General features: G+C 37.7%; 1 protein-coding gene and 2 long non-coding RNA genes across 3 annotated transcripts; 1 reads left to right on the top strand and 2 right to left on the bottom strand.

Moving 5' to 3' along the window:
* Nucleotides 1-3375: 3375 nt before the first annotated feature.
* On the bottom strand, nt 3376-11593 carry LOC120308234. The gene is made up of 3 exons (XR_005556802.1): nt 11530-11593; nt 6073-6227; nt 3376-3520 (listed from the first exon to the last, which is right to left on the bottom strand). It is a non-coding gene; the product is annotated as an uncharacterized LOC120308234 (long non-coding RNA).
* Nucleotides 11594-24506: 12913 nt separating this feature from the next.
* On the bottom strand, nt 24507-30310 carry CXXC4 (CXXC finger protein 4). Its single transcript, XM_039343984.1, has 3 exons — nt 30182-30310; nt 26508-27671; nt 24507-26429 (listed from the first exon to the last, which is right to left on the bottom strand). Exons 2-3 carry the CDS (start codon nt 27371-27373, stop codon nt 26114-26116), a joined length of 1182 nt encoding a protein of 393 aa, XP_039199918.1. The 5' UTR covers nt 27374-27671; nt 30182-30310; the 3' UTR covers nt 24507-26113.
* A 1349-nt stretch (nt 30311-31659) lies between these two features.
* Nucleotides 31660-44981, top strand: LOC120308233. Its single transcript, XR_005556801.1, has 3 exons — nt 31660-31794; nt 38458-42234; nt 44849-44981. It is a non-coding gene; the product is annotated as an uncharacterized LOC120308233 (long non-coding RNA).
* Nucleotides 44982-72089: the final 27108 nt, after the last annotated feature.

The raw sequence follows: 72089 nt of genomic DNA on the forward strand, positions 1-72089 counted from the left end.
TAACGTTTATAAAGCAAACTCTCCCATTAGACACTTGCCTGAGATGTCCCAGCAGGATGAAATTTGCATTGTGACATACATTTTTTTTTAATAGAATGGATGTGAAGCTGGAAAAAACTAGACTAACTTATATTTGTTACCAATATAAATAGCCTTCCATCTTAAGAAGTTCAAATTCAAGGAGAGATGGAGAAAGTCAGGTGACTTTTTTCTTTAGCACTTATTAATAATAACAAATACAGTGCTAACTGAAATGAAAAGCTGTTAGCATCTAACTTTTCTAAAGTTATCAGATTTGGGGGTCAGGGTTAGCTCCATTCCCCGAACATATTACATTTATTGTGAATGTGTGCCATGTAGAGTTATTAAATATTCTATTCAATACAAAGGTACTCATACTCAAAATAAATAGTTCTGTAACTAGCACAAGCCTCATTCACTTGAACTTAAGCCAGTGTTTCTCAACCTTGACAATTTTAAGGCATGTGGACTCCAACTCCCAGAATTCTGGGAGTTGAAGTCCACATGCCTTAAAATTGTCAAGGTTGAGAAACACTGACTTAAGCTAACTTTTTTTTCTCAAAAAGTCTAAAGTCTAGTTGCTTCTGTTAACAAAGTCCTAAGGCAGGTTGGTTCTATAGTACTGTTCTATTACCCAAAGTATAAAATCTTCCCTGTGTCATTAATTCTTTTTATTATTTTACAGATTTTAATGTTCAGAGTTTTAAATAATTTTGTCATCTTTGCAGAAATCTGTGATATTGAGTGGATTAGAAATATTCCTACTACATACTATATAAATAACTATGCTGTCAGAGAACGTGCTATGGAAACAAACTTTATGTTGTTTGACATATACACAGTCTTCTTGCACCAATTCCGTACCTGTTCTTGGCTTTCTGTCACAAACTGGATTTGTATAGCCCTGACTGATCTAACACATTAATCAGGCACAAAGCCAACTTCCTGGAACAGTTTTCAGCATATACAGAAACAATGTGGAAACTATTTGCAAAGTGAAAAAAATACCTGAAAAATATTTGATCTAGTAAGAATGACAGACAAAATGTAAAGGGGATGAAAGAGTAGTCAAGAAAAATTATATAGATAAAAAGATTGATCTGTAAGTATCTCACCATTTTTTATTACAGCAAAACAGTGATTACTAGAAATTATTAGAAATCAGTATACATCTGCCTGAAACAAATCTTGTTTTTTGAACAAATAAATTTTTAGTAGATAAGTAAGTTACTGTACTTTCAAAAAAATACAGTGGTACCTCAGAACGTATTATTAATTGGTTCTGGGAGGCGCGACGAGTACTAAAAATGAGTGACAATGACTTACCACATGACCCTTTGTTTTAGCCAGGAAAGACTTCCTGTCTGTTCCTTTTTCTATGTCAATCACTTTCCAGCATGGCCGACTTCCTGTCCGCTCTCTGTGGCTATCCTCCTCTTACTTTTGTAGCGACCTTCTCAGTATGGCCAACTTCCTGTCCATTCTCCACAACCCTCCCCCTTTTCCTATTGTAGTGCATCGAGTACCATGCAAACAACAAATACCAGGACAACATGTGCAGAGTACCAATTTTATGAAATTTGAAGCAGTTGAGTACTGAGGTACCAATGCATTTGATAGTTAAGCTAATCAATTGTTGGCAGAACGTGTGACCACAATTTATAGCATGCATTCCAAAGCAAATTGTGTAAGTTGGTATATGTGTATATATTTATACACATACCTCCCGCCTACCAGCCATTTGGAAACCCGCCCTTGACAAACGAGTCCCTAACACAAAGAATACCAGACCCACACTCACGAAAACCACACAAGATGTCACCACCATACATCCACGCAAAAAGCAAACCCAAACCCACACCGATGATGAGGCATGACCACAAACCAGAAGCCAGACCACAGCTGCATCATTAGTCACTTTAAACCTCTCCAATCCATACATGAAGCAAAATGACACCCACCATGAAGATGAGGCACGACCACGAACGCGAAGCCAAACAACGGCAATGCAGCTCACCATCTTAAATCCCCCTGCAACTCAGACTAACCCGAGCACAACAAAGCCTCCACCCAAACAGAACACTCCCCCATCTAATCAGAGCACAGCCAACCCCCCATCCAATCAGAGCACAGCCAAACCCCTAACCAATCAGAACACACCTCCACCCAATCAGAACACAGCCAAGCTCCCATCCAATCAGTTCATATCCCCACTAGCAGTTAAAAGCAAGAAACAGCTAGGATCACACATTGTTCCTAGAAGCACGAAGCCGAAAACACCAGCCTGAAGATGACGAATAGGACTTCGTTGAAACATCGCGAAGACACTTCCAATTTGACGTGGGAGAAAACCCGAATAACCAAAGACCTACATATATTTATATCCATCAATATAAACAGAGTCATACACCAGGTTTTCAGGAAAACCTACAATGGAACACCTTTACACTCACTTGAATCTTTTGCCATTCTGAACTGCGGATAAAATAAAAAGGCAGACAATATATAGGAGGATGAAGTGATTCTAGCATACCTAAACACTCAATCAAATTATATTATTTCTTCCCTAAGATTTCCTTTCCTGGTCAAATTGGAGGCCAGAACAATTGTTCCTGCTGAGTTCTAATGTCTATTTATTTATTTATTTAAAACACATGGGGGGAGGGGAACAAAAAGAAAACAGGAGTTTTACAAGATGCATAAATCTGAATAAAAATCTCAAAATAACATTAGATTACTATCGCATATCAAAGAATTTTGGATCAGTTCCTCATCTGTAATTCATTAAGTTCAATGTTCAGCCAACATTCATTTCAGACAATCGCATTAAAAGCAGAGAATGGGATAATTTTCAATATATGAACTTCCCGTAAATTTCATATTCAGATTTATTTATCTCTCTTCTATACTAAAAATTTCTACTCCATCAAGTGTTTAAAGGCCCAAAGAAAGAGATGAATCTTAGCAGATTTCTCTTTCAAATACAACTCTTCACCTACATGCCAGAAAGAATAATCAGACAGCAGAAGTATCTTCAAAGGAGTCTTTCCTACAGATCTTAATTGGACTATTTTATAATTACAATTCTATCCTCTAGAATTCACGTCCTAAACTACTTTAAACTAGTTTCAAGATTAATATTAACTCCTTAAATTGACCTTTAATAACTAGGAACCAGTACAGATATTGTGGTATAATCCTGGACCTTTTCAACAATACCCCTAGTAATACAGTGCAGCAATCACGATGAAATGCAAACAAAACCTGGATAACCAATGCCAAATGAAACCTGCTGAAGAAAGGAAATAGATGATACATCAGTTATCATTGTACATAGTTGCTTCTCACCATAATCACCACTCTTGAATCCACTGATTCATAAGGAACACTACCAGAATTTGAGTGTGTTCTTCCAAAATAAACTGGACATCAATCTCTTCTAATTTCAGAAACTCCTCCTTCATAATATATTCAGGAAACATTCAAGGGTACTGCTTCTCTGGAAATAGATAATGAAGCATAATAGAACTGTCATCAGTAATGTTCTATGCCAGGAGTCCCCAACCCCGGGGCCGCAACCCACTACCAGGCCGTGAGCCATTTGGAACCCGTCTGTGGAAATAACACATGAGCACATGCGCATGCATATCACTGCTAGCGTGGAACCATCTTCTCTCCCCCCTGCCAGTCCGCAAAACCAGAAGGGTTGGGGAACTCTGTTCTATGCTGATGACACCCCATTCCAAAACTCAGGTTGATTTCCCTCAGTGAGTTCATGTAGATGAGGAGAGGTTAGAGAACAAGATGGAACCCTGTCAGACACCACAGATATTAAAGGCTAGTCCCATTACGCCCAACTGAAAGTACTGTAAAACTGTGACTCAAGCCCGCTCAAACTCAGCAATCAAGCTTTGAACCTGACTTGATCCTATTGCCTAATCGAAGAACAACTCTTTAAGATGAGGTATTACATGGATTTAAAACATTGATTTAAAGAGTTCTAACCTCTTATTCACTTAAAAAAAGTCTTTTAAATATACATCTTCAGAGTAGCTTTTAATTAATTAAAAGTCTATTTTTATTCATGAGAATAGAGACAGGGATTCTAAGCCAAATAAATAAATCTTAATATTTTTGTTTTTAATTTCTTTATTGCAGTCAATAGTTGTACCAAAATACAATAATAAATAGAAGTAGAACCCTCCAATCTATTATAGTTTGAAGGAGGAAGAAAAGAGAGACAAAGAGAATACAGAACTCTTAGGCTGTCCATGACTGATCCATAAACCAGGAAAACTACTAAACCAGGCCTGTATCTTTTTTTCTCCATATCTTTATCAGAAAGAAGAAATATTTTAGCATCTAAAAAACTTAACAAAACCAGCCTCTCTCTCTTTTCTAGACCATTTCTCTAAACAAAGGACTTAGCCAGACATTGTCAGCCTCACAGCTATATGAATCCATCTGTCTTGGCTGATCCTCTAGGACAGCCTTAAATTAAACAGTTATTGTTGAAATCACCAGGAAAGTGTCTTCCCAAGACATCTAAGATACTGATTGCTCATTTTAAATTTCCCTCCTAGAAACTGTTCCCACCCCCTTAGGAAATTGGTTTGGTGAACCTGCTTTGTCTTGACTAAGACTTAGCCAATGCGTCCCCTGTAACTATCCTCTATAGATTAATGATCCTGAAAAAAGATTGATAACTGTGTTTAGTTATAGCCAGGGCTTTTTTCCTCATAGAACACCCAGAACGGAGTTCCGACACTTTTTTGGATGGAACCTTGTAGGGTAGGCAAGGCGGATTGTATGACATGTGTGAGTTCCAGCACCTTTTGTTTTTACAAAAAAAGCACTGGTTACAGCTATTCCTAAAAGGTAGTATGGCAAAATTATTTTTATTTATTTATTTTATTTAGATTTTTTTTTAAAAAAATATTGCTCCATAAAGGCTGGATTTAAATTCCTCCATCATATAGTCTTACTAGTTTACATAAATAGAAAGATGAGGTAAAAATGCAAATATTACTGAGTATCTAATTCCAACTGGTTTTGTGTTTTGTTTTGTTTTTGCCTTGCACCACTAAAAACAAACCTATCACATACTAAAGAATGTATATTTTCCTCCTTCTCCTTCAACATGATCAAGTTATCTTGAAGCTTTTCTTTTGCAGGGGTTTGGATCAGGATGGGATTTTTTTACAATAATAATTCTGCCTCTCAGTTACATTTCTAAAGCCCTCTAATCAGACAGGACAACATTATCAAACACTAAAAAAGATCTTTCACTCACTGCAAAAACCAGGTACATAGAATTTAAGTTGTCTAAATTCTCTAAATCAGATGTATTGCTTATAAGAACATCCAACCTCTTTAACTAAGAAGACAGGATATACTTTAAATACCATCTTCTTAAAAGATAGAGTTCTATGAAAAGTGTGATACTCCAGCATGAATGCCCAAGAGTACCGAGTATACAAACAAACAAGCGAACACACTTACATGCATTTTATCCTCTTTTACCTTAAAAGACATTCATGTGTCAATTGGGCCCTCAGACACATGCTGCTCACACCTGAGTGGCCACCTGTTTACTCTGTATTCAGCTGTACAGCAGCTGGCCACGTACACATAGACAAAGAACCTTTATTCATGTTGTCTCCAGGATATCAGTTAGCAGCAAAGAAATATTTTAATCTTAGTAAAGAGATACGAATCAGCACTTTCAGATGATCCTGATCAAACTAAGTAACCACATAACTAGATTGAGCAGCAGGCAATCTGGCTGCTTGAAGTTACTGAGTTAAAGACAGTTTTTAGATGGAAATTGCAACCAGTTTAACATTAAGATTTGGGAAAGGATTTTCCTAAGGCTCCTGGCAAGATAAGGACAATTTAAACCTTTGTAAATTACATGAAGGTCTATTAAAAACCTATTTTCTCCCTGCATCTAGATTAAAGAAACTCATTTCTGCTTTCTACTAATATGTCAGTTATCATATCAAGTTTGACCCGAAGTTGAACAACCTTCCTAAACAGTTCTATACTTACCATTACTGCTATCAAGGAGTTGGCTCAGTGATGTAACCTGAATGTAAAGTACAGGCGATTCTCATTTAGTGATTCAACTCAGTTGTTAAGTGATCTTTAGGTGAAACCATGATTGTGCTTACAATTTTACTTCAGCTTTCCTTTGCTTTCGAAACCTGTGAAGGTTGTAAAGGCAAGGATTGGTCATTAAGTTATTTTTTCATCACATCATAACTGAAAATGGTCACTAAATGAGGCAGTCAATAAGCAAAGACTAGCTGTATAGTAATAAATATTGACTTTTTCTTCTGTTCACTGCTGATAATTCTTGTAATAGGCTTCTGGTCTCCATTCACATCCTTGGAATGAGCATTTTTTTAAAAAAATCTTTGCAGTTTCTGACACCTTTTACTTCTTCTTTTGAAACAGGTATTTCCTTATTCTATGACTATGATTAGAATCTTCCTATCCTTGCTTTTCACTCATACATTCTACAGCAGCTTCAAATGTTACCTGCAAACAAGGGGTGGAGGAAGAGAAGGCAAGGAATGTTACTGTCAAATGTTTGAGCTTAACTTCAGCTTCCAGAAAAATAATCTACTAAGAGCCTAAGACACTTTGATTTTTTTTTTCTCATGCAACATCCCTTCTTTTTAGAAATCACGCTTGAATTTTTAAAGTAATTTGAGAAAAGTCACTGGGATTTATATTTGGAGAAAAGTGTTCAAAATCCTTGCATAAGCCTTAGCTTTTCAGTCTTGGTTCATACAGTCTCAGTACTAAATTCACTTGCTTCCCTATTTATTTAAATGTGTGTATGCCACCTAGTACTTAAATTTTAATATATCGCTTCATAAAAAGATGCATCTGAATTTATTTGAAAACCACAGAAAACAGATCTTGTTAAGATCGCTCCTTTTTTTAATCTTCTATTCTCTAACAGAACCCACTCCACATAGTATATAAGAGTTAATAACAGCAACTTCCTAGTTTATGTTAAATTATTTTTTTCTGATTGTTCTCAGTATCTCTTTCACCTTTCTTTCATGAGAAAACAGATTGTATTCTTGTACCAGGCTGCCTGTTTCTTATTCGCTCCTAGTTATTGCGGCTCTTGGTGTACCATAACTTGCCTCTATGGAAATTTAGTTGTGGCAGAAGTCTATTTCCCGGTTAAATCCCACAGGCTCATGTTGTGATTCCACAGTTATCCTCAGCAGCTCAAGCCTCAATTTTGCTGCAAAGATCGAAGTCTTTGGTAATAAAGTTATGCTCCAAGCATTTTAACTGTGGATTTTTGGTTATCCTTCAGTTCTCCTGCGTGCTTTCCAAAATTCATGAGACAGCATCTACAGTATTGATGTCTTTACAACTATTATCATTATTCCCTTTTATAATAGAGTTTTAATTTGTTTAACATTTTATGTATTATTTCCTACCTTCAATTGTCCCTACAATAGTATGTGTGTGGGGGAGGTTTTGTGTGTGTGTGTGTACATTTATTATCATTGTCATCAGCATCATTGTCATCTCAAATCAATCAACTTAGATGAAGCTCCGTTTATAGTCTACCATGTTTGTCACATGTGTATTGATAGGTAGATGTTTTTTTGACTTCCTAGTCTGACAAACTGACTGGCACAAAGTCAGCTACATCTCAGTTATCCATGTTCAAGGAAGGATTAGAACCAGTGGTGGGATTCAGCCGATTTGCACCACTTTGCCAGAACTGGTAGCTAATTTTTGTTGCCCAGGCCCAGAATGGACTTCCGGAAGCAGCATCCACACAAAGAACCGGTTGTTCACATATTTGAATCCCATCACTGAGTAGAACCTACATTTCTCTATTCCTAATTCAGCACCTTAATCATTACATTATTACACAGAGAGAGGAAACATTAATCAGACCATATTACAGACAATACATAAAATCCTAATTCAGGTTATTTTTGCTGCTCTTCAAAAAGCAACATGGGATGAAATTCCATATCACCTTCTTCCCTCACACCTCCTTTCAGTTTTGAATGGAAGTAATTTTGCTTTGGAGAGCAGTGGCAACATCATCAGCTTCCCCCATATAAATGTAACACTATTTTTCCTCCTGAGCAGTATGAACATGCCCAAAATACATAAAACTAAAGCCAGAAAAGTTGGGCCTTGAGAAAAATTCCAGCATCCAAATTACAACAGGATCTTGAGTACAATCATTCAAATGACACAAAATGGTGACCAAGCTTTCAGGTTCATCAGAATCATATATTAAGTTCACATGATTACAGCGTAATCATATATTAAGATCACGTGATTACAGTAACTGACAAAACATTTCATTACCTCAACTTCATTTTTTTTATAGAGCATGTTCATAATTACCATAGCTGAAAATACAAAGGGAAGTTTTGCAAAACTCATCTAGGGATCAAATACTGTATCATGCATAGCAATGGACCTTACAGAGTGACCCTATTCAATTTTTCATCACTTACTTACACAGTTTGATCTAGTTCAGTGATGGTGAACCTATGGCATGTGTGCCAGAGGTGGCATTCGGGGCCCTCTCTGTGGGCACGCGCGCCATTGCCCCAGGCCTGCCTCCCCCTGCGGCCCCTCGTCTCCAGTAGCCCCCCTGGAGGAGAGTCACCCCCCAGGCGCGGCCTGCATGGAGTAGCGCAGCCAAGGACATAGCCGGGCAGCAGGAAGAAGATTCCGCCCTCACGTTCCATAGCATGCAGATGACACTGCGGGTGTGGGCGGAGGGCATGGCTGCCATGACGCTGCAGGGCTGCCTGGGTGATCTGCTACGGCGGGCCATTGAGGCAGTGCATGGCCCTGTGGTCGGGCGGAGCAAGGGGCGGGCAGGGACGGAGCAGGCAAGGTGGGAGGCAGAGGGCGGGTTTTGGGCACTCGGTCTCTAAAAGGTTCACCATCACTGATCTAGTTCAAAAATGTGTGTTCATCACTTGTTGATTGATCTGTGAACCAGGCTCCCAAAATCTATTACAATGTGAAATACTGAGTTGATAAAAAGGCTGGCTAATTGAGCAGCATGTGGAAAACATGCTGTCTGACATGCATTTAAATAACCCCTAGAATTTATTCTATAGTAGATTTTCATTTGAGATGAGTTTTTTAGACAAATAGTACACTATAATTGCCTGATATAACATATCAACAGTTTCTCGTGTTTCCCATTATTTCTTACCCACAGTAATTTATTACCAGAAATGCTGAAACCACACTTCTTCAGCTTTTTTCTCCAAAAAAAAAAGGTGGGGGTGGGATAGGTATTACTATTGAAAACTTTTTCCAGTGCTCTTTCCCCTTAAACACTGACTCAGTTTCCCTTTCACTGTATCTGAAATATGATTCATATTCCATTTGGAATAACTTTGTATTTGATCTTCTTCATTCCTTGTATCTAAACAAGAACAAGCGTATATATTTATAAAAATGTGTAGACTGTATTTCTCCTGAGACAGGAATGATACTTAACACTTTTCTTTAAAAAAAAAAGTTAAACATTTGTTGTGGACTTTTCAGTGAAGATTTGTAGATGTAATCATACTGATCAAAGTTACTTTATAACATACTGTAGAAGCAGTTAAATGGCTAGGAAAAACCTGGGAATGTGGAAAGAGAACTTAAATAACTGGATGGAAAGAGCAATTCAATATACTTCCCACATACCTGGTTATGGATTTTTACAGCCTTAAAATAAATTAATCAGAAGCCCATGGATTTTAAGGACAGGAAAATATTTCCCATAATGTTTCAGAGCAGAAGTTAACAAGCCTGCTGGGATCTTTTTAGCCCCTGCAGAGCTACAGCATCAGGATTATTAAATGGCTGTCATATCTGAGGTATGGCAGAACATAACTCAATAAACAAGAGAAAACATATGATACAGAAGGGGGAGCATCAGATTACCCTGCACAATTTCAGGACAGGTGTTTGTATGAACTAGAAACACAATAGCAATGTGGAGAAAATATAAAATAAAAATCAAGAAAATGCAATTGCATAAACATGCATACATTATGTTCAAAGCAGTACACAGATCATTATTATTTTTTTTATTAAAAAAGGGTAACACACATGTTTACAAATACTAGAAACCGGAATGCTAAAGGGACAAATGAGGATCTAAAATCAGGATACTTCAGAAAGTCCTATAGGCTGCTCTGGTAGCGAGAGAGAATATAATGGGCTGGAAATATGGCCAACATTGGCCCTATTACTAAGTGCATTTGGTGCTTGGCCGTATGCTTGCAAGCTCCTCCGTGACATCAAAGGTATTGATGATGCCCCTTATGCATCATTGTCCCTCTGAATATCATTGGTTTAACTGCTCTAAAGTCACACAATGGAGACATGGTTTCTTAAGCAGGTTAAGTACTGTAAGACCAACACCACAGAAAATTAAGAAGACGATCTTCTGTCAAATTTAGCATCAGTTAAAATGCAATTTATTTCTTCCAATGGTTTCCTTACTTCCCTCTGTCACCTGACATATGTTGAATAATCTTAGGGCCTTTTATTGAAAATAGAGAACATAGACTCTTTGTCAAGCTTTTTAAAACTGTCCACTAAATGAACAACCTGGATTTTAATAAAAGCTGAAAATTATTTCCACATTTATATTGGAATTTCCTTCTCATTACAGATTTTTAAATAACAACACTCTGAAGAACCTCTATGGATGACATTCTCTGAACAAGCAATCTTAGATTATTTTAAAAAGACAGGGAAAGTTTTATTTAAAATCAGAAGGGTTGAAATACCTAAAAAATCCTAGTTATATTTACAGGAGTAGGACTTATGGATTGATTCTATAGAGCAGACTTCCCCTACCTGATGTTCTCCAAATCAGTTCAGGTTGATTTGAGATAATAATGCTATTTGATATATAAAATTGTCAAAACATATAGCATTTTAAAATGTATGTGTATGTTCACAATCACATGAAATACTTCAACTGAAGAATAAGTAGGTCTTCTAAACAGCAACCAATTTTAATAGGATACTAGACAGCCTGTGACCCATTGGATTATTGTTTCAGACATATACATTTATCTTAAACTGAAAAAACAGACTGACCATAGTCAGGCAAAAAATCATTTAGTGGGAGCAATTTCCAACTTCCTGTTGGCTTCCCTGTTGAATTTTCTTGTGGAAGCTAGCAGCATTGGAAACCCTTCCTTCTTTCCTCCCTCCCTTCCTTGCCTACCTGCTTGCAAATAATTAAAATTTCCCAACAACTGGACTTCTGTATAGCTTCCTTAGCACAGAGCTCTATTGCACTGCCAAAACATATGCTTTAAGCCAATGAAGGACAGCAGTTGTCTTACAGACGACAACTGTATTGCAATATTTTTACTGTGTCTACTTTTATAAATGTAATTAGTTCTGGAAATAATAATAAGGAAACATAGTAGTTGGAGTATCCAGAATTCCAAAGACAAAACTATGGTACCTTACATTTATGAAGCTGCTCTGAAGTCACATGATTTTAAATGAGTACTTTAGCTACTCTGAGATGTTTAAGTGAATGTGGGCATCAGAAACATCCATGAGGGCAACAAGTATGACAAGTGCCATGACATCACAATACAAACTTTGCAACTTATATACTAGCATTTGACATATAAGATGCAACTGTGAAAGATCAGAGGCTCATTATGTCATTATCTGTGTAGGTGTTGACACTTTTCTATCATTGTCACTAGCTTTAAATGACTACTGCATTTGATTCAAATCTTTCTGTAAAAACAAAGCCCAAGGAGATGTGGTGGATCTAGTCACAAGGATTTACCATATACACGATATATACAATATATAGTTAAGTGGGAATCAAATCAAGAAAATAATGTCTCGAAAGGATTCTATCCACTAAGTTTTCTCCTATTACAATAGGCATCCTAAAGCTGATTTTGCTTTGTTGGCAAATATTTAACCAGCTTCTTAGAGTTCAGTATTGCAACATCAAGTTCAGGGTTTAGTATTGCAGAGAAACTTGGAAAAAAATCTCCATCTGGAATCCTGGATAACCGCTTCCAGTCTATATAGGCCAACCTTGCTTAACCTAGTCACAACTAGCCAAGCTTAGAATTCTTGATGTTGTGTTGAAAAAATGGTGCAGAAAATATTGATTTAAATCAGCTAATATTCTAATGCAGACATGTCAAACACAAGGCCCGGGGGCCGGATGCGGCCCATGAACTGGTTTCATATGGCCTGCGAAGCCATCCTGGAAATAGTGAGGGAATGGCCCCCACTGCCTTGGCCCTGGCCCAAGCAGGCCGGGAGCCAATGTACAATTTTGTGGTGGCCATCTATGCTGAAACGCATTCAGTCTTAGCTCCACAAGGCTGTCTAGAAGAACCAGCCCCTGCCGCGTTGGCCCCGCCCCCTGGGTGCATGCTGGGGAAGTGTCACCCTTTGTGAGGAATGAAGAAATGGAATTGGTGCTTGCCCCGGTCCCACCCCCTTCTGCCAGAGACCCTCAGATCTGACCCACTCCTGCCCAGGCCCCGACAGGCAACCTTGACGCGAACGATGTAGTTGGCCATGCCCACCCAGTAGGCCACATCCACTCCATCCACGCCCACCCAGTAGGCTGCACCCACCGTGACCCGCCCCCCCTGAGGGCAACCACAATGCTGATGCGGCCCTCAATGAAATTGAGTTTAATACCCCTGTTCCCAATGCATAGTATTCATTTTCCCTAGTTATAACATGTTTCCCACAAAGCAAATAATTTCTGAGAATTACCTAGCTAGGAAGATTGTGCAGGAAAATAGTTAGAATTATGAGACACTGTAATCACAGGTTTTATACATGAAATCTAGTTGCATCCTTTACCTCAGGGGTTACCAACCAGGGGTGCTCACTAGCTTTAAATGACTACTGCATTTGATTGTACCCTGGGGGGCACAAGATGATATTCCAGGGGTGCAAAAACTTGGGTTTTCAAAATTATAGTGTATATGCATAATTCGTTGCCGTTATTTTCAATTTTTGAAAGGGGTGCGAGAATATATAAGGAGCATTCTAGGGGTGCAGGGTATAGAAAAGGTTGGGAACCACTGCTTTACCTAATCTAGTATTTAGTTTTCTTCTATAAGCATATGTTAGAGAAGATTCTATTTTGGTATTATAATTCCATGTAAGTGATATATATGGTAGTTGCACAACTGACACTATGAGATAAATATTTTTCATCTGAATGTACATTCCAGCTAATGTAAATTATTAGCATGGCAAAGCTTTAAAAAATAATGAAATCTGTCTTGGATAGTAACTGTGACGCCTGTTCTACTGCCTCCAAAAACAGGTTATCTTAAAGTGAAACCGCTTATCTGGACAAAATATGGTAAGTCATATATACTGTGGCAATAGCTGTGACTAGAGTTTGTAGGGAATGATACAATTGCTCTACCTGCTTGCTATACTGATTCTGACCATAAAAATAAAGAAGGCAAGATCTTTTAAATGAAATTGTTATCATTATTATTGTAAAGAAGGGAACCACTGGAAGTCTCTTCAGTTATTGTAGTTTATGTATTTAATAACTATTTATTAGAGGACATTTTCTACCTAATTAAAGTATTATCACAGCAGCATTCTAATGCTTTTTCCCTGTCCACTTCTCTAATTGAAGACTTCATCACTATTGAAATTGCTTGTGTCTGTACTACTTTAAAAGATTAATACATAAGGAAAATTCTGCAGGTGGAAAACCATCATGTCAGGAGATCTAAATCAGAATTATTCATCTAGCTTTCTAGTTTTTCCTAATCCATGGCAAATGGGCAAGCAATTAAAGCCTTGCTAATCCTTACTTTAGATCTAGAACAAGAGGAAAGTATTTTTAAACAAAAAGAAATTAAGAGTTATCTGTGGGAAATGCAGGGAGACTTTGTGTTAATAAATGCAATACAATTTATTAATATTGTCTGCTATTTCCTGAAATAGGACTAGCAAATCATTAAAAGCATTGAGTTAGAAGCCAATCAACGATTGTTGAAATCTGATACAAGTCATCCTAGATTTTGACCACAATTGAGCCCAAAAATTCTGTTCCTAAACAAAACATTTGTTAAGTAAGTTTTGTCCCATTTTATGACTTTTGTTGTCACATATGTTAAGCAAAACACTGCAGTTGTTAAGTTAGTAATATGGTTGTTAAGTGAATCTGGCCTCCCCATTGACTTTACTTATCAGAAGGTTGTAAATGGTGATCACATGATCCTAGGATACTGCAACTGTCATAAATATGAGTCAGTTGTGAAGCATCTGAATTTTGATCATGTGTCCATGGGAATGCTACAATGGTCATAAGTGTAAAAAATGGTCATAAGTCACTTCTTTTAGTGTTGTAACTTCACATAGTCATTAAATGAACTGTTGTTAGTCAAGGACTACCTCTATTAAAGGACTTTTTATTTACCTTCAAATGTGGAATAGAATAGAATAATAGCATTGGAAGGGATCTTGGAGGTCTTCTAGTCCAACCCCCTGCTCAAGCAGGAGACCCTATACCAGGGTGTCAAACTGCCGCCCTGCGGGCCAGATGTGTCACGCAAAAACCGCGCCAACCCCATTGCCAGCAATGGGAAAAAAGTCACAATACTTTGTGACACGTCACGTGGCATCGCGAGTTTGACACCCGTGCCCTATACTATTTCAGATAAATGGCTGTTCAATCTCTTCTTAAAAACCTCCAGTGTGGGAGCACCCATAGCTTTTGAAGGCAAGCCATTCCAATGATTGATCTAATTGTCAAGAAATTTCCCCTTATTTCTAGGTTAGATCTCTCCTTGATTAGTTTCCATCCATTGCTTCTTATCCTGCCTTCAGGTGCTTTGGAGAATAAGTTGACACCCTCTACATACATCACCATCACCTCCAACTTCATTCTGAACTATAGGTTACATGGAATTTTAAGTAAATTCATCTAGCATGTTTATACTTGTGTCAAAAATGAGGAATCCTGCATTAAAACAGTCCTCAACTACACAAGAGTCCATATCCTCATTCAAATATTGTACTTAAATTCCTTCTGCAGATGTTTCTGCTGACATACAAAGTTGGAAAGTAAAAGCTGAGGCCTATCAGAATATCTTTATTAGAAATTTAACCCAGATTCAATCAGCTGAGTACAGACTAGGGACCTCCAGACTCTTAAAATGATCCAATAAGTAATCTGTACCAAAAGTTGTTTGGTATACAATAACTTCCAAAATGGTCTAGATATATATATAAAAACTTTTATAAAGCTATCCTGGTAATGAATTATACAATGCTCAAGTGATACATCTTCTACGTATAAACACAGTCAAGATAAACATTTTTTTCCATTTTGTTTTGTTGCTGTTGTTATGACTATAAAGACAAGTTACTTATGTAAAATTTATATCTGGATGAGTACAAATAGAAATTGAGCGCAAGTAAGTATAAAAGGCCTCAGATCTACTTAACAGCTGGAAAACGATTTACAAAATTCTTAATAGTTGTGTAAGTATTTAAAATCTATTCTTCCCCAACTTGGCCTCTATACATATTTACTACCAGAATTCCCTACAGTACTAGCATTGTCAATTCCAGTTTGGATTGGAATTCTTATGAGGTAAAAACCACATATATTAGCAAGATAGCGGATTGTTTAAGACTGTATTAATCACTTTTATAATAATTTACATTCTTAGAGGGATACCATCTCTGCCTTACTCAGCTCTATGGTTTCAGGAAGTATTTCTTGGGGGGGGGGGGAGAAGTATGAAAGGAGAAAACAGAACCTTTTATGGCAGTTCTTACATTAACAAGACAATATGATAGAAGCAGATCTTAAGTGAACACTATGTTGAGGCCTCATACTTTAGAATGCTATTTCCTAAAGCACCTGTTCAAATCTGAATAGTTTTTATACCACTTTTCAAATGAATATTTTGCATTCTTTAACTATTGTTTTAATTATTTTATTCTATTAATTTGTAGTATAAATCACCTTGAATTGTAATTGTATTGGAAGCAATATAGAAGTATATTGGTTATTTTTAAAAAATAACCAACTATCTTTCGTCGCTGTCAACCAACTACTATGAATTACTGTTTATTATAAAATCTCCTAAGATGTTATAGAATCAGATTGGATGTAATATCAATTGTATGAATGCAATTAAGATGCAGTCATGGGAATACCTAAAATTAATGAATGTTGGCAAATAAACATTAACCTTTTATCTCCCTACATAATTTGTCTTCTGAAAAGCCTACTCATTTGCATAATATTAGATTTATATTACATATGTAATATATAGGTTAATATACATCTGTATAAACTTCCGTCTATAATCAACCTTTTGAATTTCAAGCCAGATTTAGGATTTATAGGTAGCCATCTAATGAATAATTAACTGGAAGGAAATGTCACTGTCTTCCTTGGTCCTTATTTCTGACTAATATCAAATCTGGACTGCTAACATGTACATCGCTATCAGATGGGAGCAAGGAGAGAAAATCCCATCTCATTATAGTATTTAGTGGTCATGAAGATCTTTTGAACATAGATATATTAGTCCTATCCACAACTCTGACCTCTATAACCTCTGTTATAAGACACATATATTAATTAGGACAAGAAGCTTCTTGTGTCATTATATGACAGGTAGAAGCTAGCTTTTTTTTGTCTGTTGATTTTTGGGCAAGTCAATAAACTGTGACTACAGCTAAATCAAGTTCTCTCTTATAGCTGAAATAGGAAAATCAAGTTTGATGATTTTAGTATTCCTTGAACAATCAGCTTCATCCTGGTCTAATATTCCATAAACAGATCAGCAGGAATGATATTTACAAAACAGAGGGCAGCCTAAGGGTCTTAATGAATGAAAATCGAGCTAGGGAATTCTGCCACACTTAAATGAAACTTGGTAATTATACTTTTAAAGTAATACAAGATTCATAATAAGTAGTTATGTCCAATTGAAGAAAACAGAATTGACTCAAAGAAATAAATTAATTGGCTTAAGTCACTCATGGGGAATAGGAAACCAGTTTTAGTTCAATATGTACATCTTGATTTTTCTAATCAAAATACTCTTAAAGATCCTTTGCCCAGATCCAAAGAAGTCAGTGAAAAAAGAAACTATGCTAATGGTATTTACAATTTTCATACAGTCTATAAGGAAACTTCTCAACTTACACATCATGATATTTTGGAAATGAATCTTGATCTATAAGGAAGATACAAGCTACATATACATTTTAATGATTCAAATGATCTTAACAACAGGTTATGCATCTATATCTCAGGTTATTTTCCCATACCATGTTCTTTTAGCACCCTGGAAACAACACTCTTGTGAATGGAAAAGACTTATCCACTAGTGGAATAACCACAATATATTTACTTCTTACATATGAAAGGCAAAGGGCTGTTTCCTAATATTAACCCACTTTCTGCAGGATACTAAAAATATCACACAAAGCTAAGAAATTTACTCTAGCAATCAAATCAAACTCTTTCCCCCCATTGTAATTTTATACATATTTCCCTGACAGCAAGCATGACCGAATTCAATAAAATTTATTTTGTTATAAACCTACTTAACGGCAAGCTGTATAACATACAAGCAATGGGTGTACAAAATCAGCTAGATTAAAAACTATACATTCTACATTCAGTTCCATATAGCTACACGCAATTTCCTAGGATTATGCCAACAGTCACTGTCACCTCTGACAAAATATGTTAGCAACTTTTACTAGAATTCACAAGACATTCCTAATATGTCCACCATTTGCATGGAAAATTGAACTTAAATACTGAAAAATGCAATGCATGTCAGACCTGGTTTTACAATAAATTGGAATGAAACTTTAAAATTGTATTAAATTTTAATAACCTCCCTTCCCCCCAAGATAGTCAATAAACATAATTCACAAAGTTTCTATAAAACTAGCAGATTCATATGAAGCTTAATCTTACTATTGGTTATATAGAGAGATATCTAAACTGTGGGTGTTAACAGGAGACGTCACTGTTTCATGTAGAAAATGCAAGAACAGATTGTGCCTAATAATTTATAACAATATTTATCTGCATGGCTCATTAAGATGTCATTTTTAAACAGCCAGTTTTAATGTTATTTTATACAATATTTTATATAGCTTGACATATTACATGTATCATTGATGTTGGCTCCTGATGCTTTTGGACAGCATGATTTGATGTTGTTCTCTTTCAAAGTACTGTTAAGATTTTCTACTCTACATCTCTCCCATTTACTTTCCCTTTTAACTACTGTTGACCTGTTCAGATAATTAAGTGGACTTATGTTCACAGGTTGCCATGACCATTCAATCATTGGTTTAACTGCTAACTATCAAAAGATGACTTACAAAAGAAGCAGACTACTTAGAGACACATTTTAGATTTAGAAATCTAAATTTCAAGGTTATCAGCATCTTTTGTGAAATTAAATCACTTCACCTGTGGCAGATTATCATGCATTTTCAAGTAAATTTTGGGAATTTGGAGCAGTTTTGCTATCTATATTTTACTGCAAAGAGACATGATGTTTCATAGGATACTAAGAAATTATTTCATTTCAATATTGTAATACATAAATTGGGCCTTCTTTTTTCAGGATATTTATACATTACAAATAATTGTCAGATATGTGCCAGAAGACTAGTAGTAAAGCCAGCAAATTAAGCTTTCTGAGACTTATCTATTGAATTGATTTATTAATTTTGATTAGTAGGTGTAAATATTCTTATGAAATCCCACTAGATTTAATAGTGATTTGCATATTTATTTCTAGAGATAAAAAAGTCTAATCCTGATTTTGGTCCTTTAAAAGAAACTGAAAAACAGAAGAAAACAATGATGTTGCTGAATTCTTTTTATATTCCAACATTTATTTGGGAAACCTTCTGGTATATTCTCTTGTATAGTTGCGATCATACCCACATATTTAACATATATGTACCATATGCATCAGTATAATACATGCAGTCTATTATTTATTTTATTTTATTTTAAAGTGTTATGTTTAATCTGAAATATCATAAATGTGCTTTTGAAGGATTGCTTTTGAAGATGATTTGGGAACTTCAGCTGGCACCAAATGTAGCTGCTCAGGTGTTGTTTGGAGTGGGCAGTCAGATTCATCTAACACAGGGGTTCTCAACCTTGGCAACTTTAAGACTTGTGGACTTCAACTCCCAGAATTCCTCAGCTAAGCTGGCTGAGGAATTCTGGGAGTTGAAGTCCACAAGTCTTAAAGTTGCCAAGGTTGAGAACCCCTGATCTAACATGATTTACCACTGCATCAGTTGCTATTGCATTTCTATGCCCAGCTCTAAGTGCCAGGGCTAACTTAACCTATTTGGGGGTCAGGTTATCTAATGGAGTGTTCCATTTCTAAGTAGTGTGAGGGCAGTAATTCCCATTTTGAAAAATCCTTTTAAAGAAATTTCTGCAAAGAAATACAACCCTTTTATTTCCATCCTGTCAGAACCTATCCTATCATCCTCCCACCATCCAGTCACAACTGATGAAGCTTCTTGGATGAGAAGCAAAATGTCTTCTTTTTCCTCAAAGAAAAACAGCCCAGTTGCCTTTTGAAAAAGCACCTTTGAGACAACTATGACATGGATGACTGAGAATCTCCATAGACTTTTCAAAAAGCTTGAATATGTGACTCTTCAATGCAAACTTTTTGCATTACATTTTCTTTCTCTGTGTTTGCTATCAAACTATGGCATTTACCTGAAATAAGTAAAAGTGTCTTAGGGAGATTTGGGGCATGGTTTTAACTAGTTCACTCTTTTATTAGCCTTCCTGAGGTTGATGCTCTGTAGATGTTTTAGAAAAGGCCAATTATAGAATGATTTTATGGTAAAACTGCTTAAATTATTTTGAACTGTTTTAATATATTTTATCTGTAACGCTTGGCTTTCACAAGAAGCCTACAATAAATATTGCATTGCTGAGGTTAAAAAATATCTGGAAATCAAATTTCAACTCTCTTTAAATGGACATCAAGTTCTCTAAATAAGTTAAAAATCAGGAGACCATTGCAACAGCTGATCAGCAGAGAGCCTATAGATCTGTTCCTGTCACTTAATCTATTTGGTCTGATATTACCAGCTGCCTCATTCAGAAATCTTCAATTCTCCCCATACTTCAGAACATTCAAACTCATAAATTCTCAAATTCATGAAATTCTCATGGCTCCATAACAAACATCAGAATAATGATTTGGGTAAATTTACCAATGAAGTCAAACTCGCAATGTCACATGACGTCACGCAACCTATCGGGCCAGTTTTGCCATTGCCGGCAATGGGGTGGGTGCGGCTTCCGCATGATGTGTCCGGCCCACAGGCCGGCAATTTGACACCCCTGGTTTAGGGTGAATAAATTGGACTTCTTTTTGAAGAATATCTACTGAAGTGGAAGAGGGGCATACGTTTAGTAAAATCTGAAATAATGCCATCTACCTCTGACTTAAGCAGCCATATATTGTTATAATATATAATGTATATTGGTGAAAAATGAACATATTGTTAAAAAAACCTCACATTTACCTCAAGTCACACAAAAATTGTAGCTAAAATTGCACAACAGAAAACATTTTGCTCTGTGACTAATAAATAACAGTAACAATAAAAACTAATTTTATGACAATTATTAATCTCCAGTAATAAAAACATGAACCCTTCCCAAAAATGATAAAAGTACACTTTCCACTAATAAAGCTTTTATAAATTGGAACTGGTTATGGTAAGGTTAATCATAAGGTTATGGGAATAGGTAAATAAATTAACAATTATATGGTTGTATGTAATGCAATATGAGAGGGGAAAAAAACTAATTTGAGTATGATGGTTATTTTTTTTTCATTATCCAATAGTATAAGAGCCAGAGAGCCAGAAAGCACACCTTTTTTCTGACTTTCCAGTAGTTATTTTAATGACATTACCAGACTATTCTTCATAAAGCAATTTCCCTACATAACCAAGTATCATGGAACAATGCAATCCACAATTACAGAAAACCAAAAGGAAACTGTCTCTTCATAACTCATTACTGTCCACACAGCTCAGTATCTTCGGATTCTCCATATTCTTTTTCCAAGAAAAACAGTTCATTACCAGCCACATTACCTCTTCTGATGTCCTCTTCTTAAGGACAGGTTCTATGGCTGCTTCCATTTCTCTTAGTAAGCTTAATTTTAGTTATCAGTTCTTCAAGTGTGAATGTTTTAAGGACAATTTACAACTACTAACATTATTTCAACAGACAGAACAACCATGACTTTCTATTCAGACTTGAAAGTTAAGTACCAGTGGATCACTGGAAGGTATCTAGAGCCTAACATGAAACTGTTTCTCAGTTTGATTAGAATGAAAATAATTTGTAGTATATAACTATTTGGTCATGCTGAAGGCCTTAATAACAGTAATGAGGTCCAATGAAAGGGAAACTGAAGAGTAGGACAGTTAAGCTATATTAAATATAGAAGCTCAACATGAAGACAGTGTTTAGTTCCAGACATCAGTTTTGAAATATTAAAAACCAAGCCTGGATTGCCTGACTCTGCTCCATAGGAGCAAGTTTGGGAAGCAAAAAAGCATGAAGATGGATGTTATGTCCTCATGCAATATTCCCTTTGGTTTTTCACTGCATGAAAGAGGTGATAATGAGCCATGCCCCTCAGTCTATATTTTACAGAAGGAATTATATTATTGTACACTAATGGGGAAAAATAAGTACTCTTCCTGGATAAATAATGATTATGCCTTTTTAAACATACCATAAATCTAAATGAATGCTGTGGATGGGTGTGAATACATAGAACTGTGTGTGACATCAACCTTAGTTTGTATATTTACTACTATGCTTTCATGCAGACTTTTTATATTGTTATAGGATACCTTCTTATGGAAAGAACTAAGTGATCAAAGTGTTCTTTGGATGAGATTCACATAAGAAAAAAAAGGAATGTTCTTTTTTAAAAAGACTAGGATGCAAGCAACATTTCATTCAAAAGTAATTTAGACATGAAGTAGCTGATTTTTGTCGGCTTGTGACTACAGATAGTCCACAACTTCCAACTCCAACTGAGGCCAAAATTTATGTTGCTAAATGAGATAGTTGTTGAGTGAATTTTGCCCCCTTTTACGAATTTTCTTATAGTTAGTGAATCATTGCAGTTGTTAAGTTAGTAACATGGTTGTTAAGTGAATCTGGTTTTCCTATTGACTTTGCTTGTCATAAGGCTGCAAAAGGTGGTCACATGACCCAGAACACTGCAACCATCATAAACGTCAGTTGCCATATTGAATTTTGATCACATGACCACGGATTTCCTGCAATGGTCGTGTGAAAAATGTCATAACCAATTTTTGATTGGTCACTAAATGAACTGTTGTAAGTAGAGGACTACCTAGAGTAAGAATTGCTTTTACATTTCTTTAAGGAAAATGTTCATATTTGTGAACAGAAAGAGAACTGGTTCTGGTTCTGAAGTTGTTCAAATCAGGAGCCCCGTCTAGACTTCGATGACTCGTCACCAGGCTACCTGTGGACAGAGACACCAAGTCACTCCAACTTTCTCTTCCTGTCTGAAACAAGGGAAGCATGAGTTCAGTCACACATGCTCTGCCAATCTTCGACACATTTCCAATTTATTGCCTTAAAACTGGATGTGTATTTCTTGATGTGCCTTGGGCAATTGTGCTCTGTCTTTACTGCTCAATAAAAAAGGCTAGTGGGAGAAAAAGAAATGAAACAGTAAATGGAAAATTCTAATTTCAACAATGGTTAAATTTGGACGTCTTTCTAACTTGAAAATGACTGCCATTATTTAGACTGAAATAGGTTAAAAATTTGTTTTTCAAAATTGGGAAACTGCAGCTCAGCATTGTGCTTATGCAGCATTTAAATAAAATCATGGTACACTTAATACATTCAGTTTTGGAGGTTCACACAAGATGTTGAGCTAGCTATAGATTGTCTCTACACAGCACCTTAATGTACCGTATGCTAAAACTGAAGTTGCTATTTGTGATGCTATGTTACATGAATTACCTATCTATGTATACCTGCACATGTCCTTGTATACAACAAAGAAATAAGAAAATAAAAAGTGAGGATGTTTCCAAATGTAGTGATATGCATTTTGCTGGCCACAACTGTGGTGCAATTATCTCATACACGTGCCCAGGAAATGTTTAAAGATTCAGAACTTCGTTGTCAGGAAAAATGTACATACTGACACCTACCAACTGTTCATTCATGAATGTTATTTCCTATTACATACATTTCTTTCCCACCCCTTCACCCCTTTACTTCATTGACAGGGCAATGTCTATACGCGCACTATCAAAAATTATTTAATCATTGCCATTTACAGCTATGAGTCTAACTTGCTTTTTGAGAAACAGAGTTGAAGTTAATAGGATTTTAGTATTTGTTTCAGACAGGGCTGTAAATGTTAGGATGATTTGCAAAAGGCAGATGCACTGATGAAAATGAGCTTTGAACTCAATCCAAAGTTTTTAAGGATGGAGGAGCCATATTGCATCAGACAAAACTTATCAACTGCATCAATCTATAGGCTGCAGTGGAGGATGGAAAGAGATGTCCTAAGGCTAACATAGCATCTCAGCCACATGTTTCCTTTGTGATACTTTGCACAGAAATGAAAGGTCCACATGCAGAGAACTATGAGAAGGTTCAACTTTTTCTTCTGATTTTGCCTGCTAATGCTAGTTTCCCTTTAAATGGACAGAAGGACAGCATTTGCAAGAAGTTGATGCAAGCAGTTTTCTTCGGTAAATATTTTCTTCTCTCCTGAATTTTAAGATTCTCAGCAAATATAACCTTAGAAACATGCCATTTGCTCAGAAATTATTCAGCTAACTGCTAAGGTTGAAATCCGGCACCAACTTGCTTGAAAGTAAACACTTTGCATAAGACACTAACCCACAGTAAATTGAGTTACGGTTAAATGACTTAATCTCATTGTCTGGATTTGTATAATAAACTGAACTATAAGCTAACTACATAGCCTTGGTTCACACAAGCAGCTAATCTAAGATAAGCTGGGCTAGTTGGCAGTGCAGTCATGAAAACAGTTCTAGTGTAATTTACTTCTGTGCAAAGGTGGCATATCTGTTTAAAGCAACACAAGGTACTGTTTTGTTAGATTGAATAGGGCAGTCAGCTTGATCCTATCCAATTAATTTTCAAGTATATTTCGGTATTTTTAAGATATATATCCTTGGTAAATTTGCTGAGAACTGCAGTCTTTCCTTGCTAATAACTAGTTAGCAAAATCAAGACAATGTTTTTTTAAAAAAAGGAGTATTGGAAAACTGTGCAGAAGAGTACACTTAATGCACCCAGGAACAAAAAAAAAAGTTATCATTTTTAATTATGGTTTAGTGTTCAAATTCAGCATTTACTGTTTATTGTAAAAATCACAATATACATTTTCGGTAACGTTCTATGAAATAAACAGGAGTGTTTGCAACCAAAAATAACAGGTACATTTATATACAACTGATTTTTACCAGCTGAAATATAGTCCATAGAGACTGTTGCATCAAAGTGATATTGGATATATGCACAATAAGCAGCTATGGAAAATATATGGGGAATAAGTTATTAAACTTTCCAAAAGGATAGTTCAATTTTGCAAGGGAAGAAGAAAAATTAGTATCACCCAAGTGCTGTTTTTCTTTCAGCCCTTATTGTTTCTAAATGAGAAGTTAAACTTAGTAGTAACATTAACACAAATTTTAAAAAATCCATGTATAAGTTAACTCCTGTTAATGACAGTTTCAACTCTGAGTTGCTAATTTCAGCCACTTTACATCTTAAACTTCCATAAAAAACTTGCTTTCTCAAATCAAATACACTCATCTGATAGGTTCATCTACCTGGTAATACTATAGTTTTAATAATCACAGGGTTTAAATTATTACAAGTCTTCCCTCTGTTTTCTTCCATCTAAAAATAATGCTGTTTAATAATTTTACATGTTTTCTTTTCTTTGACTGCTAAACTAAATACATGAACTGAAAATCCAGAATATCTCTTCTACTTTTTTAAAGTCTACTAAACTTGAAGACCTCTTTTCAGGTCTATGATACATTGTCAATTCTGAGTTTTTTAAAAATAAATGCATATACATTTCAATCACAAATACTCATATTCTTTATCCAATTGTAAAATATACTACAAAGGGCTATTTTTGGTAAGGATGTATCATGATCCAAAGTATTACTTTTGGTATGCTTGGCTAGCTTCTTCACTGCTAATTGTTCTCTTGCAATAAATCATCAAAACAACCTCCAACTACCTAGAGTTCTTAATTTCAGATTAATTTAGGATCGTTTTTTTAGATCTGGAATCAGCTTTAGAAAGTAAACTCCCTGATTTAATTTTCAAACAAAGCAAAATCTACGCAGCAAATAAAGAAGGATCCACTATACTGCCAAAATTATTTTAGAACTTAAAAAGTTTCGTGACTACTAAAGAGTTCAGATTTTCTTTTAAAAAAATGCCCTTCACCATTAATTTCACATTAAGTAAAAATAGTTTACATATCACCAAACAACACACCTTGAAGTAACAGGTAAAAATATAGACCATAGATTCCAATCAATTTACTTGTAATATACAACTTGGGAATATGTATTTAAAAAAAAATAGAAGAAATCTTCATGTAATGATTATAAAGGGTGAAAAAAAAAATCCCCTCGGGAATTGAGCGATTTTGTGGCATTTTTTCCTTTCCAAATCCTATTAACACAAACTTTCCAGGTATTCCTCCCTGTCGAAAAGACCCAAACAAAACGCCAAAGGCCCCGGCCAGGTTTTTATTGCAGAGAGCTGGCCTCTCCACTCCCCCTCCTCCAAAACTGGGTCCAGAGCAGTCCAATTCAACCCCACCCCCAAGTTGAGGACGTGTGGCTATGTTTTGTGCACAGTACTACGGAGAGGCAACAAAGTGGGGGGCGAGGAGGGGGGGGGAGTTCCTCCTCACAACCTGAAGGAGGCTTCGGAAAAGGGATGCTGCATCTTGAAACTAGACAAGAAGCACTGAAGAGGTGGGGGAAGGGGGTTCACGAGGGACGGCGGAAGGCTGGGAAGAAAGAAATCATCTCCTCTGACCTCTAGCGAAGTGCCAGGTTTTTTCTTTAGCTCTTCACATTTCCTAAATTTGCAGATCTGGTGTCCCGTTTTGCGATTCCTGCAACTGCTGCAGACTCCACAGTTGATGAGCCTCTTGCAGGGCACGCAGACCCCACACCTTTTCCTCTTCTTCTTGGCTGGGTTGCCGCCCCCTCCTCCTCCTCCTCCCGCGCCGCCGCCGCCGCCCCCTCCTCCTCCACCCCCGCCTCCTCCTCCCCCTCCTCCGGCGGCTCCCAAGGAGGAGGACGACGAAGAGGCGGAGGAATGGCTCTGCGGGCAGTCTGCCAGATTGGCAATTTGAAACGCGCTGTCTGTGACGGCTGCTGAGGCTGCTGCGGGGGAGTGCAGGGCTGTCATGACGATGACCCCGGGAGGTAATGAGATGCCCCCTAAAGCCGGGATAGCGGAAAAAGTCCCCACGCGCTCAGGGAGATTCATTATCTCTGCTTCAGCAGCGCCGCATTTGAGCTTGTTCATGCAGTCCCCAGCCAAAGGTCTGCAATGTTCCGGGGCTAAGGTGGAGAGGAAATTATTATTGGCCATTTGCAACGAGGGCTGCTCGGCTGGCGCGCAGCCAGGCTTGCCGAGCCGCTGGGACTCGTTCCGATGGTGCAAACTCCCGCCGCCGCCGCTCCTGCCGGCGGCGTGCAGAGAAGAGGCGGGCGAAGAAGCCGACGGCGGCGGCGGCGCTGCGACCGACGAGGCGGCGGCGACGGCAGCTGCTTTCCGGGCCACGCCGCCAGCTGCGGCGGCCGCAGGGTTAGGCCCGCCGACGCCCGCGCCCCCGCCTCCTGCGCCGCTGCCCCACAGCATGGCGGTGGCGGCGGCCGCCGTGGCCGTGTCGCAGTTCCACGGGGACATGCCGATGCGTGCGGCGGCGGCGGCGGCAGCGGTTGGGAAGATGGGGGTGGTGATGCGCGCGATCTTGGCTGCCTGCGGGAAGGCCCCGCCGTTGGTCTTGTAGAAGGTGGCGAAGGAGCGGTAGCGCTCCATTTCCGAGTTGTAATCCACAAGGCTGTTGAGGGCGCCGTCGGGCAGGTGGTTCTCCTTGGGCAACCCCGGCGCCTCGGGGTTGGGCCCCGTCTCCACGCACACATTGGTGTTCATAGTGCCCAAGGGGTGCGGGTGGGTTTGGGGCAACAGGGTGGAAGGGAAGGAGGAAGAGGAGGAGAGGAAAGGGGGTCCGGGGAGGGCCAGGGGAGGGAAGGGCAGGGCCGGGAGGAGGGCCACTGGAGCCGTCGGGGGGGCGGAGACGGGGGCTGGGTGGCCGGAGGGGTCGAAGGGAGGGGAAGGGAAGGGGGGGAAGCGGTATCCTCTAATCCTCTTGAGGGGGCATCTCTCCAGACGGCGAAGTCTCAGGCAGCCGGCTCTTCCTTGGCATTCTCAAGCCCGGGCACCGTCGCCACTGAAATAAAGAGAGTCATTTCGGAAAAGGTCTACGCCAAAGGGGGGGGGAGGGTGGTGGGAGGAGGAGGGCCGGGGAGAGGGCGGGGAACCCGCTGCGTTTGTGTGCTTTTGTTTTGGTTCGGTTAAAAAAAGATCCACAAGACACGCAGAGAAGAGGCGTACATCAGTCATTGCAACTCATTTGCATAACAATCAATAAAGACATGATCCGGCCACCGCAGCCTCCTCCCCTTCCCCCTCCCCTCCCCCCGCGGGCGGGCTACCCTCTCTTGCCCGCTTTAATAGCTGAGAATAGCGGGGGAGGGGAAGAGAAGGGAGGGAAGAGCCGACAAATGCCAAGGGAGAAAGGGCAATTGGAGGGCTAAACACATGCAAATGATGGGTAGCGAGAGGCTTCAAATCCTCTAACCGGAGGACATCTGAACGTTAAGGAAGGTGGGAACAAGCCGGATTGCCGGGGAGAAAAGGAGGAAACTATCAAATTGAGTACAGGAGAGGGAAAACGAGTATTCTCGAGGTGTTAAAAATAACAAAAGTATGGCAAGGCTCCACTGTGCCCCTCGGAGCCTACCCTCCTCCTCAGTGGGGTATAGGTGCACAAAATAACTGCAAATCTTGATGTATTGAAAGCTGCAGAGATTTGTTAACTGCCGCTTTGTCCTTTGGGTCTGGATTTCGGCAGAATTGGTGTTGGAGGTTTCAAAGGCAAGGCTCTTGGTGAAGGTGATGCCCTGCCTAGCCAGAAATTAAGAGCCAGAGTAAATGGGGCCAGAGAATAGATAGGAAAACAGTTTCCCAAGGGCCAATCTCCTGCCTTCCAACTAAAACCTGATGGCTTCTAAACAGGTTTAATCCCCAGTCAGGAAGACTGAAGACAACAGGCACTGTGTTCTCTGCACAGGTCCATACCTGTGGATGTATCTGACGAATAAATTTATATATTTATGACAGACTTAAACAGGGTCAGCAAAGTATGCTAAGTTCTGTTAGCTTTAACCTCAATTTTTATGGCACTGTGTGTTGTGTGAACCCAACCATTTGAGTAATTTATGGGTTAATTTATCAATCAAGTTAAGCATTGAACCCTGGCTTATATGTTCATTCAAAAATATGTATATGCCACCTTATAGAGACTGGAAGTGCTGTTCTTAAGGTTTTTGAAGGATGAACATTACCTGTTCAGTATAATACAACAATCTATAGGCTGGAGGATATTATGGAGTTTATCACTCCCAAGTCATACTTAAAATAATGGTTGGGAGGATTTTAGTTTGCAGATCAGACGGAGTTGCACTATTTATAAAGTAAAAGAAAGCATTAACCCAGTTGAATACTATATATATATATATATAGTATTTAATTGTAAATTAAATGCAGAGACAATCTGGAGGGCCTAAAACAGTTTTCACACCATTCCTACAGGTGAAAAGTACTTATCAATTATACTAATTACTATCATAATTAGACCAATGAACTATTTCTAACCCAACCTACCAAAAGCAGACAGACATCTAGCTGAACCATACTAAAAACTATGGTTGGGGAAATTGATCAAGAGGAAAGGAAAGCAAACCTAAAAAAAACACACCTCAGTCTTGTTAGACTAGGAGGTCAGTCTGCACCCTTGAATGCTAAAAGTCTTAAATGACAACACAGCCACCTTTGCATTTTCACGGCAAGAAAAGAAAAAGAAATGAAAAAAACCATTGCTCCCTGGAGGGATTTGGTAGCAAAGCCTACTATTCCCACACACAAATACGATTGCAGGTCACCATGTATAATAGAATACTTAAAAAAAACAACACTATTTTAAAGGAAACTATAGCAACTACTTGAAAGAAGTCGCTTTGTTGGATATGGGTAGGCAAAGCACTAGATTGGTAAAAGGTTCTAATGTTGAATATAAAAGGGGCAGGCTGTGGAGACTGCACGTTCATGCCCTATTTTTCACAGCCTTAAAGTGGCTTTGCTTGCACAAACCCTTTCCTATCATTCCAACCTCTTCTCTCCCCCAACAGCCCCCCCATCTCTTTGCAAGGTTTATGGCTACCAGAAACAAGGGGGGGAAATATAATGGTGCCACCAACCATGTCATTATTGTTTAATCGATATTATATGTCGAGCGCAAGAGAAGTCTAAAGCGCAGCTATTGATTTTTTTTTCAATATTAAAACTATAGCCGGATTAAAAAGAAAATTAAAAGCAGCTCAGAATCCACGATTTTCTCACTGTTTAAATCAATGTGACTGTTCATGTTCAATACTGCATTTCTGTTCTGCTACAGACAGAGAGATCAAAGGTCATATTTAACATTCAGGAGGAGGGGCTGGTGCAGATTAATTAATAAATTAATAGAGCAGCGCCTTTTATTGCTGAAGCTTAGCATTCATCTACTTTAACAATCCCAGCGGTCCAAGAGGCGGAAAAGAGGGAGCGAAAGAGCGCGCATGAAGGGGGGAAGGGAGAAGAGAGAAAGGAAGAAAGAAAGATCCAAAAACAATCACTTACCAGTCTCTGTATTTTTGGGGGGACTGGGGGCTTGGATTTGCAGACGTTTAACCCGCCTGTTTGTCTTTATTTAGTTGCACATCACTCCCTAACACAAAGGAGAGGGTAAAAAAAAAAACAAAAGAAAAATATCCCGAGGTGTCTTTCTTTGGCCGCTCCTCAATTACAACTTTGATACTTGTAAACAAACTGTACAGGGCGGTGGTGCGAGGTGGGGGTGGGGAGGCTTGGTGGGAAAGAAATAAAGACTCGGATCCACTAAGCAAATACCTGTAAGTGCCTCTTTTTTCTGGTTGCAGAGAAAGGAGGAGGGAGGGGAGGGGGAAGAGGAAAGAGCAGGCACTGAATGTGTGTGTGCGTGTGTGTGTGTGCATGAATGTGTGAGAGCGCTTGGCGGCGGCGGTGCTCGGTGGTCTCTCCCTGCGCGCTGCGCTCCGTCCGTCTCTCCCGTCGCTGTGTGCGATGGAGAGAGGGTGGCAGCCGGGGGACTCACTCTCCCCCTCGCTGTTTGTGCGTGCCTGCGTGTGTGTGGTTACCAGGAGGAGGGGAAGGAAGCGAGGAGGCGGAGGGGAAGGGGGGCGACGAGTGAGAAGGCTCCGCAGCGTCGAGGAGGTGAGGAGGATGCGGGGATGTGGACACCTACTGATGATTGGCTGCAAATCACACCGGGAACAAGAGGCGCGCACGGGCCATTGCTTCTCTTTTCCCCCACAAATCCCCTCTCCTCCCCTCCTCTCTTTTCCTCTCCTCCTCCGACGCAGCGAGCGGCCACATTTCGCTGCCCCTCCTCTTTCGGCCGGGAGAGGGTGGGGAGATAAAGCTGCCTGGAGGCTCATTTGTAAGGAGCAGCCACTTGCCGCGCACTCCAGCCTCTTGATTCCCCATTCACTTGCCTCCGTGCGTGCGTGCGGAAAGCGCAAGGGAAGCCGGGGCGGGGAAGGGAGAGGAGGAGGAGAAAGGGTGTGCTCCTGTCGGCGGCTGGGTGGCCGCCGAGGGCAGACTTGGGCGGGAGAGGCGAGAACCCCCGACCCCGGAGAGCGGGGAGGTCCTTGTAGCTCCGTGAAGGATGCTTTCAACGAGCGCCCTCTTCGCCTCGCTCCCAAGCTTTCCCCCCCTCGCTCGCTCCCCGCGCAACTATTTGCTGGAGGCCTCCGGGAAGGAGAAGTGGTGCCTCTTCAGGAGACCAGGAGAGGTCGGTGCGCGGAGTCTTCCCCCGCGTCTTCTTCAGAAAAGCTCTCGACAACCCCCGAATTCCAGACGTGGAAAAGGAAAGGAGCGGGAAGCTAGCAGGAACAGAAGATCCCCGGCGGGCGCTTTGTGTGCCAAAGGCGTATTTTGAGACGCCTGCTTCTCCCGCGGTGCTTCACACCCGGAGAGAAGGGAAAGCGCTACCTAAACGCGGAAAGAGTTTTTGCTGGTTTTGTCGCTGTCATTCATCTTGCAGTTGAACTACAAAAGCTAAACAAGTCGTCTCGCGGCGAGTTATTGGGAAGCGAAAGTTGTGAAAGTGATAGTAACCCTTGCTAAGGCAAAGGTAGCCAAGTTTATTAGCTAATAGCAGCCCCACGCTTATGTTAGCAATTCAAAGATGCGTGTTGATCTCTTCAAATGAGGTTGGCTGTTTTCATTGTTTCACTAGACCCAAGTAAAGTTCTTTATTTTAATTTTGAGAAGGATTAGGAATATGATTACACATTTAGATGACCTTAACTGATAACTAAACGCTAATCAGAATCAGACCTGCTTAGTATATGGATGAAGAACTCCAGAAAATATTAAAGACTGTAGGCTAGGAAGGGAGCTGAAAAAAAATTCAAAAGTCCATGGCAAACTGTATTGGGAAGTCATCAGCAGTCAGATTGCCTAGGAGGTTTTAGCTGGACTTAAATGAAAATTAAAGTGATGTACTAGCCAGTTACTTCTGTTTTAAAAAAAATATTGGGAAAGACAAAAACAAGCTGATTTCAGAATTGCATAGAATAATCTTTGTACTACTAAAACTATTGTGCCTGTAACCTTCAGTTGGACAACATTGGAAGATAATATGGAGCATAAATTATTGAAGCAATGTAACTCAAAGGGACTAACTTACAGAATACCTGGACCCTTGATTCCCATGGGAATGAAATTTGGGAAAGTTGTGGCTATTTCCGCACCATCTCCCCTGCACTTCATTGAAACCTGTAGGTTGTGTGGAGTTTCCACCTCCCTATTGCCCTTGTACCTATACAACTGGCAGCAACTTCACACCAGTTGTTTTTGCAAAAGTATGGGCACTGCAGCACTGCTGAAATCAGCTATGGTCATGTTATGATTTCTGATACTTCCTGCCAGTTTTCCAAAAGCAAAAGGAATGTGGAAGCCGGCAGGAAATTGGAAGTCACTACTCTGACCACTGATTCTTGTTTGTGGTCTTTTTGTTCTCTGTTTAGATAAGGAAATATCTCTGAAAAGATGATCCAATAAGTTGCAGGTTGTCTGGTATCATTCTAATTTCACTTAAAAGTGCAAAGTATCATGCAATAATAGTCAAAATGATTGTTACAGGCCACACTAGCTATGTCCATACACGTAGTAGTAACACTCATGGAATCACTAGGTTGTAGTTTAGGGGAAGGGGGGAAGGGGAGTGATTTTTTTTCCCCAGGTTCCCATGGACTTCCATTATTTTAATTCCCAGACTTCAAGCCAGCTTCCTTCACTATGTGAAGATGCTGCTTTTGAGTTGCTAACCTAAAATTATGCTCTTAATCTTAGCCCTCTCTTGTAAGACCTTGTTCCTGCTCAAGGTCCCAGGCTCATCTCTTTCTTATTATCTTTCTCCTTCTCTTATCCTGAACTTATAATTTAGCTATATTTTCTTTCCTCATAATAGTTTTCCTTTCGTTTCTAGATTTCAGAATGAAACTGTCCTAAAATGAACAAGCCATCTACAGATTTAATTTCTGTGATTCTCTGATTCCTCAGATCCCTTTTTCTCGTTCATGTTCTAGCCCCAACTCCACTCTTCCACTTTGTCCTGAAATCCTTCCCCATAACCCCCCATTAAACCTGCCTTCCCATGCTTGTCATTTCTCACCCCATTCTCCATCACTGTCTCATTATCTTCCTTTCCCAGGCACATGCATTTCTCTTGGCCAGGTTTCATTAGAAGTGCAGTTCTGCAGACCTTAGCAATTACTCTCGAAGTCTACCATGATTACTCAGACTTCCGGTTTTTGATATACTCAGCCTATTTGGTTTGCCTTTTGGGATGTTAATCAACAGTCACGAGATCGTCCATTCTTTCACTATAAAGTACAGAAACCAGGCAACAAGGTGGGAAGAAAAGTTATAAGTTATAAAGATAGTCCTCAACTTAAAAGACTTCATTTAGTGACCATTCAAAGTTACAATGGCACTGAAAAAAGTGATTTATGAAGTTTTTCACACTTATGACCATTGCAGCATCCCCAGGGTCACGTGATCAAAACTCGGATGCTTGGCAAGTGACTCATATTTATGACATGTGATCGCCTTTTGTGACCTGACAAGCAAAATCAATAGGGAAATCAAATTATTTAATAAATGTGTTACTAATTTAACAATTGCAGTGATTCACTTAACAACTGTGGTAAAAAAGGTCATAAAATGGGGCAAAACTCACTTAACATACGCCTCATTTAGCAATAGAAATTTGGGGCTCAGTTGAGGACATCTTGTGCTGTGCTCTCAATGTGCTTCTCTCTATCTCAGCTGGTGGGTTGATCTTTAAGATCTTACCTTTAATGGGGAAAAATATTATGATGCTCTGTTCTATGTCTCATTTTACTTCTGCTATATATTATTTAAATAGTAATTTTATTAAACATTACAATTAAAAATATAAAAATGAATACTAACTAAAAAAGAAAAGATAGAAAGTATGGAAAAGAAAAAAATATAGTACGAAAGAGATATATAAAGAAATTACTTTCCCCTTCATCACAGCAAGGATAAACAATTTTGGTAATGTCTCATTTCTTAAGATACAACAAATGATCTCTTTTTCCCATATGCATCTCTTATCAGTAAACAAATCTTTAGAGCCTCATCCTGATTAGCAAAATCCATTAAGGATTATCAGAGACAACAAGGTATCTATTTTAACTTTGATCAAATAAACTTTATATTCCTTCCTTTTAACAATCTTGATCTTTAAATCTTTTAATTAATGTCCTTGAACTTACGTCCTTCAAGTAATGTCCTAGAATTTGATTTCTTTTCATTTTTTCCTTGCCTCTTTTCACACAATTCTTCAAAACTTGAATAAGTCTCTTTTGTAAATCCAATGTAGGAAAGTAATCCAGGTCACTCTTTTGGTTTGTTATTTGTATACCTTTTTAATCATTAAGACATCAGTTAGTTTCATTTGTATATGCAGTGTAACATCTTTTTCCATACCCTTATTGTAGCCTGTAATTTTTAAATCCACTTTCAGATCAGTCTCAGTCTTGTCTAATATACCTTGTTCTTTTCCTTAATACAGACATGTCAAACACAAGGTCCGGCCTGCGAAATGGTTTCATATGGCCCGCAAAGCCATCCTGGAAACAGTAAGGGAATGGCCCCCGCTGCCTTGGCCCTCCAATGGACCATGTGAGGCTCCTCCAGTGGACCATGCCTTGACACTTGCCCTGGTCCCATCCCCTTCTGCCAGAGACCCTCAGATCTGTCCCACTCCTGCACAGGCCCCCACAGGCACCCTTGACGCGAACGATTTAGAGCTGGCCATGCCCACCGAGTAGGCCACACCCACTCCATCCATGCCCACCCAGTAGGCTGCACCCATCCTGGCCAAACACACACCCCCGAGGGCAACCGCAATGCTGATGTGGCCCTCAATGAAATTAAATTTGACACCCCTGCCTTAATATTTTTTAAACACATTTTGTCTATAATGGCAGATGCTCTATTAACTTGTCAGTCCATTGTTCAAAATATCCTTTGGTATGTGTAATGTTAAAAGTATTCTCTTCCATTTTATACTACTAAGTCAATTTTAAATGTTCTCTTTTAATTTTATTTTTAATTCCTTTTGTATCCCTTCAATGTTCCATTCTATCATGTTTTTTTTTAAAGAATTCAAAACAAAAATCATTTTCCCGTTGGAAGGATTTTTATATTTCATACCATGCTCTTATTGCAAATCCATCTGGATTTTTAGGCCAATCAACATTCTCTTCATCCTTTTACTGTTTGTTGTTGTTTTGTTTTGTTTTTGAAAAACACCTTTTTAAAAATCTCTAAACTTGTATTTAAAACATCTTTGGCCAAAGATAGAAGGAAACACAGCTGGTACTGTAAGACCTGTTGATCCAAAGGTTCCTAATAGCTGAAAAGCCATTAACAAGCAACTTCCAGAAATGACTATAAAAGGAAATATGCAAACCCAATGTCCATAAAGGTGCCAATTGCCATTTAAGTGAAAATGGCTTGCCCTTGTCTCCCAGCGTTCTTAACCCGCTGGAGACCATTGTCTTGCAGTTTCCTTGCAAGAAGCAACTGTCTGAAACAGCTGTGGGAGATCTTGAGTTCTCTCTTTATCTGGAGAGGAATTAGAAAGAACCAGCTCTTCATTCTGCTGTGGTTGTCGGCTTTGCTTTTAGAGATCTTCAGTTCCTCATTTCTTCTCCAGCACTCCACTTCTGCCACACTTTGAGAAACTTATTTATTCATACAAGTTATAGCCCACTTTCCTGCAATGTTAGCTGGCCTGGGCTTTGTTTGCTTTTAATCAGGAATCAGCAGACCATCATCACCCTGTTGGCAGCCCTCCAGCTTTCTGAAATTATACTACCAGAAATTGTGATTTTCATCTATGCTGTTCTCTTTCCCAAAATAGGGGTAAGAATAAAGGCAAGAAATGCCTGAAAAGCAAGCCACCAAAGTTCAGCCTTATAAGAGGCAACACCTAGGTGGCTAAGCAAAGTCAGAAGGAGGGGAGGGAGGGAGGGAGGGAGGGAGGGAGGGAGGGAGGGAGGGAGGGAAGGAAGGAAGGAAGGAAGGAAGGAAGGAAGGAAGGAAGGAAGGAAGGAAGGAAGGAAGGAAGGAAGGAAGGAAGGAAGGACAAACTACTTCAATTGGATGCAGGAAACTGACTTCAATTAGAAGGCATGCTTACCTCTTGAGTTAAACATTTTGCATCTAAATTAACCTTTTGTTATTCCTTATGGCACATGACTTAGAGAGAAGGGCCAGAAGCTGCAGGGCTCAAGCTCATTAAAGTAACAATCAGATGCTTCCTTACCAAGATTAAATGTTCCCATCTGGTAAGAATACCTTGAGAGAGCCTGTAATAACCTCTCTCCTCATAGGTGGTTAGGAAGATACGAACAAGAATGCAGACCTCCTTGTGGTCCTTTAATGGAACTCTACAAGTGTTCTGTGCTGTCTCTTTTGTAGTATTCAGAAGACGTTCAAAACAATTCCATTTTTCATTATTTTAAAACTGAAAATACAGTTTTTTGATGCACATCTTGGGAATGGTTCTTTTGAATGTCTATGGAGATTCTCAGTCATCCAAGTCATAGTTATCCCAAAGATGCTTTTTTAATGAGACAACTGGACTTTCTTGTTTTTCTTTGAAGATGTTTCGCTTCTCATCCAAGAAGCTAGTTCAGCTCTGAAGAAGCTTCTTGGATTAGAAGCAAAACATCTTCAAAGCAAAACAAGAAAGTCCAGTTGCCTCATGAAAAAAGCATCTTGGAGTTCTTTTGAGCATTAGGATTTTAATTTTTTGTTTTATGTTTTTGTTTTTCTTTGGTTATACCATCCACAGTCTGTGGATTGGAGCAAGTTGCTATAGGCAAATGTCAGATTAGATAACGCCATATAAACCTTTTGAGTCCAAATAGCTTCTTCTGCTGGAATGTTAGAACTAGACTTATTTTCAAAACACTTTTATCCATGATAGGAATTTTTTTTTTCCTGACTATTCTCAGGAGTGTGTGCCTGATGTTCTCCAATGCTTCAGTAGGAATTTTATTTATTTATTTATTTATTTATTTATGAGACTTATATACCGCTTTAAGTGCAAGCACTCTCTAAGCGGTGTACACCAGTAAGCAATGTATATATATATTTACATTGCCCCCAACAATCTGGGTCCTCATTTTACCTACCTCGGAAGGATGGAAGGCTGAGTCAACCTTGAGCCGGTGAGATTTGAACCGCTGACCTGCTGAACACAGTCAGCTAAAGTGGCCTGCAGTACTGCACTCTAAGTGCTGCGAATCCTGCCCCCCTGCATGCAAGTCTCACAAAGTTGGTAATTTCTTTTTCCCCCTGAAGTATTTTGGCTCTATTAATTCTATTCCAAATCTTCATGGATAATTGTTATAATAGTTTGAATGCAGTTGATCAGGTACTTAGAAATTACTAGATGACCCATGATCCATTGGCTCATCCTTTCAGAGATATTTTCTTAATTAAACAGAAACAGACAGACCACAGCCGAGCAAAAAGCAGTGGGAGTAGGACTGACTTCAGTCCGATGACTTCGTTTGTGGGAGTGAGCATCAGAAGCATGATCACGTGACTGTGGCTGACAGGCAGTGCTAGAGTGGCCACAAGTTTGCAAATGCAACTTGTGTGAATAATTTTGAAATTTCAATGCCACAAGAGTAATGGGTTTCAATGCCACAAGAGTAATGGGTTTTTGTACGCACTTAAGTTAGTACATTTTAGGTACCTTGATTCAAAAATTGTTGTTCTATGAGGCACTATTTTGGTTAATTGATGCCTACAGACAGACAGGAGAATATTAGTATATAGATAGGGATGCTGGGGACCAAATCATGTTCTCCATCCCCTATCCCTATTCCCATGGCTAATTATGTAATTTAGCCTGTACTGTAATCATTTGCACATTTTCTGGGAGTAAACCCTCTTAAACAATGAGACATTTGTATAAATATGTGCAAGATTGCTCTGGTGGTCACTCTGTATGGAACTGCACAATTCATGTTGCTCTCATGTGCAGCAGACATTTATAGATCAATTTTCTATTCAGACAAAGGATTAAAAAAACGCCGCTTAAGCACATATATAATGCTTGAGGATAGTCAGGTTTAAATCCCCATTCTGCAATAACCTATGCTAGCTTAACTTGTGCTGGGAAGAAGGAAAGAACCTCACACTATCCTAATCTGTTTGGAAGAGATAGTTTTGAATGTAGGGAAATAGCAAAAATAATGTGAAAATGAAGTATTCTTTGTATTTATTGTGCATTGATTCAAAATATATTTTGTCATCAGTACCACAGGTGTTTAGTAGAGGACATTTAAATTGAAGAGGACAACAAGCTTATTAACTCCTATGCTGCACTCTCACTAAAAAAAAGCAAGAAAAAATGCACAAACACTGAAAAATTCACTGCTGGCAGCCTCTTCTTCCACCAGCATTTTCTCATTGTTAAATTCACTGAGCCCAAAGAAGCTAGACCTGGCATGAACTAGAGCCCTCTTCTGATCATAATGATTGACTACTGTTGTTAAAGTTGCTGGAAAATTTGACAGGTCTAGAATCATTCTCCAAAGAGCAAGCATTGCAAGAAAGGAGAGACTCATTAACAACTTTCCTTTGCAAGCATTTGTTAGTAAATTGCTTCATGCTACCAGATTCAACTTTGAAGCTTGCTGAGAAGCAAAAATTAGAACTGGAACTACCATCAAAATAACACTCTCCCTCTCTGAAGATAACAAAAGTGGAACAGAATGCAAAGACTGATCCTACATCTTGTCAACCCCATGCAAATACTAGAGCTATCTGGAACTGGTGGCTGTGTAGGACTGTGTAGATCCAGCAAAGAATAATGTCAAAGAATGTCAAGGAGAGAAAGTGGCTGGAGTCAAGAAAGAGGAGAACAACATGGGAACAAAAAGCATGTTCAATAAAACATTCTCTGAAGTTAGAAAGTCCCTCATTGGAAGCAACTCATTGGATGTATCTATTATCAAAGGAAATCCACAATCTATTCCACAAGAACATAACAGCTGAAGAAGGTCTATTGGTGCCAAGAAAGAAGAACTGTTTTCAGAAAAAAGAGATGGTAGATCTCCAGATTTTAGGAGATTGATATTTATTTTCACCTCACTATCTTTGCTTGTTATCCCTGGGACACTACAGGAGGGAGAGCTAGACCAAAAAATCCAGAATTACCAGTCTTATCATTTTAACATCATGTTTTTACAGGAAATGGATGAAAAAATAACTAATACTCAATAGATATGCAGTTTCACTAAATGTAATAGGGTCTTTGGGTTGGGAGGACAGCCAAGTAGTTACCTTTTTTGCCACTTTCAGCAACAACCGATTTAAATACAACTGTATTTAAAAGAAGGACGTAAGTGCAGGTTTTGCAGGAGATGGGTTCATGCTCATTCATTTGATGAATAAAATGTAAGTCATTAAATAATTCATTTATTTATTTGAAAGGAAAAAATCTTTATCTTTGAGGAAAGAAGTGAACTATAATGAAAACTGATATATTCTGTAAAATATTTTTTTAAAAGTGTTAAGCATATATTTTAAAAAGTTTGAGTTCCTTTCTTGCTTTGTCAGTTTTAAAATCTATTTACTATTGATATTTCTATGCCACTATACTCCAGACAGCTGTGAGTGACATATGACAAGTAAATATGAGAAAAACAGTAAAAAAAATGTACATTAACATAGCACTAAATAGCAGGAGTGATTTTTTTTAAAAATCTAACATTTCCACAAATATGCTCTCTTAGAGCCAAGTTTTTATTTCTTTGCAAAATTCATTAGGGAGGAAATAGTTATTATATGTGAGGAGAAATTGTACCATAGGAGAAGCGTATAACTGAGAAGACTTTTATGACACTCCTTCATTGATCTTTAATGGGACTTCTTATCCAACAGAGCCTCTTATTGGACAAGCAGACAGCCATTCCCTGAGTAATGTGGATTTTAAAAGTGATAAGCAACATCTTGAATTGCACCCAGAATTTGACTGGAAGCCAGTGGAATTCTCAAAATAGAGATGTTACGCAATTAAATCACCACCCTACCTGAATCACTGCAAACTGAACCAGTTTAAGCTACATGGTCTTCAGGAACAGCTCTGTGTAAACAAATTGCAATAGTCTGATGGGGGGGGAGGAGGTGATGGGGGCATGCATGACTATGCCCAATGCCTCTGATTCAGGAAGAGTTGCAATTGGCACCTGAGATGTAATTGTGCAAAGGCTCTCCTGCCTATAATCTTAATTCTGCTGCTCAAGTAGAAGCACCAAGTCCAGCAGAACCACAAAATTGGAATCCAGTTCTATCATTTCTGAAAGGATGATTCAAAGGGTCACGGGTTGTCTAGAGATGACAGTAAAAACAGATTAAAATTAACAAATATCCTTATTCTCATAAAATAATTAACCTATGATAGGTTTTGCCATCTAATAGACCTCACATAATAAAGTAGGACTTCCAAATACATGTAATCATAGTAGATCCATAGAAAATCATAGAATTTACTCAGTTCATGAATGAGTCTGTGGGCATCTTGTCCCAACAGATTTTAGTTAGCTTATTACAATATTTGTCACTAACCCTATTCATACAACTCTGGCTATTGTATGTAGACATAGAAAAGGGGGTTGTTCAAAAGTGGGGATACATTCAGGAAAAAAAACCTTTTCTTTTGAATAAATTTATATATTTTATCAGTTGGTGTTACAAAATGAATTCAGCTAAAGATCTTATTTGTGTGTTATTGGGGGATAATGTTTCTTTAGTATTTGGATCCCAATATATTCAGAACTGTAGAGGTAAATTCAGAATTATTCAGAGTAAGAGTAAGAACTATTCATTCATTCATTCAGTTTACACCTTTCCTTCCTACTTTTGCAAATATTCAAGATGGAGTAGTATTAATCTTGAAGAATTGGAGTGTTTCACATATTTACTGTCAAAATTACAATAGTGTAGCAAAATTCTGAACCAACTGAAGCTTTGATATTCTCAAGGGAAACCCAACATACAAACACTTTGCAGAGCAAAGATAGTTTACAACAGCATGAATATCAAATTGTAGGACTCCATCAGCACAATGCTCCCATTTTAAGTTTGTTTATTCTTACTATGATTGTACCCAGAATGAAATTCATCATGAAAGTGATCAATTGTGAGGACAGTTAACTCCAGCCCTTCAGATGACCCCACCCAACAAGTATACTTTTTTTAACATTGCAAAAACCTGATAGGCTGAATACCTTAAATTCAAAGTAAAATCCAATATTAATACGTTTTTCTGATTTTGCACAACTCACAAAGCTAATTATTTGGTTGGAATCAGCTTCATGACATAGTTCACATAGCACGTTACACTATGGTTTATTGATTTTAACCAAACTGGCTTCACACAATATGCTAAACCATAGACCATTGTAGGCTGGACTCACACAAGACAGCAAGCCAAAATCAAACAAGTTAGTATCTTCAACATTATGTATACCCAACCTATCCCTAAATGAAATGTGCAGAAAGAAGCTACATTAATATGAATCTTAAGCACAATTACAAAACACAAATTTTGTCTTTTAGCAATAGGCCTTAATGTACAAAAAATACAACAGCAATCGTTGAACAATGTAAAGAAGAATGAAAGATGGCATCCACTAATACAGACTCAATACTGCTTGCCTACCCAGTTAACTGTTCTAGTGAGAGACCTCTGTGTGAATTGCTAATCTCTAGAAAAAATGGTTTTGAATGAAGCTGACACAATGAAACGATTCTGTTCCCAGTCACCATTGTCCTATTAGAACAATAAGAGTTCTGGAAGTGCTATTGCATTCGTAATATTCCAGAGTAGAACCACTGCATTCTCATTTTTTCTTTATGTGCTCACTCAAGCCTAGCTGTTCATTTGTGTTGCAAATGCTGGCTTTTGTGTGCTCACAACACCATCTTGCATAAAACCCTGCAATTTTTCTTGCTATTTTGGTTACACAAACATACCATAAAATAACTGTTACATGTAGACAAGAGGAGCACTTGCATGGATGCAGAAGGTAAGTCAAGTATTTGCAAATATACCTGGCTTTGAGGATGTACAAACATACCAAACTCAAACTTTTCTCTCTCATATCAGCAAGGTAGACATGCTGTTTTACACTCAGATTGGAAGAACCGCTAACTGCTTGAAATTGACTATTGAACTGTCTTTTGCAACAACCCCATATAGAACTTTATGCATAATAACAACTGCAAAGCCATCGCTGAATTGTATTCTTTAGAATAGATTCTATAATGCTTCTTTGTGGTCATTATGTACAAAATCAAAACCATGTGGAAGAGTGGGGCTAGGTTTGCTGATCTTGCTGACTTATATTCTCAGCTGGGAGAACTTGTTTGCTTAACATCTGTAATTTCTGTCTGCAGTTTGGAACCCTGATCAAGTTTCAGTTAATAGAGGCTATAAGCTTCTTCGTGTCTGACCTAGGCAGCAATGCTAGGTAGATTCAAGGTTCTGTTATTATATTCTGCAACAATAAAGTAGCATTCTTCAATCTCTATGGTGCCTTTTTTTTTGACTGACCTACCTCAAAAAGCTTACAACAATCTTGAATGCCTGTCTAGGTTTTCTGTCTCATAGGAAACGAAATCAAGGCAGGTTATTTTGAGTTTCTTTTTCACACTTTAGCTCAGTCTTTGGGCTGTGTAACTCTTCTCCAAGACCCCTTGTAATGGCTCATCCCTGCCCTTCCCTTTTAAAAGTTCTTTATGTTTCACAGGGTACCCTTATGCATATATTATTTATTTCCAAAATCACATAGCAAGAGACAGTTGGGTGCATGTCCATGTCTCCCCAGACTGAATGCTGCTGTGTTTTGTTCTTGCATTCCCAAAAAGATGTGACAGAGATAAAATTGTTTGTTGCCCTCTGGCTATTCATAAAAACCACACTGGAAGTGGCCAGAGCTGCTATTGTGAGGGTTGCTACATTCCACTGATTAATTGATCAGATTAAGAAAGTAAACTCCTTTTTAACTGTGGAAAAAGTTGCTCCCCAATTCATCAGGTAGGTTAATCAGTCTTACCTATTATTTCATGAAAGATGTGGATGGCCAGAAGCACCTTAGAAGAGGCATCCTACAATATAGAAAGAAATGTTCTTCTGGAGATGCACCAACCACATCATTAAGTACATTGTCAAACAAAGAAAACTATGCCTTGTCCTTTAAATCTGGAAGCAAGTGTATTATGAAGGTGTCTCCTCTGACAGAAGATCATCTACTAGGATCCCATAACAGTGTTCTTAGGAATGGATCACTTCCTGTGGAAAAGTTTAACTCTAATATCCAGATTATTCCCCCTTGCCTGGTTTCTGAAGACTTTTGAAGACATGACTGTCAGGAAAGCATTGGGATAATGAGAATGAGGATTTTATCAGCAAAGCTATCAACTGATCAAAGAAATCATATCTGATTACTTGTAAGAGACTTTCTTCACTGTTTTATTATAAATAAATGCCAGTTTGTTTCCATTGGCTCCAAGAGGCTTGTATTAAGAAATATAAAACATAATTATAATAATCTAAGAAACAAATATTTCCTTCCTTGTTCAGCTCAGTGAGTATAAAGTAATTCCACTCCTCATTCCATCTCACACTTAATTGTGATTATCTGAGTCAAATATTCTTAACAAACTAAACCTTCCAACTTTGTCCAATATTCTCTAGATCTTTAAGTGTCTTTGCTTTTTTCTACATTATCTCCACCTCCTTGTGTAAAGCCAAACAAGATGCATAGCTTCCTTAAAGGGGTAACTAATGCTGAATACAGTGGAACATGTTTTAAATGTTTTTGTTTAATGCAACCCACATGACCAGTCTTTTTCATTATCTGCACAGTGAGATGTTACTTAGGACCAAATTAGTAATCAACAAATCTCTGTTTTTAGCAGTAGTTGTATAGTCTATTCAGATTCACAACCATGGAATAACAATTTTGCACAAGAGAGCACACCAAATAAGTTGCATTCTCTAGCTCTGTCATTTTTTAAAGAAAATTATGCTGAATTTAATCATTTTTATTTACTTTAAAACTAGAGACATACTCTTTCTGCTTAATTAATGTTCCTTTTCCTTATTCATGGTTACATGTCCATTTTTAATAAAGTGAGGTTGATCTTAATTCTTTCACTCACTCCTGATTAATATTCAAGTAAGAACTTTAGAAAAATGGAACCCTTAGGTTTTATGTGGGGGCAGTTTTGTGGAGGCTGAAAACACTTTTGTTTCTATGCGTAGAACACCCATAATTTTTTTTCCAATTAATCTTCCCACATCCATCCCCATCTCCCACTTCTAGCGTTGAAAAGCTGTTCTTGTAAGTTGTGGTATTCTTTGGAACAATGATGGATAATGGTACAGGAAATATAGGTAGTTGGGAATCACATATATATAGTTCAGTGCATACAAATATGGTTTGTCTTACATAAACTGCAAACAGTTTTCACCAAGCAAAGCCATCTTGCTTACAGCTTATTTAGCAGTTTGCCAAGTGTGAAATGACTTGGAAGATACAGGTGAAAGTTGCAAACTAGTGTGCACCTACTTAGAATTTAATTCTAATTTTAAAAGTGTGAGACTTAAGGACCAGATGTTTGATTTGTTCATTCCAGAAAACCCCACCACCAATTAGTCAAAAGTAACTAAAGACGGATTACTAACTATGAAAAAAATTAAACTAATGCTGAGAATGGCCAGTGTTAAGTTCAACAGGAAGGCAGCTACAGCAACTGTGGAACACTAAGCAACTAGTCAGGTAAGAGCTACCCTCAATGCATTATTATTGCTATTTTAAACACATTATTCTTTGGTGCCAGAAGAAAAAAAGTGCATTTTTCCCACTAGTTGTCATTCAATTTGATGAAAAGCATCTGCTTTCAAAATTCTTCCAAAGGAAAAGAGCATTTCAGGTAACTTCTTTAGAATGGAATGTGGTCATGCATCCTTTTTCAGTGGTCTGAAGTTAACTGCTTCCCTTACTTCAGTTGAAACCTAAGAGGACACCTCAGGTAGGAACTTTCTCATACAGCTTTTTCCACATCAATGAGATCAGACCACTGTCACTGCTAAAGGGGAGCCTTACTCTTAATGGATATGTTCTTCTGAAGAACTTCAGAAACAGTGCCATCCAGGTATTCTAATCCACACATTCACTGAAGAATTACAAAAGAACACTTGTGCCCAACTCAACTAAACATCTCTAGTAGGGCATTTGGAAGATCTTCCTGTTAAGAAATACCAGATAGAGGAACACATAGTAACAGAAGTTTCCATACTCATTACCACGTGCCTTGCTCAGATGACTATGGAACCTACAGTAGAACAACCCAAGAGCATGGAGTCAGTAGTGAGAAAAGATATCTTGGCCAAGAGAGCTAAGGCCAACTTTCCCTACCTGAATGGACCTAGAGACAAAATAATGGAATTCAGAAGAATGTGAGCCTTTATTAAAGACAAATGTTCTTTGCACTGCATATCTCAGCCAAATTTTAACGTTTACACTGGAATCAAAATCAGAGACTTCTAAATAAGCCTGAATGGCTTCTCACCTCAGCATTAACAGCAAGGGCTATAGCCTGCTGTGAACGTGCCCTTCTATTCCCTCAAATGATTATTAATGACAATAGTGTTTTTATGGCATCCTTTACTGCACTGCTGAGAGGTGCCCTAAGGCAGAGATGTTCAAACTGACTTTTTGGTGGTCTCACTTTGCAGCCATCAGGAACTATTAACTGTGCTGTTTGTTCCAATAACTTGATCAGAAGTACAAGGGGCTTTATAAGATTTCCTCTGTCAACAGTTACCTAGACTAATTTGATGTCTTGGTTTGTATTTTGTATGCAGGACTGAATAATTGTTCCATTTTCCTAAAGGCAGACCTTGGTAACTGCTTACTGACGTAAAGATCTGCCATAACTTTGGATGATATCATAGTGTCACACTTGGCTCTTGCTGGTTTGCCGACAAGATCCACCTAATGTTACCACCTGCTACAAAAGAGCATAAACCTTACAGCATGAAGATATACAAACAATACAAAGTAAAAGAAATCACAGGACAGCAATGCTTTTAAAAACTTTTGATGCTGGGAACATGAACAAGTACTTGTTTGGAATCTGGCTCCAGGCCAAGCTGCAGGCTAATTCATACTCTAGATAGCATTAGAACTATCCAGTTCTTTGCCATGTTAAATGCTTAGAAAATCCTTCCCTAATTTAACACTTTCCAATTGCCTTGGAATTAGGCAATACACTGACTGGGTATTAGGCTGACTGAGAAAAGTAAAAATTGTAGGATAACAAGCTGAAGGAGATAAGATTAGAAAAAAGGTAATGTCATACTAATTGTTTTGAAAATAACAGAGTAACCATTTCATTAGTACTTAGATTTCATGAGTTACAAGGACCTGTTATGGACATAAAAAAAATACCATTGTTTAATATTATGTTCCTGGTCAAAGATCAGGCAGAAGAAGCCCACCTTTTCTATTCTGGCTGAAAAACTATTTCAAGATAATGCTTCTTGTTTAAGCCTACCACATTTTGTATATATTGTATATGAACTGCACCTAAGTGTAGCTGGCTTAAATTGTGGTTTACTGAAACAGTCCAAGATTCAATTATAGTTTCTAGGCTTCTCAACAAAATAGTTTTCTTTAAAAAAAAAACCCTACAATTTTCAGCTCAGGTATAATGAGAAATTGCAGTTAATTTATGTTTTAAAAAATTCTTGTTGGTTCTTTGGAGGAAGAAGGAGAATTCAGTCTTCAGGCTTGAGCATATTTATTCCTGCAGTGTCGAAGTATTCTCATAAAACTATGAATATGCATCGAATCATTGGAGAATACAACTCTGGAGATTCTTTTTGTTGCTTGTTTCATTTGTTATGACCCTAGGATCAGACTTTTCTTTTCAGAGGATGAAGCTATACAGAGGAATCCTCGAAACAGTAGCGAATAAGTAAGTAGAGAGTAAGTAAGTAAGTAGAGAGTAAGTAGGCAGTAGAGAGAAAGCAGAGCTGCTTAACTCATTCTTTGCATCTATCTTCATGCAAACAGGAACTATAGCCCAACTTACCAAAAACATAACTTTAAAAGGCAAACTAGAAATAAAAATTAAAATAAGCAAGAAAATGGTAAGAGAACACCTGTCTGATTTTGATGAATATAAATCACCAGGCCCTGATGGATTACAGAGTTCTGAAGAAGTTGGCAGATGTTATCTCAGAACCATTGTACCATATCTTTCAAAAATCCTGGAGCACCAAGGAACTACCAGAGGATTGGAAAAGAGCTGATATGGTTCCTATCTTCAAAAAATGGGGAAAAAAACAGACCCAAAAAACTACAGACCAATCAGCCTAACATCAACACTTGGGAAGATACTGGAAAAAAATAAAAAACAAATCTGTGAACATCTAGAAACAAGTTATAACTAGTAGCCAGAATGCGTTTGTTAAAAACAGATCTTTGCCACAGTGACCAGGTTAGCAGACCAAAGAAATGCTATGGACATAGTATACTTAGACTTCAGCAAGGCATTTGACAAAGTAGACCACAACCTACTTCTTGGAAAACTAGAAAAATGTGGGATACACAGCATCACCACCAGATGGATTTGTAACTGACTGACAAACCGTACTCAACGAGTAGTCCTTAAAAGCAGTCTAAATGCTTTTGCTCCATATCTGTTCTTAAATAAAATCCATAGCACAAATGACTTTGGATTCAGAATCAAATAGGACCACAAGCATTACAGATTTCATTTCAGATAAAATTTTTACCCTATCTTGTGTTGAACCCTCCCCGCACCATATTCTTAGGTATAAGCAATGTGAAAAGAATATGGAGATAGAATGATTTTATACTCTACATTGGGAAATGTCAGATCACATAAAGCAAAGGTGTCAAACTTGCAACATCATGTGACGTGTCACAACATATCGCAACTTTTTTTGCCATTGCCGGCAATGGGGTGGGCGCAATTTTGCTATGATGCATTCGGCCCACGGGCTGGCAGTTTGACACCCCTGACATAAAGCATCAGAACAGCAGCTATATTTGCAGATTAATTTCAATTGAATGAGACATTGTTTCCAATTGTTTGGATTTCCTGGTTTCTACATAGGCTGTAAGAAGCATGTGGTCCTATGTTCACATCATACTTCAAAACATCTCAAACCTGGAGTCACAATAGCTGCCGTGTTCTCTGCTATACTTCAGTACCAACATTATAGGTAGCTACCAATTTAGTAAGTGTCATGGCTGACCCATTACGCACCCCACTTACAACCAAACAACAGAAACAGGGAGGGGGTGGGCAGGTATTGGAATGCAAGGGAGGCTTGGGAGGGGATTGTGGAATGCAAGAGAGCCAACTGTCTCCTGGCAACATCCTAGTGCCCAAGGTTAAATGATGAGAAAGCTCCAAGATGCTCAGACTGTTTCCCCAAACAAAATGACTATAATTGATTGGTGGACAGTGAACAGTGGGTGGCCCAGGGAAGAAAAGGGGATTTTACCTCTGCTGTTTCAAGCGCAAAAACTTCAAAACTGGCTTTGCTTCCTCTGTGCCTATGTGGAATTATCAGTAAAGTTACACTCTTGGTAAAATAATGTCCCAGGAATTTCTTTTGTTGCATTTGCCAATGGGACGGTTGACAGTAAGACTCAGATGATTTATAGAACTAATTGCATTTAATGCTAGAAACTTGTTGATTGTATTGTAATTCTTCTGTAAGCTGTTCCTCCAGGCACCCTTGCTTGTCCTCATATATATTTATTTATATGGACATTATTTATATGTCACATATCAAATTAAGTTTCCAAAGCATCCTTCAATAGAAGAAACATATGGCATTAATACAAAAACACTAAGAATAATTTAACAGACAAATAACCCATATTTGTTGGGTGCCAAAAGAAAGCAAAGAATCCTATGGCATCATAAAGATTAACAAATTTGGCATAAGATTTTGTTTAAATAAGTGTGTATGTGGGAGGGTTGAATCATATAATATTATTTCCCAACAGTATCTATACATTTATTTTGTAAAACAGATAAATAATCCCTACATATACTCTGAAAAAGTAAGAGTTTATGCAATTTATAGTACAACCCTATGCATTTACTAAGAAATAAATTCCACTTTAATTAGATTATTCTCTTGTGTATATACTTATATTTGACTATCACTTTTTAATCAAAAATATTAATTCTTGTTGTAATTTTTTCTTTTCTTTTCCTAAGTCTTCCCATTACGTGGGAATTTGTTAACATATACTACAAATGTCAAAAACACCCTAATGTAATTTGATTGTTTCCTTTAAATTAATAGAATATTTACCTAAAGGATTTTTGAGTATTTTAAGAAGAGGAATTATGTATGTGTATTTCTATGTTCAAGTAGTACTCCAGATGTTTTGGGATTGCACCCAATGTACCTATCACTACTGGTATTATCTTTGTTGTATTTTGCCACCATCGTTTTACTTCTATTTGGTGGTCTTTGTATTTGTAAATGTCTCCAGTTCGTTCTCTTTATTCTTCTGTCTCCTGGTACTGCCATATACACTATTCAGATTTTTTTCTCTTTCTTATCAACAACTGTTAAATTTGTTATATGGCAAGTGCTTGTCTGTTTGAATTCCAAAGTCTCAGAGCACTTTAGCGTCTTCATTTTCTATTACTTTGTCTATTTTGTAGTCTCACCAGTTGTTGCAGGCAAATGGTATTCTTGCAGGTATTCCAATACATTATTGTTGCTACTTTGTCATGCTATTGTTTGTAGTTAGCCTGTACAATCTTCTTGCAGCAGCTAACTAGATAGTTCACTGTTTCTTCAGCTTCTTTGGAAATGTGGCTATTGCTGTCTGTTGCTGTCTTTTTAAACCTGACTTTGTATGTATTTGTTCTTAAGTGTTGGTCTTATACAGCCAGAATTAGACCTCCTGTCTCTTCCTTCAATGCTCTTAGCCATTGTCTTATTATCTGCTATGATTGCTATTTTCTTTTAAATGTACTGGCTATGTAATACTTTTCCTTCCCTTGACTCTTATCTACTCTTCATTTAGTCTTTCTTATAGCCTAGAATGGTTTCTCCAGTAATCAGTAAGCTTTCATGGGATGCTAGCTTCGGTGCATCTTGTTCATTGTCCTTCAAATATTTTTCCAATGTCTGTTTTTCTTCAACTATCTGGTCTACTTGCAACATTCCACGCCCATCTATTTTCCTTGGTAAGTAGAGGGGTCAAGATTGCTGCATGGATGAAGGACATGACTCACTGATATTATATTTTTGGTCTTCCTATCCAGAGCTTTTAGTTCTACTTGAATCCAGTCAGGGCTGGACTCAAGTAGAATGCCCAGAACAGAGTTCCGGCACCTTTTTTGGATGGAAACTTATAGGGTAGGCAAGGCGGGTTGTATGACGTGTGTGAGTTCCAGCACCTTTTTTTTTTTTTAAGAAAAAAAGCACTGTGTCCAGTCCACTATTTCAGTTGTGTATCTGACTGAATTGCTAGCTTTCTTCTTAATAGCAATAGCACTTAGACCTATATACCACTTCATAGTGCAGTTTACAGAGTCAGCATATTGCCCCAATGATCTGAATCCTTATTTTACTGACCTTGGAAGGATGGAAGGCTGAGTCAGTCTTGAGTCGGTCCACTGCATGACACTTAAGTGTGCTTGATGATGATAATGATTACGAGTCTATGGTGATGTGGTGGGTATGCAATATTGCAAGCTCATTTGATCTGTGCAAAGAACAATGAATATACCCATTTTTTTTTTAAAAAAAATAACAATTCCAAGTATTTGAAAAGTGAGATACTGTTCCTATGATTTAAAAATGAAATTAATTTATCAGAAAATATTATTTCTGGTCTATTTGTCCCTCAAGGTTTATTTGAAAAATAGTGGTCATTAGATTTCTTATCTTGGTGATGTGACCTTCTTTTGTTGTAACTTTGTTTTGGTTTCAGATCAGTACATATGTTAATTTAACTTTGGGGAGAAATATTACAGTTAATTATCTCAGTATGTTGTTGAATTATATTCTTGAAACATATTATTTTGACATTTTATGAAGCACTTAATTCTCTCAAACCTGGGGTATGGCAAAGAAGGTAATTCCATTTAACAGGAAAGAAAGGTGCTCTTCTGATTTTAAGGGATCTATCCATGATATGAATTTGTTATCTATTTTCAAAAAGCTTTTTTTGTTCTGCAAATGAGAAAATGTCACAATGTGCTGCTATACAGTCTAGACCAGGGGTCTTCAAACTTGGACCTTTTATGACTTGTGGTAATCTTAAAATCCTCAACTTGTAAAATTTCCCAGTTAGTATGCTGGCTGGAGAATGCTGGGAGTTGAACTCCATGTATTTTGAAGTGGCCAAGTTTGAAAAATACTGGTCTAGATGTGATGATAAACCAAATGTTTGAATTAATTTTGTATATTTATTTATTTATATGGATTTTTCTGTTACCTGGTGTTTTTTGTTATATTTAGTTCATTTTAATCATTACACCGTATTTATTTTCCTTCATTTTCAACCAATTAGTATCTGTTAGTAGCTACTGTATATTAGTAGCTATAAATCTTAACTTGAAAAGTATTTTTCTAAAAAGCAAATGGCTATACAATCACAACATTCTAAGTTATTAAGCAATATGTATTAAAAAATCAGGCCAGATTTTATTTGAGGAAAGTGATCATGGTTTCTTTTGCTAATTTTAGTTTATTTCCTCTTTTTTTTTTTTACAACTTTTGCTATGTCATGGCATTGATTACAGCCTTGCATAAAACCAAACCAGTCATATGTTCAAATGATTTGCCTTATCATTCAATACTGGAGCCCAGTTGCCATCAGAAAAACAATAAAAACTATGGTTTCAAAATTAGCCTATTTCTTCAAAACAAACAATGATTTATTCATTAACATCCTTTGCACATGACATCATCTTAACTCAAAAACAAGCAGTCAAGATTGTGTCTTAGCATATAATGCAAACCTGACCATATCTGACCTGATACAATATCTTACTGTAACAAATCATGTTTCAGAGAGTGTTGAATTTCCTAGTCCTCTAATAAATGTCTAAATAAAAAGACCAAGTTGTACTGGGTAAGTAGCTGTTAATATAAAAGAAAATTGTGGAATAACTTTAAAATAAATTCAACTCTTTTCTTATAAATCAATATATTAATTTAGCAGCCTGTTCTTTCATTTCTATCAGCATCTCTCTGTGAAAATTTATTCAGGAGAAAATTAATCCTTATGCAAAATGCTATTGTATTCTAATAGTTATATTATAACTTTTCTATTCCAAAAGCCATAATATGAACTGAAATTTAGAAAAACACTAAGCCTACAGTATTGTAAAAAAATACTTCAACTAAAAAAAATGGAAATTTCACATTGAGTAAACCAAGTTGGTGTGCCATAATATGAAGTGTCTCCTGATTACTAACAAAGCTAGAAAATATACAACTTATTATTTCAATTAAGTTTGAACATCAGCTATAAAAAAAGCCACACATGACCATAATGGTGGAAAATTAGAGTTACTTTCTCCTTTGTAAACTTGAATTACAAACATTAATGGTAAACTTTGTAATTCAGTTTGTAAACACCCTCAGACATGATATTTAAGATTCCAGCTAGTCTGATTCAATGACTAGTAAAATTTATTAACTGGAAAAATGGAAAATATAGTTTAATGCTAAAAGGGAGGGTAAATTTCAGTGTTAATTATAGTTTCTGTAAAAGAAGTTGGAGCTACTTTTTTAAAACATTTTTGTTCCTTTCTATGATTTTTACCATTTTGCATTTCTCTTATCTCTTTCTCTATATCTATGTTTGATCATGGTTTTACAAAAAAATAATAATAAAATTATATTTAAAAAATTCCAGCTGGTCCCATCCACACTCCCATCTGGTTGAGTATTTATGTCAGTGCGCATGTGTGTGCACGCGCACACACACACATACACTTTGGAATATTAAAAGAGGCAGGATAGAATATTCCCCCTAAAGAAGAATTGGAGAAAAATCTTAACAAAGATAGAAAGCAGTCTCAACCTCAAGCAAAAACATGAAGAGGCCAGTTTTTAGGAGATTTTGTATGCATTCAGAAAAATTAGGCTATACTATTCATAAGCACAGAGTAAACAGAGATTCCAGATAAGCAACACAATTAGGCAAGCCAAAAGTTGACAAGATTAGCTCAGACAAACACATAGGATTTGCATTTCCCCTTTTGCTGATAGAGTGAGCCATGACCTCTACATGACCACATAGGTATCTGGCAACAGCCATTAGAATATTAAAGGACATGTTCTTGTACATGTTCTCAAATATGAAGCCCAAAGAAGGTATAAAAACTCACCAATTCTCAACTCCATTTTGTCAGCTGTCCCAGAACTGCATGCTTTTGTCAGTTCTGCTTATCAATAAACATTCTTTCTTAAACAGCCTCCATTTTATTCCCAGTTTGGAACTTGACCTGATTTTTTTTCAACATCAGGATGTTAGTAGACTGAATTTCCTAATTCATAAATTTTGCTAAACTTTTTGGTCATCCATTATAGTCTTTTTGTTCTTTTATTTCTAACATAAAACTGCCCTCAAATGTAATCTAGAAATCTAATATTTCTGGGTTTTTTGGTTTACTTAATATGTTTTGGGGTGTTTTAATTGGTTTGTGGGAATGCTATGTAGTTGTAATAGTTTATTGGTTGTTTCTGTTATGTTTTTGACCTGTGAGAGTAGTATTCTTTTCGTAGCTTATGTTGATTGTTCTTTGGTGAGTTGAGTGATCAGGCTTTTTTTATATATATAAAGTTGTGTGGATATCCATTTTGTTGGAAGATATTGTGTAAGTGGTATGTTTTCTTTTTCTGTGTTCTGGATTGATGCAGTGTATTTATGCTCATCTGAATAATGTTCTTTCTTTATAGTCTGTGGAGTCTCCTTTTTATTGTTTTCAATACACATATCAGTCACACCAATTATTGTTTGCCAGATTTCTTTTATTTTTCTTTTATTTGGCAAAACATTTAATATCTTATATATGTTAGGATACACAGGGTGGGTTCCCACAACTTGCTATGCTAAAATGTGGTCTTTCTTATCTTAGTATGTTGTTGAAACATCAATCTCTGAGATTTAGGTTTACCATCCTAAGTGAACACAGTCTTCTGTGAGTATTCGGTCTTTTAGGACTATGCAACCAGGGCTTCACACAATATAAAAATTAGGTTACAGAGTTCATGCTTTTCTGAAACTCTTGTTCTTATAAATAAGTGGAGGGAAGAGTCAAAGTATACATACCTCTTTTTAAAGCATTAAAACAAAGACTGACTGGTCTGCTATACTCAGCCCCATTATAAACTATCCAGGATAGCGGCTCTCTTGTTCTCTAGTCATATACCAAATCATATTCTTTGAAAAATATATAGGAAAGCTGACATTTTTAAATCTATCCAGGACACTTCAGCAATAATTGTTAACTAAGGGTTCTTTTCTTGCCTGTGCTGAATATTTTCTTTTGGATATTCCTTATTTTGATGACCGGAGAAAGTATGATCAATGTATAAAATGAGTCAACAACCTCAAGTAAACCATCTAGCTAGAGTAGCCTACTTTAAATATTTACACTGATCTAATCAATGACCTGGCATAGAGTTTATTTACTTGTATAATCTTGTATAATCTTTATCTTGTTTATATTGTCTTTTAATATATTTATTAAAATAATATCATATGCATCATGACATAATTGTGTAACTTTTGTGGAATTACAGAGTTGGAGGTGTACTTTGATGGTCTTCTAATCTTATTCCCTGGTCAGACAAATGGCTGTCCAACCTTTGCTTAAAACCTCCAGTTATGGAGCACCTCAAACTCCAGGAAGCAAGTTGTTCCACTGCTTAGCAGCTCTCACGGTCAGGAGATTCCTTGTCATTTTGAATTTGGATCTTTCTCTGTAAGCTTCTACCCATTAGCTTCTGTTTCTCCCCTGACAATATGGAGAATAAATCCATATCCTTTTCACTATGATAGCCTTTCAAGTATTTGAAGACTGCTATTATGTCTCTCTTCAGGATTAACATACCCAGTTCTTTTAACCATTCACAGAATTTTACCTTCAAGCCCTTTACTATTGCTGTTCTTGAACTCTTTCCAGTTCTTCAACATCCTTCTTGTATTGAAGCCACACAACCAGAAACTGTATTCCAAGAGAGATTTAACAAATATATTATCTCTGTTGATGTAGTCCACATTTCATTGGCTGGTTTGGCAGCTGAAGATTCCCTACCATTTCTCATCATTGAATAGCATTTTGTTGGAAGAGGTCCAAGTCTATCAAGATCATTTTGAACCTTAAGCCTCTCTTCTGAGGTGGTAGAAACCACTCCATCACTATTGCAAACTTTGTGCCATTTACAAAATTGATGAATATACCTCTTATCCTGCCACCTAAGTCAGTTATAAAAATGTTCAAGACCACTGAGATCTGAACAGAACTCTGTGGTATTTTCCTATCTGTGATATCATCATGACTTGTACAGGACATTTATATTTACTGTTGTTGTTTTTTCTGTCAATGTGGATTTACACTGCTTTTCAGATGTTCATTGACCTTCACTACCTCAGGCCTGGACAACATGGTGTCCCATTATGAATTATGGGTGGTAGAGCCTAATATCTGAAGTTCCTCCTCCCTACTTGTCAGGTCTGCCATCTTCAGTTTTGTGCCTTGCTGGCATTCTGCTTTCAAAGGCTAGGGGAAGGGGGTGTGGGTGTGAAAAATGAGCAATAAACATATATGGGGATATGATGGGAAACAGGGAGGGGGAATGACAGTGTGATGAAGACCAGAGATAAACAGAACTGGTTTGTGCCAACACTCAAGGCCATGCATCCTGAGAGTGGAACGTGAACTCCCCCGAACAAAACACCTATGCCCACTTCAATGGCTGAAGATGAACTGGTCATGGGGGGAGGGCTGGGATGAACAATTTGTAATTTCCTCCATGGGAAAACTTAGCTCTAGCTTAACTTTGCTGCAGCCAGTATCCTTTAGTAAAGGAACCTATCACTTTAACCAAATGGAATTGAGGGTCTTTCTTTCCTAAGGGACCTACCTGAGGCAGATCTGACACTACTAGTGTTTTTTAAAAAGGAGGTTCCATGACCGCCTTGAAGATATTCTTTATTTCTCATTAATGCAATAGATCACAAGGGGAAGGGAAAACAGGCAAAATAGATGAATGGGCTTAATGGCAGTTAGATCTTACTAAAACTTTGATTGAATTTGAGTTCAACCAAAGGCTTTATGTATAAGCAACAGGGGTTTGATGAAGAACATTTCAGGTCAATAAGGTCATTATTAACAAGCCATTTACTCATCAGAAAGTTGTGACAGGTCTAGAAGATAGAATTGGCAGTCTCCTGCAACGGCTCATGCCAGGCAGATCCATTTTTAAAACCCATCATAGAAGGAATCCAGCAGAGTTGAATTATTTGAGTTCTCATACTTTTCTTTGAAAAATGTATTAGCTAAATTCCCTGAATGATTAGTTATAGAATAGGCCACAGAGAATAAGCTTATCCCTTGTCCATTTTCATTTTATTTATGATCTTATTGTCTACTTCTTTTCCAAAGAATGTTGTCTCAGGGCAGTCACATAGTAATTTTCTATAAGCCCTTGCAAACTGTCCCCCATACATGATTCCTCTGTATATAGTTATTGATTAGGAAAGGATATATAGAAATTATCTCTTTTTTAGAACCTCAAAGCATCCCTGTGAGATGGGTTAGTATGGAAATGGTCCAAAATGACTAGTCCAAAATCCTGTGCAAAAATACAAAAAAATATTCCTGTATGTTTTTCCTTTCAATTCTCACTTCAATGAAAGAGAATTTGCTTGGAAGATCTATGGCAAAAAACAACACTAAGATAGCACACTTGAACACTTCTAACAGTAAGGTAAGTTCAGAAAAACTACCAAGAGAAATTTGAAAGAAATTCTCCATTGCCCAAAGAACAAAGTAAAATAAAAAGAAGCTCTTTAATGGAGGAAGAAAAGGATTGAAAAATGGCAAGGCAGTTTTTGACAGACCGTCAAGTCCAAGGTCTTGCAAGCTAATTCATTACTGGAGAGAGATTTCTTTATCTCCAACCCCAGTGTGATCGGGGCCACAGCATCTTGCATCTGTAGGTCAAAGTTGCCGTGATTCTTTTAAAGAACCAAAATCAGAAGAATATGTACCTTAAATATATTTAATTCTTTAGTCAGATATTGGTATTGATTGCCCTAGAAAAGTTCTTGCAATTTTTTTTCATCTAATCTTCTCTCAGGGTCTTTTGTTATTGATTATAATATCACCTAGGAAACAAGAGTCACATATCAGACAATCATCACATTAAGCATTCTGTGGGTCAGATTTTCTTCCTCTCCATATTTTAGGAGTGATCTCTATGCCATCCCCCCCCCCCCCCCGCATCTCTGTCCTGATGCAGAGAACATTAAGCAATTCAATACATTAGCTTTCTCTCACCGGTGGGGAGGGAGGGCTACAACTCCTAGTATTTCCAGCCTCTTGCAACTCAATCTTTTCCTCTGCTGTAGCATCAGCAGCAGACTCAATTTTTTTTTCTTGCCAAAAATCACAGTTAAGTCAGGGCTATGTAGCATTCCCAGACTTGGGGATCACAACCCAGGATCCCATCCAGCAAAAGAAAGAGTGGAGATATTTTTCAGGATGTTTCTGGAAGACACTTTAACTATGTCTTCAATTCAGCCTCGAATTCTAGTGCTAAAATTCAGTGCAAATTCAGACTGTTTTGAAAAAACAGAAATGGGAGAGTTTTGCCTCCCGTCTTAATTCCATTTTCACATTTTTTTTATTTCAAAACAAAATAAAATAATCTACTGGAAACTGGCCATTTTGCCATCAAATTTGGATAGTATAATTTTGGGATGCTACTAGTTTTTGGAAAAACAATCTGTTGAAGCTGCATCTAATGTTGGTTGCAAATGAAGCAAGCAGTAGGCATTGCTGGGGCAACACTGAATGGGATTAATCCTTCTCTCTGTTTCAGGGAAGTTTGCTATAATCTACCTTTGTCTTTCTTTTATTCTCCTCTCTCTCCTAAGCAACAAACTGCCAGAGGAGGAACAGCTATGTTTTATTGCAAGTTTGAAATAAGCTAAGGACTGCATAAAATTAAGTTTCTCATGTGTGCCTGGTGCTCTGGGTTGCCTGTTTCTGAGTCACTTTTGCTGGCTGACAGATGGAAGAAAGTGATCAGTTGGGAGACTAGCAATGGAGCATCTCTGTAGCTGGACGTCCTTACATAGAGCAGTCCTTTTATCAGCATTGATTGGTGTTGTTTTCATTGATCTGAAATACTTTTTCAAGGTCCTTATTAGATGATCTTTCCCATTTTCATCCACTTTTTGTTCCCTTTTAATTGGTGAATCCAGAAACTGAATCTGGGAGCTCTTGCATAAAAACATAGCTTTATCAGTGAGCTAGAGGAGCAAATTAGAAGAGAGTAATGGGGGTAGCTGCATTCATATTGATGATGGATGAGCTAGCACTTCTCATAATTACTGAGGAAGCGGCAATGAGGTGCTTGGGGAAATTGCTGCAAAGGGGACTTTCAGAGTTATTATTCCTGAGAAACAGTTGTGTAATATGATACTTCAGTGTTAGTCATGATAAACAAGGGGAAATAAAGGAGTTTCATAGGCTATTTCAACCTTCAGCAATCTGGCATTCTCCAGATGTTGTTGGGACTCCAGTTCCCAGATTCCCACTTGAATGGCCAAGCCGAGAACTCTAGAAGATGCCCTGCCTACAAATTTGGTGCACAAGTTTCAAAAAGCAGATTTGTTCATCCTGTTGTATCATTTCTACACAAATGTGAATATATAGTAAGTCAAATTCAGAAAAGTGTTCATTGCTCAAATTGATTTTTTAAAATCCAGGTTATCATCCTATATGTCTTTAAATACGGTTTAGCTTTGCTAAATAAAATATTACTTCTCAGTCAGTGATTCATGATAAAAAGGTCTCCCAAATATGTGATTCATCAAAGGGACTTCTAGACAATAAGCCCATGGAAGATTCTGCAACAATGGCTGCCTGAATGAAGGCATTATTTTACTCTTTTCCTCAAATGGAGCAACTGAACAGTCATCTTCATTCATTGCATTTCCCCTCTGAGTCTGATATTTGTTACCATTCCACTGGAATCAAATAAATATTTCCTCTATTTTGTTTTTCATAAACTGTGAAAAGGTTGGTCTGAACTGATTTTGGAAAATCATACTTGTTGCATATATAAATCCACCTGCAGTTTTCCTTGCATTAAGAATAAAATACGTTTTAGTGAAAGGATGTTACAAGTCTGTGAAGGTCCTATTGTTAGTGCTGTGTTATTTTCTCAGTTTTTTGACCATTCCTCTTCAACATGATGGAAAAGTAATTGCTTTCAAAAAATATTTTCAAGGAAGAAAATTTCAATGAAATTCTCATAGGCATTATTTTATTACTTCAGATCAGGGCTTTGTTTGTCATAGAACACACCGGAACAGAGTTCCGGCACCTTTTTTCGATGGATTTTCCAGAGTTGCGTTCTTTTCCTATTGTTTCCCTTTCTATCCTTATTTCTTTTTGAAAATGCCCCACTGGCAGTACAGTGTGAGTGGGGTCCTCTTCGGCGCTGTCTGCCTCCTTTAGGAGGAGCCATGAGGCACCGGAGCACCACAGCCAGAGCGTGGCTTGATTGGCTGGGTCGGACCATGTGGTGTGGAAGCCGATGGTGGCGGTGGGAGACACATAAACATGGAGGCCATCTTTCATGAGAGGATGAGTGAGCCTTTTGCCTTCCCTTACAGAAGGTGTGAGGTTAAAAAGAGGAGAAGTGAAAGGATAGAAAGACGTCTGGCGTGAAAGCTTGCCCAACAGTGAAACTTTGCTGTTTCAGTTCCTTGGGTAGTTCAAAAGCTGGGATGTTTATAAAAATCTCTTTTTAGTCTTTTATACTTTATATTCAAACTGCAGAGGGAAAGAATAAGAATAAAGCCAATGTCCTGTGGTTTGGAAATATTATTATTAATAATAATGTATATTAATTATGTATTGGTCAGATGTAAAGGTAGACCTACAGTATGAGGTTTAATCAGATCTATTTATTAAACTGGGTTTAACTTAAAGGTAAATTAAAAGTAATCTGTTCACTGACAAACTTTCAACTTTAATTTGTTTCAAGTCAATATTCATATTAAACTCCAAATGTAAATTTTTCCACCTTGTTTGACAACTTCTTAAAAATAATTCAATTCAAGCAACCAAATTTTGTTTTATTGGGCCAATTTCATTCCATATAGAAAGCTGACATTTCCATTCATTAAACTAAATGGGTATGCCAGTAGTAAATGTCCCAAAAGATTAATAAAATACCTTCTTGTAATTTAAAGCCACATAGTGAATGGTAACATTAATAGTATTAACTTACCTTGAACAAAATTGTAGTCTTTTAGATACACTAAAAATTGAGGGTTTTTTTCAACTATAAAGGTAAACCTTGTAGGGTAGACAAGGTGGGTTGTATGATGTGTGTGAGTTCCGGCACCTTTTTACATACAAAAAAAGAACTGCTTCAGATTATATATAGTTTTTCTATCTGTAGGGTACTCTCATGGAGTTCTTGCACTTACTTTTTCAAGAACATATGTTTCCTCTCTTTAATTGAACAATCACCTGTCAAGGAATATTCAGAATCCTCAGCTCAATCCTGGGGAAATCTCCCAAGAGAACTTTTTCCATGGGGCTTTTTCAGATCCGGAAGCTAAGATAGACAGGGTTATGAAGTGCTAGTGAGATGTGCAATAGAGAGAAAAAAAAACATACTTCTCCTTCTTGTGTGTCAATAAACTCAAACACCATTAAAGGAAATTGAAAAGCACCAGGAGAATGAAACTGAAAAACAAAACAGTCACTCATTGGGAAGACAATACTGAGAAAACAAGAGGACAGATTTTGACCCAATATTAATAAAGATCCACTTTTTAGTGGGAAGCAAAATAGGCCTATAAGACCTGCAAGGTATGTGTATGTATGTGTGTGTGTATGTATGTATATATATATTTTGTAAAAAACTCTGAGGGATTTTTCAACTGCTTCATCTAAACAGGTGGGCGGATACATTTACAGTAGAGAAGGAGAATCTCAGTGTCTTAACATGGTTTCTTGTTTTCCTATTATCAGTAATAGGGATATACATTTATGGTCCATACTGAGCTGAATATACACACACACTTGCATATTTATTTCATTATACTATAACTGTTAGGAGTCTAGTTTTTCACCCATGAAGGGAGATTTTAGGTTTTGATAACAAAACTCTTCTTTCCCACTCTGTTAGATTTGCAGGTTGGAGGCATTAAGAGGAGACGCATAGTGTAACAACAAGTCTTCTTTATTGTTCTCTTCCACAACCAGCAGCGGAATAAACGGCGTGCAGGCCTTTTATAGTGTCCTTGCAAGGGATAGCATCAAGCAATCATTGCAGAGGCTGTTTCCCGCCTTGTGCATGCGTGCAAGGCTGGAGACAGCCAGTCTGGTCCTGAGCAGTTTGCGGTCTGCCCGGGACCCTTTGCAACATTTCTGGCCCTGATGAATGCTTCAGCAGGCTCAGGACAAAACACACTCCACTCAACATTGTTTGAAAATGTGTATCAATTAATCAATAGCTATGCCTTAGTAAGAGAATTTCAAATTTATTTTTAATTGTACTTGACATCTAGAGGCTATTGGCAGGGCAGCCTTAAAGTATTTTGCTATCAGAAGCCAAAGGCAATATGGTGGCTTCTCTGTTTTGTATGCAAACCTCATTTTCAATAACAGTAAAGAAACAGGGTTCTCTACCCTTCAGGACAGTAAGCTAATATAACAAGGAAGCACATGTCCCATACAGCCTCTTTCTCCAAAATAAGGAGATGGTTGCCCAGATGGCTTCACTCTGTCTAATAATAGGGTCATCCCTGACTGTTTGATAATAACTGATGAGATGATGATTTCAGAGCTGATGATGCTTCTCCATAAGTGTGCAGGAGTGATAGAGATACTTTTCCACATTCAGAAATGCTGTTTAACTGAATGGGTCATGCAGTATATGCAATGTAGTGCTTCTTGACTTTGCTGCTGTTGGGCAACAAGGCTTACTGAGCTGATTTCATATTGTCCCCCACCAAGTTTGGATTAAATTACTTTAAAAAAAAGTTAAACAAAGTCGAAGATGATAGGTGTGCCGCTATCTATTAAAATAACCAAAGTTGTGCAGATGTTTCATATTCCAAACATTCCAGCTATTTCAGCTCTGAGATAACATACTGTACCTCTAAGTATGTATGGTAAAAAGATAAATGTGGAAGTTACAATGTACTGGAGAACATAATAGAGAGATCCATTATCTGCTTTTGGACTTTCTAAAGGACCCAGATGGCCCACAGTGTATGAACGAGAATGTCATAGTCTGACCCAGCATGTTCCCTGTTGTCAGGGAATAAAGTTAGTGAATTTATCTAACCAACAGTTGAACATACTTTTCAGTTCCAGTCAAGTGACAACATACAACCCTGGAATCTCTGATCTTCACTGAGGAATTGAAAACAAATAAGTTAAATGCCTCATTGACTTTTTGAGGAGTACCAAGTTTTGGCTGCTTCTCCATTTTTCATTTATTTCTGTAAATATTTCCCATTCAACAAGTGTAGCTCTGCTGCAAGCATTCAGCCTTTGAAGAGTAGAATAAAATAGTAGAATAGGTATGATGGAATAGTTTGACTTGCTAATCAATAAGGCATTCTCAATATGGACTGTAGTAACCTGAATGTTCTTTACGGTCAGGATAAAAGTGTAATCGACACCCTACCCCACAAATTGCTACTCTTAATTTGTAGGAAAAAAGCATATTTTTGCTAGGTGCTTAGCAATTTTACATATAATTTTGGGTAGATGCCATCAGGATATAGTTATTATTATACAGTATCTCAAGATATCTGAGAATATCTTTTCTTGTTTACGCTAATTTGCTTTAATTGTTTTGATTTTGTTTCTAAGAAAGTCAGTACAAGTTCAAGTGCCCATCTTATATGTAAAATAGTAAAGACAGATGAAAAGAATTCAGTTTTACTTCAGTCTTCATATCCTCCCTGACTTTGCTTCACTCCCTTGCCATCCAACATCCACTTCTCGGGGCAGGACTGGTAGATAACACAGAATCCCTGCCTTTTTAAGTGGTTTGAGCAGGTGGATTTCAGTGATATTTGGAGAGTTTCATGACATAAAGAAATCTATTGATGCTAAAAATATATAAAACTATTGATTTATTGAAAAATCTAAATCTATTGATGCACTTAGGCAGAAAAAACCAAATGCACACATAAGAATAGGCAGTACCTGGCTCAGAAGTAACGTGTGAGAGGGAATTGGGTGTCCTAGTGGACCACCACCTAAATATAAGTCAGCAGTTGCTGTAACTGCCAAAAAGGCTAATGTAGTCCTATGCTGCATCCACAGAGGGACAGCATCAAAATCACAACAAATGATAGTACTGTTTTATAGAGCACTGGTCAGCCAACACTTGGACTACTGTGTCTAATTCTGGTCACCAAGATACAAAAAAGATGCTGAGGCCCTAGAAAAAGAAAGCAATAAAGATGATAAGGGATCCAGAAACTAAATTGTATGAGGCTAGACTAGATATCTCTAGTCTAGCCTAACAAAGAGAAGATTTAGGGGTGACATGATAGCTGTCTTTCAGTACTTGAGGGGCTCTCAAGGAGAAGAAGGGCTGATTTAGTCTCCAGATCACCTAAGGAAAGGACAAGAATGAAATGGGTGGAAGCTCATCAAAGAGAGACCCAACGTGGAACTAAGGAGAAATTTCCTCATAGTGAAAAGAATTAATCAATGCAATAGCTCGCTTCCCAAATTTGTATGTGCTCCATTACTGGAGGTTTTCAACAAAAGATTGAACAACCATTTGTTAGAGATAATATAAGATTTCCTGCTTTGGACAGGGGGTTGGACTAAAAGACCTCTAAGGTCCCTTACAGTCCAATAATTCTATATCTATGTCTAAAATTTCAGTTGGTATCCATTTGGTTAATCTGTCTCGGGGACACACACCTTTCTTTTCCACAGAATCTCCTTCATGGTATGTAAAAGACAAACTATCTTATCCAAAAGGATATGTAATCTGGACAAGAACACAGCTTCTATTTTGATTAAGAATACATATGTGGAATTTATATTTTTTAATTATGGCTCTAATTTTATATTCTAAAATGTGCTCTACTTGACCCTCCAGCATCCACTTCCTAAGTAGAGAATGCACCTCTGCAAAGACTCACAATCATTACAAATTGCATCAAATTGTGTGTTGGAACAATGGTCTATATACCATATAACTATCTTTTGCTGAGACTTAAAAAAGATTAAAAGGCAGCTCTCCATAGGTAACTTATGAATGTATTATGGCACTACCAAGGTTTTTCAGCATTTTAAAAATGAATGTGTTCTATTGGTACCCAGAGAAAGATATGAACTCTAATGATGGTATCTGATTTTAGAGCTGCAAAATGCCATGCCTACAGGAACTTTGCTATTCAGTTATTAACAAAAAATGTGTTAACAGCAGCTTGTCAGTGTAAAACATGTTGTGCCTTAAAGACCAGCCTTGCAGAAAGAGAATTAGAAGAGATTTTTCAGTGCTTTCTATAATTTGAAGTGGTAGTGATGGTAGTGGATCATTTCCTAATTCAGAGGTGAGTAAAACTGGATATTGCTTTTTTTGTAATTGTGCTCAAGTTTAAAACTCCAATCATTTGTTTTCACCTGAACCTAGTCCTAAAGATACTGGTCAGAATCATGGACAACATTACATTCTGCAAACCTCTGATTTTTACGGTGGACCACATGCTAGCTCTATTATTAGGCTCACTTTAATACCCACATCAGATAGGATGATATAGGAAGGAAAAAGGCACCCAACTCATTTATTAAATAAAAGGAGTGGAGTTTGTGAAGGGTAGAAAGAAAAAAAATACTTGAAGAAAAATAGTTAAAAATTAGTACACGGTTTCAACATTTCATTTAGCAAGTTACTCAGTTAGAACTGTCCATAATCTTGGTTTTCCTGCCATGGACAGAGAAGTTCATTTAATTAGGAGCAATTTTCTCAAGACACTTTTTCTTATATGATACAGGATTTTATTCAAGTTGAGTTGAAGAAATCTTCTCATCTAGCAAGATTTCTGCACCCAAAACAGTCACCCTATTAATATGATTTTTTTTATCAAACAGGAAATGATACAATCAATAAAACATAAAAAGGATTTTAAAATGTCCTGGACACCAAGTTCTACATAATCAAAATTCTGCTTATTAGCAGATGCCTAAAGAATGATCACCTAACCTAGGAGATATGTCTAGTTGAAACTACAAAAGAAGCTTATTTTCATGACTGTCCCCAAATCTCTGTTATCTGTTGCTAAGAACATCTCAGGAATGACCAAAATTTTTCCAGAAGTTAAAAACTTGCATTTTACAGAAAAACTTTAAATATTTGTAATTACAAGATATTACATTTTTTCTTTGGCTATTTTAAATATTTTGACTGCTACTGTAATTTTTCTTCTACTGCTGATTTGATGTTTTAATTTCTGACAGATTTTATTTTTAAGCAGTCTTTCTCAATGTGGTCCTAAACACATCGAGTTTCCTGAAATTCCCAAAAGGATACCACACCTGTAAGGATATTGCTAAATTTCACATATATAGTTATTCCTGTTAGGCAACTTATGTTCTTTGAGAATAATGGGTATAAATAAGTGAAATAAACAAATATGTTATTTGTACATGAGTCGCTGTCGATAAGGTTTTCTTTCCTTTGTTTGCAGTATATATGAGCACAATATTCATATCCCCACCCACCTACATGAAATAGAAAGAAAAGAAACTACAAATAACAAGAAAGAAAGAAAGAAGGAAGGAAGGAAGGAAGGAAGGAAGGAAGGAAGGAAGGAAGGAAGGAAGGAAGGAAGGAAGGAAAGAATATTTCAACACTGGTGTCTTCTAAAGTAGCAATTCTAATGCTTTGGGAATACACAGGACTTCTTATAAATAAGAATGTCCAAAGCCCTGATTAAAAATGACAAAAGTTTAAATAATATATCCCTAATTGCAAGCAGCAGAGAATTTTTATGGAATTCAGTAGGAAAAGTGTTTTAGAAATGATGGGTATCACAAGAAGGTCACTTTAGGAATAACTAGTGGCTCAGGAAACATTCTTGGTAAAATGAAGGAAGGTTATATGAAAAATAGTACCATATAGCATGCTCCAACTCACATGGGTCTTTACAGTTCTAGATCAGTATTTTAATCTCTTGAATTATGCTCAGAAATGGAAGATAGCCAATGCAGTTGATAAAAAAGAGGATAATGTGAGTTATCCACCATTCCTAGAACCTCAGATTATTTTAAGGACCCTAAGCTGTGTGTCACAGCTCAATTGTGCTGCTAGGAAAGTTGAAGAAGTCTTCTGCTCTTTTTAAGCACAACCAAAAACTATATATTAGGAGGTTGGACATATTTATAATTGCTTTCTTGCGGATGGTTTTTTTTTTAGCTGTTCAGCATACATTAGAAGTCTAGAGTTTCTGGTGGTCTCCAATCTAAGGCCCATGCTTAATATTTTTAACATTAGGCAAGGTGAATTAGATATGGCCATCTCTATCATTTGGATGCAAAAATGTGTATGTTAAAAAGATGTACACCAAATGTATGTGCATAGTTACCTATTTTTTTGTATTTTAAAGCATTCCTTAATGAATACAGAAATGGCTAACTACATAGACAGTGAAGTGGATAGAAACTCATCTATGCATTCCTACTTCATCAGTATTTTTACTTCTTAATGTTCAACTTTTGAGACAGGCACTTACTCAGTGGTGGGATTCAGATATGTGAACAATTGGTTCTCGGTGTGGATGCCGCTTCCGGAAGTCCATTCTGGGCCTGGGCCACAAAAAATTAGCTACCGGTTCTGCTGAAGTGGTGCGAACCAGCTGAATCCCACCACTGCACTTCCTCCTATCCAATTGTCCCTCTAACTCAGGGGTCTTCAAACTTGGCCATTTTATGACTTGTGGATTTCAACTTCCAGAATTCCTCAGCCAGCAACATAACATAATCAGTCCACAAGTCATAAAAGAGCCAAGTTTGAAGACCCCTGCTCTAACTGGTCTGTTCTTTAAGAAAGAATTAAACAAGCAAATTTGACCCATCTTCTTTTCTTGTACTTCTTTTCCTTTTCACAGAGTTTTGTGCTAAAGAAAGTTACTGAATAGTTATCAGTTGGGGTATAACAAATAGAACTTTATGAACATTTCTTGTTGCATTCAGCACAGATATTCTCCAGTGTTATCTCAAGGTGTGGCCTGGTAGGTTTCATATGATTGGATAATCATTATGGAAAGTGAAAGTTAGTTTAAAACCCAGCAATTTTATTGTACTGTGCTAGAAATGTTAAGTCAATTGCTCTATAAAACTGATTGTACTATTGTAAAAGTAACCACACCATATGTTAACATTACATTTTCTCAGGCAATAATAATCCTCTGTAGTTCATTCCAGTACACAAAGTAGTAAGAATTTCCCAAATATGGCTTTGTGGTTCCTTTTATTGTATTATTCCATTTGGCAGATCTAATTATGACATTCCACTCAGAATTAAACTTTTAGAAAGATTGGCAGGAAACACTGAAGTAGGAAATGTCCTTTTGTTAAAAAAGAATGAAACGGAAATGAAGGAAACCAAGTGACAGCTTTCTTCAGTGTATTAGGAGCACACAGACAGATGAAGAATTTGAAGAGCTATTAGGGGAAAGGCTGAAAAGCCAATGACAATTGAATCTAGTCTTACTGAAAAGTTGTAAGAGCTTTTATACCTAAGTCTTCGGGTGATCTGGGTACTGAAAATTACTCAGAATATGACCTTAAAAAATATTGATCATACTGGAATAATTAAGCAATTAGAATGTGATTTTGAACTATTAGGAACGGACAGGATACAGAGCCCCAGGTTAACTGTATTTTGGAATTGCAAAAGAAAATATAGCAAAAAGAAAGAAAATCTTTTGGATGGGTGCTTAATAATATCTTACAAGGAGAAGTAGTTTGCTCCAAATTTGTAAAGATGTCGCGCAAGATTGGAAGATGTGGAGAGACCTGGAGCATAGAATCACAAAAACTCAGATATGACTGAATGGATATCATCATCATCATCATCATCATCACCATCATCATCATCATCAGTTTGTTTTATGGGGAGTAAGAAGAGAAAGAGAGAAAAAATGTGTTTTTATTTACAGTAAATTACTTCCAGCAAGGAGAAAAGATGGGTAAGAAAAAGAAAGGTTTTTAGATTGACATACTTGAAAACTATCCATCCCTCAAGATCAAAGTTGTTAGGGCAACCTATCTTCTAGGCTTTTGGTACTGCTTTTAAATGGTGTGTGTGTGTGCATGTGTGTGCGTGTGTGTGTGTGTGCGCGCGCGCAAGTGAATACATGCACACATGCATGTAGTACCTTCAAGTCAGTGTTGTCTTCTGGCAACTGTCTGGCTAGCTCCTGCAGTTTTCTTGGCAACATTTTTAAAAGTGGTTTGCTACCTCCTACGGCTGAGAAAGAGTGATTGGCCCAAGATCACCCAATTGGCTTTGTACCTATGGCAGGACTCACAATCTCCTGGTTTCTGGTCTTATGTCAACTACTACACCAAACTGGGTCTCCTTTTAAATGCATGGTTGATTGTAACAATATTCCCACCCATAATTTAATAATCAATAAGAAGGCTTACCTAACTCATGTTACTTAGATTGGACAGATGAAATTGGAGGAGTTGTTCTTCACCAGTACTATCTTCCTGGCTACCTGGTCCAGCACTATCTAGATTGCTGTTTGGTACAGAAATGGCATTATTCTCACAAGGAAATCCTTTTGCTCTAGCATCAGGATTGATGTTAAATGTTTGGGCAGAGACAAAGCCATGTATTGCTAGTACTTTGTTCATCATACTCTGAAGTCTCTAATGAAATCTCAAACTGACCTGAAGGAAGATATTAAAGAACTCCATGCTGGTAGACCAGGGAGATTCCAATATCCACTCTGAAGCCTCCTTGATAAATTCAGCCGAGAACTTCAGGGCTGCTATGAGAATCTCACCATTCATCAAGAACCCAATATAGGTGTCATGGTTAGATTTTGAATTGGTTGTGCCAAGAGGAAAGAGTCTGAAATTAGGATGGGAAGTCCTGTTGTTCATAGAATAACTACTTCCTCTTGAGATTTAGAGGAAGGCAAACCCTCCTGGAAGGTACACAATCCATTAGATCCTGGAAACTTGAATTCTTGTTCTAAAGAAATTTCTCTCTGCAAGACTGGATGGATCCAGGAAATTACAGACCTATCAGCCTGACCTCAATACCTGGGAAGATCCTGGAAAAGATAATCAAACAACGAATCAATGAACACCTAGAGGCAAACAAAGTCATTACTAAAAGCCAACATTGGTTTGTCAAAAATAGATCATGCCAGACAAATCTTATTGCATTCTTTGACCAAGTGACAAAATTAGTGGATCAGAGGAATGCTGTGGACATAATTTACTTGGACTTCAGTAAGGCATTTGATAAAGTAGATCACAACCTACTACTTGACAAGATAGAAAAATGTGGGGTAGACAGAACCACCACCAGATGGATCCGTAGCTGGCTGACCGGCCGTACTCAGCGAGTGGTCCTCAATGGAACTGCATCTATATGGAGGGAAGTGTGTAGTGGGGTGCCCCAGGGCTCTGTTCTGGGCCCAGTACTCTTCAACATCTTCATCAACGATTTGGATGAAGGGATAGATGGGGAACTCATCAAATTTGCAGATGACACCAAGCTGGCAGGAATAGCCAACACTCCAGAAGACAGGCTTCAGATACAGAAGGATCTGGACAGACTTGAACACTGGGCACTAACTAACAAAATGAAATTCAATGGTGAAAAAAGCAAGGTTCTACATTTAGGCAAGAAAAACCAAATGCACAAGTACAGCATAGGTGGCACCATGCTCAATAGTAGTAACTGTGAGAGGGACCTCGGAGTCCTAGTAGACAATCACTTAAATATGAGCCAGCAGTGTGCTGCAGCTGCCAAAAAGGCCAACACAGTGCTAGGCTGCATTAACAGAGGGATAGAATCAAGATCACGTGAAGTATTAATACCACTCTTCAATGCCTTGGTAAGGCCACACTTGGAATACTGCATCCAGTTTTGGTCACCACGATGTAAAAAAGATGTTGAGACTCTAGAAAGAGTACAGAGAAGAGCAACAAAGATGATTAGGGGACTGGAGGCTAAAACATATAAGGAACGGTTGCGAGAATTGGGTATGTCTAGTTTAACGAAGAGAAGGACAAGGGGGGACATGATAGCAGTATTCCAATATCTCAGGGGCTGCCATAAAGAAGAGGGAATTAAGCTATTTTCCAAAGCACCTGAAGGCAGGACAAGAAGCAACGGGTGGAAACTAATCAAGGAGAGAAGCAACCTAGAACTAAGGAGAAACTTCCTGACAGTGAGAACAATTAATCAGTGGAACAGCTTGCCTCCAGAAGCAGTAAATGCTCCAACACTGGAAGTTTTTAAGAAGAGACTGGACAGCCATTTGTCCGAAATGGTGTAGGGTTTCCTGCCCGAGCAGGGGGTTGGACTAGATGACCTCCAAGGTCCCTTCCAACTTTACTACTATTACTATTACTAGTGTTGAGACATTTGTCATGTCAGAATGGCAAGTTGGAAAAGGCTATGACCTGTTTAGCACTGTGGAACCTGGATGCCTTTAGGTTTTTAGAAATATTTTAGTGATAAATGGGGTCATAAGATGGACAGAATGTAGGGAGCACAAATGTAAAGTGAATGCAACTAAACACAATAAAAGCAGTAATGCTTGTTTTATCAGTGCTTTCTTTAGATACCACCAATCTGAATCTTTTGAGCGGTGAAGATTTCTTGTAAGACATCTGATAAGCATCACCTGAATAATCTTTTGGCATTAATTTACTACGCATTTGAGAGAAAGTCACTCACATCTATAATAAGAACAAATCTAACAATACAGGACTGGGGTTCAAAAGGCAATAGAAATTAGTACCCAGATGAAGATGGTGGAAAATTTGAGATGATAACCAAGGATTCCTTGGTAGAACAATTTCCAGTTAAGTTGGAAGCCATTTTGTTTCTCATCCCTTCTAGACTGCATGCTGCACCACTCATGGATACTATTGCAAAAACTGGTGGTTAAAGCACGAGGATAGAAAGAGGGAGGCTGTGAGTTCAAGTCCCATTTTAGCCAGCTGGGTGATTTTGGACCAGTTATTCTCTCTCAGGGTTGTTGTTGTGGGGAAAATAGTAGGAGGAAAGTATGATGGATATGTTTGCCGCCTTGGGCTATATGTAAAAATAATAAAGGCGGGATACAAATAAATAAATATCTTTCTTCTTCTCTGTCCCATGAAATTCCCATATGCCTTTAAAACTTATTTTGAAAGATTGGGGAGCAGTCTGAAGCACATTGAAGACTGAAACAGGAGGAGGAATTGATCTCATGGTTTTCATTAGGAATAATGCTGGTGGTGATGTACCATTCACTATTCCGAGCAATCTCCTGAAAATGTTCAAAATGATTTAAAGCAGATCCCTCTACATGTAGTT

The sequence above is a fragment of the Crotalus tigris genome, unplaced genomic scaffold (assembly GCF_016545835.1).
Source record: "Crotalus tigris isolate CLP2741 ecotype Arizona unplaced genomic scaffold, ASM1654583v1 scf7180000017887.1893490, whole genome shotgun sequence".
Classification (NCBI taxonomy): domain Eukaryota; kingdom Metazoa; phylum Chordata; class Lepidosauria; order Squamata; family Viperidae; genus Crotalus; species Crotalus tigris.

Excerpts from the sequence above, each read along its gene's own strand:
- CXXC4 (XM_039343984.1), bottom strand. The coding sequence starts at position 27,373 with ATGAACACCAATGTGTGCGTGGAGACGGGGCCCAACCCCGAGGCGCCG. Across the intron at positions 26,430-26,507 it reads TCCGCCTCTTCGTCGTCCTC|AGGAGGAGGAGGGGGCGGCA; the intron begins CTCCTTGGGAGC and ends CGGCGCGGGAGG.